Genomic DNA, 64,072 nt, shown 5'->3' with positions numbered 1-64,072 from the left:
ATCTATTTTCTCTCTCTCTCTCTCTCTCTCTATCTATCTTTCTGTCTATCTATCTATCTGTCTGTCTATCTGTGTATGTACCTATGTATCTACCTGTCTCTGAATCTATATGTGTATATCAAATGTGATATCATTATCACCGCTGGGAATCATCGTATTTTTTCATCAATCATTATCAGTATCAGCCTCCTCATCGTATTTTTTTATCGTCAATGTCTATCTGTCCGATACCTATCTATCTGTTTATATCTATCTACCTATCCATCTGTCTATCTATCTATCTATTAATCAGGGGCCGCGGAACGGTTTTCAAAGCGGGGGGGTGACCATGCAAAAAATCACAATCATACGGTCATTTTTACGGTTTCGGAAAAAAGTAAAGGGGGCTGCCCCCCCCCCCCAGCTTCCGCGGCCCCTGTTAATATCTATCTATCTTCTATTATCTATCCATCTATCATTTATCTCTCCATCTATCTATCTATCTATCTATCTTTCTTATATGTATCTGTTTGAATATGTATGTCTGTTTGTCTATTTATCTTTCATACTTATATCCACTCCTTTGTTTAAATAATTATGTATGTTTATCTCTGTATCTACGACAGACCAATTAATTCGTCCGCACGACGAATTAAAATCTAATTTCACTTGTTACATTTTAAATCTGAGATCAAACAAATCCTTTCACTTTTGTTGGATAACACATACGGCTGCAGTATTAGACCGTAAGTAAATTTCGCTCTTCACGTAAATATCCCCATTCCTCTCGCTACGAAAAACATTTCACTCATGTTGCAAATTCATTTCACTCAATTGCAAAAAATACGTTCCTCTTTTTTCTCGGCCTGTAGGCGGCGCACACCATTGTTTGTGGGACGAGGACAATACACCACGAGGTGGGCCCATAAACACAAATCGTAAAGTTTGAATTTATCGCTGATTATACACAGCTGCCAGGGCAATCAGCTGTTGCATTCGGCCCTACGATCAATCGCTAACCTTAGTACGGCCGGTCTGGCTATAACGTTTTGTAGGCATGAGGCATGAATGCTTTTTACATACACTATCTACGGAGCTGAATGGTCAAGGTATAAGTGTTGAAATTTCCCTTTTCTCCATTCTGTCTGTCTTTTACTTCAAATTTGACATATGATGGTCATAATGATTGATGAAATGAAGCTTACAAAAAGCTACATTTCACTGGTCAACTCACTTGTACCTGCACTGCAAAACCAAATTCTCTCCATTTTTTCCGAGACGTGATGAGGGGGGGGGTCACCATCTTTAGAACAGACATAAAAAGTGAGTATTCGGGACTGAAGATGGATGATGACGTCATCGCTCAGCCCGAAAAGGTTGGTGTTAGCCATAGAGATACTTATATAACGCGCAATTAGTGTACATCTCTGTGGTGTTAGCCGAGAACGTCCATGATGTCATTACCCAACTTCAGTCCCGTATACTCACTTTTTATGTCTGTTCTAAGGATGGTGACCCCCCATTCATGTCTCATACAAAATGGAGAGAATTTGGTTTTGCAGTGCAGGTACAAGCGAGTTGACCGGTGAAATGTAGCTTTTTGTAAGCTTCATTTCATCAATCATTATGACCATCGTATGTCAATGAAGTAAAAGACAGACGGAAGGGAGAAAAGGGAAATTTCAACACTTATACCTTGACCATTCAGCTCCGTAGATAGTGTATGTATGAAGTATTCATGCCTATAGCCAGACCATGGAGCTAACTCTATAGCCAGACCGTGCTAAGGTTAAAGATTGATCGTAGGGCCGAATGCAACAGCTGATTGCCCTGGCTATTGTGCATAATCAGCGATAAATTCAAACTTTACAATTTGTGTTTATGGGCCCACCTCGTGGTGCATTGTCCTCGTCCCACCAACAATGGTGTGCGCCGCCTACAGGCCGAGAAAAAAGAGGAACGTATTTTTTGCAATTGAGTGAAATGAATTTGCAACATGAGTGAAATGTTTTTCGTAGCGAGAGGAATGGGGATATTTACGTGAAGAACGAAATTTACTTACGGTCTAAGTACTGCAGCCGTATGTGTTATCCAACAAAAGTGAAAGGATTTGTTTTATCTCAGATTTAAAATGTAACAAGTGAAATTAGATTTTAATTCGTCGTACGGACGAATTAGGTGGTCTGTCGTAGATGCAGAGATAAACAAACATAATTATTTAAACAAATGAGTGGATATAAGTATGAAAGATAAATAGACAAAAACAGACATACATATTCAAACAGATACATATAAGAAAGATAGATAAATAGATAGATTGATGGAGAGATAAATGATAGGTGGATAGATAATAGAAGATAGATAGATATTAACAGGGGCCGCGGAAGCTGGGGGGGCAGCCCCCTTTACTTTTTTCCAAAACCGTAAAAATGACCGTATGATTGTGATTTTTTGCATGGTCAGCCCCCCCCCCGCTTTGAAAACCGTTCCGCGGCCCCTGATTAATAGATAGATAGATAGATAGACAGATGGATAGGTAGATAGATATAAACAGATAGATAGGTATCGGACAGATAGACATTGACGATAAAAAAAATACGATGAGGAGGCTGATACTGATAATGATTGATGAAAAAAATACGATGATTCCCAGCGGTGATAATGATATCATATTTGATATACACATAGATTCAGAGACAGGTAGATACATAGGTACATACACAGATAGACAGACAGATAGATAAATAGATAGATAGAAAGATAGATAGATAGATAGATAGAGAGAGAGAGAAAATAGATCGATATATTTATTGATAGGTAGATAGATAGAATAACATATTAAACAAATTTGATAGATAGATATTAAATAGTTAAACAAACAAATAAACAGACATAACTATTTAGACAGATCAATAGTTATTAGATTGAAAGATAAAAAGTAGACATACGGATAGACATATGTATTCTGAACAGATAGACATAAGATAGATAGGTAGATAAATAGATAGATAGATATAAAGATTGAATGATAAATACACAGATATACAGACATTAAACGAAATAAATAGATATTAGATAGATAGATAGAAGGATAGACATATTTAAACAGATAGATATATATTAGGCAGAGAGAGAGATAGATAGATAGATATATCATGTACCTTCTCCTCGTCCCGCCAACAATGGTGCGCGCCGCCTACAGGCCGAGAAAAAAGAGGAACGTATTTTTTTGCAATTGAGTGAAATGAATTTGCAACACGAGTGAAATGTTTTTCGTAGCGAGAGGAATGGATATTTCCGTGAGGATAGTTACGGTCTAATACGGCAGCCGCATGTGTTATCCAACAAAAGTGAAAGGATTTGTTTTCTCTCAAAATTAAAATGTATCAAGTGAAATGATTTTTTTTTTTGAAAAGTGAAACATTTTTTTTTCAAAAGTGAAATATATTTTTTTGGAAAAGTGAAATATATTTTTTTGGAAAGTGAAATATATCTTGTAGAAGAGTGAAATATATTTCTTTGAAGAGTGAAATATATTTCTTTGGAAAGTGAAATATATTTTTTTGGAAAGTGAAATATATTTTTTGGGAAAAGTGAAATATATTTTTTTAGAAAAGTGAAATATTTTCTTTTTGAAAAGTGAAATATATCTTTTAGAAGAGTGAAATATATTTCTTTGAAAAGTGAAATATCTTTTTTTTGAAAAGTGAAATATATTTTTTTGAAAAGTGAAACATATTTTTTGGGGAAAAGTGAAATACTTTTTTTTTTAAAGTGAAACATATTTTTTAAAGTGAAATATATTTTTTTGATAAAGTGGAATATATTTTTGAAAGTGAAATATAAATTTCTTTAAGTGAAATGGTTTAGTGGAAGAGAAAGATATATTTTTTAAGTGAAATATATATTTAATTGATTCCTTATATGCGTGCCATAGGCGAGTCCACCACCGCATGCAATTTGCACAGTTACTGATCAGAGCACAGAGTTCCTCGGCACTTCATGTACAGAGAGAGCGGCAGTCAGGAGTGAAATTAGTCCAGATTGGACCTTGTTGTTTGGAAGTGCCCTTTCCCAAAAGCTAACATAGAGGGCACAAACAACAAGGTCCAATCTGGACTAGAGTGAAATCCGAACATGCTTTTGCAGTCGCGTTGTTTATGATAGTTTTTTTTTCTAAAAATAAATTATTAACTAAATGAATAGAATGACAGACAAAATCAAAATAAACAGATACTTATAATGGAAAGACAAATTGAAGTTTGATGGATTGATACACTTAGAAGCTGCCGAAAGATAGATATAGAAGACTGATAAATAGATAGAGACAAGATAGACAGATAGATAGATAGAAATAGAGAGAGAGAGAGGTGGATAGATAGATAGAAAGAGAATTTGAGAGATAGATAGATGTCAGATAGATCAAGAATGAGAGAGAAGAGCGAAAAATTAACAGATAGATACTGTAGTTACATAGGTAGGTAGAGAGAGAGAAATAGAGAAAGACAGACAGATGGATGGAAGATAGAGAGAGATAGAGAATTTGAGATAGATGTTAGATAAAGAATGAGAGAGACAGAGAAGATTATTAGAAAGATAGATACTGCAGTTACATAGATAGATAGAGATAGAATTTGAGTGATAGATATATAGACAGATAGAGAGAAAGACAGACATCAGCAAATTGGCAACTGAGGCAAATGATCAAGGCAAACATTCGTATTGAACCTGGAAAGTATAAGCTCAGCTCATACTCAGCTGCATCTGCGGATAACTTCGGTGCGGACTTTGGATCGCGCGCCCAGCTGATAATGTAAACAAATGTAGACGTAGACTCTTCACTAGTCGCTTTTTGGCTACTTTTCCGGAAAATGCCTTCGCCAGGGTGTAAAACGGAAACGCGCGTCCTGTCAGATCTGAAAGGTAGAAAGATAGCCTTTGCCGTGGAAATTGACTATTTCATACTAAGTTTGCCACGGTACAAAAACATATTTTCTATCGATTTGAGCCATTTCTTTTTAAACACAATTAAATCATTTTAGATTTTTTTGTAAAAGAATGTTATTTCGTATCCTTTATATATGAATAAAATTGAATAAAGTTTAACTTTTATACTCATACGTGCGCTGAGTATCGTACCAAAACTAGATGGGTAAACATGGCCGCCTCCATGGAAGAGTCAACACAACCTTCAATGATGATGGAACAAAACGAAGAAGTGTCGTCGAGTAGCGATGATTTGGATTCGAATCGTTGTATGAATGCAGGTGAAGTCTCATCAAGCAATACTAGGCCCAGTGGAATTTCGAGAATTATTAATGATGAAAAATCAAATGAAGACGAATTCAGCATTGAAGAAAGGTTGAGCGCTGCCGCTACCGAATCCTCTCTGGACGTTTCGCCGAAGGTAGCGGCATGCGTATCCAGCACTGATACTGATATGCCTGCTGAAACCTTTGACCATGATAATCCCGCCAATGCGACAGACAACGACAGCGAACTGAAAGATGAGCAAGGAGCAGATTCATTCAGTTCTTTTGATCGAGGAGTGAAAGCAATAGACTCAAAGTCAGGATTTAAAATGCCAGGCATGCCAGATAAAAACTTCTTTTTCTTGAGCCCGAAACCTAGAGAGAAAAGTTCTGGCAATGCGAGTGGAAGTGCCATCATTAACAAGGAAACTGCATCACCGTCAAGCTCAGAATTCACAATTCCTTCATCAATTCAAGGACAAAAGAAGGGTACATTTGCATTTGCTTTGCCCAATACTCTTCCAAAATCAAAACATGGTTCTTTCCAAGCAGCTCAATCAAAACAGAATGAGCCAGATAAAAGTCCTGTTTTGAAGATACATGATAAGAAATCAGAAGAAAAAGGAAAGCAAGCTGTTAATGCTCCACCACTTCCATATAAAGAGCCTTCTTGGAGTGGCATCCCAAGCCAGGAATATCATCTGGAAGTATTGAAAAACGGAACCATTCTCTCCAAAATCACACTGAATGACAAACCATTCCATGTATTTGGACGGTTAGCATCTTGTGATATTCAGATGGACCATCCTTCCCTATCACGTTATCACATGATCCTTCAGTATAGACCTACAGGTGATGGAGAGCACGATCCAGGATTTTATGTCTATGATCTTGGAAGCACTCATGGATCTTTTCTCAATAAACAGCAGATTAAAGCCAAAGCATATTACAGAATGAATGTTGGACATATGTTCAAACTTGGTGGAAGTACAAGACTTTTTATCTTACAGGTATCCGACCTAATGGTTCCAACCTACTGGCGTTGAAAGGAAGCAATGATGTTTTTTTCTTTCATGTTATTTTTTTTTAATTGGTCATTGATTCATCATAGTCATTATACTTTTTTATTCAAGTTTATTCAGTTCATTACTAATTCCATTATTACTCACTCATGTTTAGGGTATTTTATATTTTCATTCTTTTTGTGGATGATTCAAGATCTCATCAGCTGGCATGCCTTATGTAATAGATTAATGCAGGCCTATATAATAGAGTTTCACTCAATGTTTAATGTAGACGGATTAGGTAATGTTATATCATACAGTAAAATTTTTCACAATTCAACCTATGGCATTGGTGAATAGTCTTGGAATTCAAAACAATTTTTGGCTACATTATATAAATTTCTTATAAAATGTGTAGGCCTAAATTTTGATATGTGTACATTTCTCAGTGGAGTTGCTTTGATATGGATTTCATGAAAAGCGCTAACTTATTATTATAGTATTAATTAGGCAGAGTTACCCATTGCCCCGGGGACCCCGACACGTCAGTACGTGTTCGGGCTGCCGCAGTAAAGTTACCCACAGCTATAGAAATTTACAGTTTAACAAAACAGACTTAGATCCTAGATTTAAGCATTTGTTATCCTAGCATTTATTTAATTTTAAGTTGACTCAAAATCAGTTGGATGATTATTTGTGATTTCACTCTGGATAATCCATATTTTTCATGAACAAATTAGCCTATAGATGTAATTTTGCAGATTTTTTAGGAAATATATATTTTTCAATTCCACTTTAGAGAGAGACAAGTTTTCAAATAAAAAAAGGGGATCAATAGTAAACACTGAATAAATACACTTTTGATATCTAGATATAATGCCAACAGAAGTTAGAAAGCCTGGTAAAATATATAATATAAGATATGGTTTGTGGTACTATTTTTCAAATCTGCAGTTTTGTAAACTGTATTAGATTGTTTTTGTGAATCCTATTTATCATCTTTCAAAGATAAAGTTTGGTCTGCAATAGTCCATAAAAAAGGAATGTAGACTTAACAAAAAAAATTATTGATGAAAGATCAATCAAATAGGATTGTGACCTGAAACATCAAAAAGGAAAAGGTTTCATCATCTGAACATGCTTAAACAGATTTACAAACCAATCCTTTTCATAGAGATTTGTTTTGAATAAAATTAGTTCAAATTTTGAGATAACCCTGTTTGGTTGTTTCCACTATATAAAGTTCATGAATATTTTATAGTAGGGTACTGCATTAGTTTTTAATGTTTATTGTGAGTCCAGAATAGTGATTGCATAATTACTTTTGAATGATTTTAATTCATAAAGTATCATAAGTACTCATCACCTCTCTGTAATATCATTTCCATTTTGATAGGGACCATCTGGTGAACAGGAAGAAGAATCTGGAATGAGTATCACAGAACTGAAGGAACTCAGAGAAAGACAGATGATGCAGATGGAAGAGAAGAAGAGGAGAAAAGAAGAAAAAGAGATGGAAGATATGAAAGCTCGAGAAAAGACATCAGAAGGCATTGATTGGGGTGAGAAATATTAAACCTTCACTCCCATGGGTGAAAAAAAAATACATGTAGCACTACATGTATGTGACTATTTGAAAGAATCCAAAGATTGTTGAATCTAATGAGTATGTCATTCACAACTTTTTTAAGCACTGGATAAAAGTTGCATGAAATAACTTACCCTTTTAATTGCTTCAGTAACATATTGAGTCAGAATTAATATATGGGGATCACAAGTAGAGTTCTTTGTGCTATCAAGAATATGTATGACAATTATTATATTTCTATTATCTTTTTAATGAAATGGTGATGACTCCTTTAAAAAAAAAATCATTCAAACATGCACACCATGGTTGGTCATGTTATGACAGTTATCACAACTACGGTATAGGTTATATTCAAATTGTAAATTCACACATTAAGATGAACTATTAAAGATAACACAAACACAGATGTGAAGTAAGTTTGTAGTCAACATTTCTTCAACAACCTTTTCCTAAATGCTTTGTTTATTGATAGGTATGGGTGGTGATGAAGATGAAGAAAATTCTGATGAAGAAAATCCCTTTGCTGTGATAGAAACCCAAGAAGAGAGAGAAGCTGCTTATATCAAGGATCCTAAGAAGACACTTAGGGGATTCTTTGAAAGAGAAGGTATGAGGTCTAAAGATCTAAATCAACTATTCGGGATATTGTCTAATCTGCCAGATGCCAGTTGCTGTTTTTTAATGTGACTTGAAATCATATGTAAATTCCCAGTGCTAGCAATCATATGAGCATGTTAGTAAGATTTTACCTACTGCAAATTTATCTCTTAGCTTAATTATGTTTAAATACCATATTTTCATCAGCATTTACTTGATTATTCTAATGCACATAAGTACAGGAATATTTTTGAATTTTTCAATCTTTGCATTGCTTAATGTGTGGTAGTATCATTATTCTACTTTACCTTTGATTTCTATAAAAAAAAACACGAGTATTATTACTTTTTTTCCCCTTTCTTTCTTAGATGTTGAGTTAGAATATGAAGTAGATGAAAAAGGTAGTGGCTTCAACCATCAGTATGTTTGCAGAGTGCAGTAAGTTTCATGATATTTTTAAATTTGAGTTCAGTGTTTTTCCTGTCATTCATGCTTTCTTGGATTTATTTAAAGTACATTGAAATGTGATTCATAAACTAACACATCAACAAAAGCTTGTAACTTCCTCATTTTTTTTCAAATCAAAATCTTTATTTTTCAGGTACCTTGTAAAAAATTAATTTTGTACAGCTCGTATTCAAATTTACAACAGAGATATTCTTGGTTATGATAGATATTTCATAACTTTTCAAATCTGGATTTTAATTCGGAATTGTATGACTATGAACATCATTATACATTGTCAGTTTTGTCATATTCTCTAAAGCTCCACAAATGCACATAACTAACTCTTAGAACTTGAACATGTTTCAGATTGCCTCTTGATGATTCAGTTGGTAATCCAATCTATGCAGAAGCAGCTGTATCAGGCAAGAAAAAAGAAGCTGTTGTAGCCTGTGCCTTAGAAGCTTGTCGTATCCTGGATGCTCATGGAGTACTCAGACAAGCTACACATGGTATGATAACAAACATGCTTTTGCTTGTATCATTTCTGTCACTTCTTAAACCTATATGCTTTCTATAAAGTGTGATTGTATATAATTCATGATGTTTTTTTCTTTGATTCAAATGAAAAAATTAAGATTTGAGGAAAAAGAAATGTTTTTTGTGACTTTACCTTAGTTTCTGAATGGTAAGGCTTGTACTCACTACTTCAGAGGCAATGTCACATATGAAATTCATGTTGATTTTCAATGCAGATCTTGGCGTGTTGTGATCACAACTTGTTATAGACTTTATTGTCTTTCAATGCAATTATTCTCTATTATACAACTTGGCTTAATGATGTCCATGCATGAAATGTGAATTATTTGCTTACCTATTTAGCACTATTTTAATCAATATTGCAGAAAGTAAGAAGAGAAAAGCCAAGGATTGGGCCCAGGATGACTATTATGACAGTGATGATGATACATTCCTGGACAGAACTGGAGCCATAGAGAAGAAGAGAAAACAGCGAATGAAGAAAGCTGGAATTCTTCAAGAGAAGGCTGAGACATATGACTCTCTGGTAAGCGATGGCATGGTATAATTATGATTTATGGCATTAGACTGTCTACACTATTGACACTAATATAGGATATTTAGTGGAGGGTTGTTGATCACTTCCCATCTAAGTTCCAGTGTCTAAATCCTACTGAAGCATGAATAATGGTAATGATGATGAAACATTTGTTATAGTTACCTATATCATAATGCAGAATAAATTGCTTAATTATATATATCTTTTCTCAGACCAGGACTGTTTTATACAATTTATGAATATTGAATATGACAAACATCGTTTTATTGTATTTCACCATTCTCGATAACAAATCAATTTTATACAGATATTGCCTACTTGGTGGTTTAATATAATAATGTTTAATTTCTCCTACGTAGTTATATTTTTCCCAAGGGATTATACATTGTGCAAAGGGAAAATATTCTCTTGAGGGGAAAAATATAGCTTTGGAGGGAGTTGAAATGTTATCAATTAAACAGATAAACCAGACCATTGTTGTATTACACAGTCTATATAGATTTATCATCATAATCTTTGTTGGCTTTATGGTAAACTTGTAATACTGGTTGCAGCTCTGATCCATCTATGTCATAATGAAAATACTGCAGGCGCAGACTTCATGAAATCTATGCGTGTATACTAGTGAGTACATCAAGCAAATTACCTGATTAGGCAGCTTTTAAGCAGTGAGTAATGTCAAAACCTAGAATGTAACTAGCAATCCTTGCAGCTATGATCACTTGATGGCGTATTGACCTATGATAGATTCAAAATCTACTTAACCTATGTAATGTTTCTGTGTTTATTACTCCCTAGCTTGCAAAGCTTGCAGAAGTGGATGCTGAGCTTGTAGCAACAGAACAACAACTTGAAGAAGCAAAAAAGGGTAATATTAATAGAAATAATATATTGATTTAATTACCATTTGTAACATTTACCCAATGCCCACTAACAGTTTTAGATAGAGTTAACAATTTGCCATTGTTTATTTGTAGTCATGATATAGCATTGTTTATCATTTAGAGTCGCCAGCTTTATTGCTGTCTATATCGTATCACATGTTTGGTAAGAAAGTATATTTTTAGTAAATTATCATTTTACAGGATATGAATGGTTATCCAAATCTACAGATTTTCTAAAGCTTTTCTCTGCTTTCTGAAGAAGACAAAATGCATATGATTGATTAAAAAAAGCAGGAATACCATCAAAAACTGAGAACAAAAATGTTTTTTTTGTACAAATTCACAGAATATGATGTTTTCTCGTACACATATTCTGTGTGGTACTTTTTGGTAATTCTCACTGAAATACTACATAATTCCATCTGTGACATAATCATAAGAGAGATACCATTTATGTTCATATTTTTGCATTCCATCCATCCCGTTATTAATTTTTTTCTATTTGTAGTACAACCAACATCAGGAGAATCTGACACCTTGGATGATTTCATTGCAAGCCTAAAGGCTGGGGGTAGTTCACATGATAGAGCTCAGAGGGCTAAACTTAAATTCAAGGTGGTGGATCTTAGGAAGGAGCAGTTCAAACTACAGAAGTTAATCCAGCTGGCCAGACCCACCCATATTCCAGAGCCACCCAAGTGAGTATCATTGTTTCAGGTTTATTTCTCTATTTGTTTAAAAAAAACATTTGTATTACATTAATACCTGAAAACATTATTGAGATAGATATATCAAAATATTCAAGGGGGATTTAAACAAAAATATTCTCAATTATGAATATTGTGGTAATTTCAAATATTAATTAATGGAATACTTGACAACTGAAAAAAAGGAGAGCAATGCAAAAAAAGCAATGCTTGATTGAATATCAAATAGTGGAATGCTTTTTTTTTGTCATGCAATGTCAGTGGGCCCAAATTTGTCACTCTTGATTGTTAAATCATTATCTTTGGTGTATTTTCAGGTTTAATTGTCTTCCGAAAGGCAAGACTCTTTCCATGATAGGCTCCATCAAATCCAAATCAAACTTCAAAGAAAAATTCCAGCCAAAGGTAGGTTTTGGCTAGTAGACTACTTTAGTGAAATTTTTAGTCTTTGATATTTTCTGTATGACTATTGTTCTCAATCACAGATGTTTTAATATCGTCATGGAGAGTATGGTTTAAATGTGTGATTGATTTTCATTCTAGTCAATGACAGTCATTATTTTCTGATCTTGCCTAGCATTCTTGTCTCTAAAATTTCACACTGTTTTTAATCCATATGTTTATCAAAGATTTAGCATTGGTACAATTTAATATCTCACACTAGCAGTAAAAAGATTTTACTTGCCAGGTTCCCATTTACTTCACCTTAGTTTAGTGTGCCAAATGTAGATCAGTGATGATTGATTCTTAAAATCTTTATGATTGATCCCTTTTCTCTTTATATCAAGTTTTGATCCCATTTTTATTTGTGGATTGCAGAATGAGAAATTGTATATATATCTTATTTCAACATGTACAGTATTCCTGAATCCCTCCTTTGTAAAGATGATGGTCAAAGGTCAAGTCCACCTCAGAAAAATGTTGATTTGAATCAATATAGAAAAATCAGACAAGCACAATGCTGAAAATTTCATCAAATCTGATGTAAAATAAGAAAGTTATGACATTTCAAAGTTTTGCTTATTTTTAACAAAACATTTATATGAATGAGCCAGTTACATCCAAATGAGAGAGTCATTGATGTCACTCACTCACTATTTCTTTTGTTTTTGTCTCACCTGCGAAGCAAAGTGAGACTATAGGCGCCGCTTTTCCGACGGCGACGGCGGCGGCGTCAACATCAAATCTTAACCTGAGGTTAAGTTTTTGAAATGACGTCATAACTTAGAAAGTATATGGACCTAGTTAATAAAACTTGGCCATAAGGTTAATCAAGTATTACTGAACATCCTATTAGAGTTTCATGTCACATGATTAAGGTCAAAGGTCATTTAGGGTCAATGAACTTAGACCATGTTGGAGGATTCAACATCGAAATCTTAACCTCAGGTTAAGTTTTTGAAATGTCATCATAACTTAGAAAATATATGGACCTAGTTCATGAAACTTGGACATAAGGTTAATCAAGTATCACTGAACATCCTGCATGAGTTTCACGTCACATGACCAAGGTCAAAGGTCATTTAGGGTCAATGAACTTTGGCCGGATTGGGGATATCTGTTGAATTCCCATCATAACTTTGAAAGTTTATGGATCTGATTCATGAAACTTAGACATAATAGTAATCAAGCATCACTGAAAATTTTGTGCAAGTTTCAGGTCTCATGATTAAGGTCATTTAGGGTCAATGAACTTTGGCCGAATCGGGGGTATCTGTTGAATTACCATCATAACTTTGAAAGTTTATTGGTCTAGTTCGTTAAACTTGGACATTAGAGTAATCAAGTATCACTGAACATCCTGTGCGCGTTTCAGGTCACATGACCAAGGTCAAAGGTCAATGAACTTTGGCCGAATTGGGTGTATCTGTTGAATTACCATCATAACTTTGAAAGTTTATGGATCTGATTCATGAAACTTGTACATAAGAGTAATCAAGTATCACTGAACATCCTGTTCGAGTTTCAGGTCACATGATCAAGGTCAAAGGTCATTTAGGGTCAATGAACTTTGGCCGAATCGGGGGTATCTGTTGAATTACCATCATAACTTTGAAAGTTTATTGGTCTAGTTCGTTAAACTTGGACATTAGAGTAATCAAGTATCACTGAACATCCTGTGCGCATTTCAGGTCATATGACCAAGGTCAAAGGTCAATGAACTTTGGCCGAATTGGGTGTATCTGTTGAATAACCATCATATCTCTGTAAGTTTATTGGTCTAGTTCATAAAAAGTGGACATAAGAGTAACCATGTATCACTGAACATCTTGTGCGAGTTGGAGTAGTATTCAAAGTCAGCACTGCTGCTATATTGAACTGCGTGATGCAGGTGAGACGGCCAGAGGCATTCCACTTGTTATTGTTTGAATTACATAATATTTCAATTTTTACAAATTTGATGATAAGGACCTCCTTGCCTGAAGCAAAAATGTTAAAAATAAATGTTCAGGGAGGAATGAAACTTCATTTCACATGACAATGACAAGAAAATCAAAATATTTCATATAATAAAATACAAAAGAAATAGTGAGTGAGTGATGTCATCAGTTCCCTCATTTGCATACCGACCGAGATGTACAGTTGTCCTCAAAATTATTCATACCCCTTGTGGAAAAACATTCTTTGGTAGATTCTTTACTTGTAAAAGCTATTGTGATGTAACTTTCTTTGTATCTTTTGTCTGCTTGTTGCTATGCATGATTTGACATATGAGCTGGCAAGTCTTCATTAGCATAATAATAGATAGGGTCGAAAGTTATTTTTTGCACTTGTTCAGAATTATTCATACCCTTGCCAATACCTCAACAAAAATGTCCTTTTATGACAATGCGCATTATTTTCACTGTCTGGGAATGTGCTATTCTTTGTTCTATAGTTATTTCAAGATGTTCCAATGAATTAAATACCCTCTTTGTTAAACAAGCCATTAAACAATGATGGAAAATAGCATCTTTCTAAAAGGGTATAAATAGAGGAAAGCATTCTGGTTATTCTCAGTCTCTGATAATCATGGCCAAGAAGAAGGAGCTCAGTGAGGACCTACGGCAACGTCTTGTGAATGCCCACATTGAGGGAAAAGGTTACAAGGCCATTTCAAAGCAGTATGACGTCCCTGTGGCAACAGTCCAGAGCGTAATCAAGAAGCACAAGAGGTACAACACTGAAGAACCTTAGTGGGCGTGGCAGGAAGTGCAAGGTGTCCCCTAAACTTGCCAGGAAAATCTGCAGAGAGGTCAACAACAACCCCCGGACCACAACCAAGGCCCTACTTGAAACGCTTGACCGGTCAGGGACGAAGGTGTCCCGGTCCACCATCGAGCGAGTCTTGCACAAAGGAGGTCTCCATGGACGCAGGCCTCGGAAGACACCATTGCTCAGGAAGAAACACCTGAAGGCTCGACTGGCCTTTGCTAGAGGTCATCTGAAGCAAAATCCAAGCTTTTGGTCAACCATCCTGTGGTCTGATGAGACGAAGTTGGAGTTATTTGGCCATATGGATGTTGAATACGTCTGGAGGAAGAAAGGGGAAGCATACAATCCAAAGAACACTGTGCCAACCGTCAAGCATGGTGGTGGGCACATAATGCTATGGGGATGTTTCTCTTCCAGTGGCACAGGGAACCTCGTTAGAGTCAAAGGAATCATGAAAAAGGAGGATTACATCCAGATCCTTGATGAGAACTTGAAGGAATCTGCCGAAAAACTCCAGCTTGGCCCCAACTGGAAGTACCAACAAGACAATGACCCAAAGCATACCGCAAAGCTGGTGAAGAAATGGTTCAAGGACCATGATGTCAACGTCCTAGAATGGCCAAGTCAGAGTCCTGACCTGAATCCGATCGAGAACTTGTGGTGAGACCTGAAAGTCAGAGTGATGGCTAGGAACCCGACCAACCTGACCCAGCTTGAGGCCTACGCCAAGGAAGAATGGGCCAACATCCCGCAGGAGACGTGCAGGAAGCTTGTGGACACTTACAGGAATCGTCTAGAAGCAGTCGTAAAGAATAAAGGCTATGCTATTGACTATTAATGAAAGACATTGGACTCAAAAGACCTAGGGTACTATGAATAATTTTGAACATGACATTGTTTGAATATCTATGAATAAAATACCCCTGAAAAGAGAAATTTCTTGAATTGTGCATTGTTGTTATTCTTTCACTAGTAGGTCACACATAAATCATAGAGAAACTTGATAAAATGCATTCATTTCATCACAAACATGAAAAATCACAAATATCAACAAGGGTATGAATAATTTTGAGGACGACTGTACATATAAATGTTTTGTGAAATGAAGTGAAACTTTAAAATTTCCTAACTTTCTTATTTTACATCCGATTTTGATGAAATTTTCAGTGTTATGCTTGTTGAATTTTTCTCTTTTTATTCAAATCAAGTGTTTTTTGGGGTGGACTTGTCCTTTAAATAGGTTCTGCTTTTCATTTGATAATTTAATTTAATACTTCATATTCATTTGAAATTGTTGATTAATTTTACCTTATCCCCGTACTTGACAATAATCCATTGCTTAATTGAATTAATTACTTTCTATATTAAATTGATCTAGTCGAATATTAGCATTTTATTTAAAGGAGAAATATATTGATTATGAATGTGGTCTTATTATATATCAATGGAAAGGTAATGATGTGGGGATCATCAGTGGGTCATTCAAAAATACCGAAAATAATACAAAAAGGTGAAAATCGCCGATTAAAAAACGCTAAAATGCCCCTCCGAAATATGCCTCGCATCGGTCTCTGAATTGACTGGAATTTGATGACGTCACTGTCTGTACGAGAGGCGTGATTGGCTCTCCCACGTGAAGCTCCACTTGCATGCAAAACCTGTTGCGTGGGTATGTTTTCTCCACACTGTCACTGAATACTTCTATCACTAAGTGAAAGAAAACCCAGAATTTTATCTAGATTTGGATTTTCAAATTGATGATTTTAAAGATGAAGAGAATGATGATGAAGTGAACAACACAGTGACGTAGTTGGAGGTAAATTGGGGGAATTACGCCGATGATGATGATGAAAATTCAACTTGCAACACGATCACAAGTGAAGTCATGTACATGCCGGTTCGCTACCAATTCATGCTGCTGGAAGTGCTAGCTACACCGCGCGGGCCAAATTAAATCCATGAAAATGAATAACCACATTCAGACAGAGTCTATCATAAGAAGGAAAATAATGATATAACTGTACTTACAAACAAGTGAATAATCCGAACCTGAAGGCAAATCAACTCAACGAATAGCAGCAGACGATATGCACCGACGATAAACTTCATGTGGCTGGGATAGATTGTCACTCGTTCTGTTAGATGTAATTTGTAACTCATTAATTTGACAAAATTACGAAACTCGGGGAATTATTTGTATATATAAAAATAAAGTACATCTCTTATTAGGTGATCTGTCAATCGACAGATCAACTATTAATTTCGTAAGAATTTTCTTTTTTATTTATTTATTTCTTAATTTTTATTTTTCCACCCTTTTCTTGTTACCATAAAATCTCCAAATCTACATCATCAATTATCTTCAAAATATCATCAGATATGGGGACTTATCATGTCATGTGAACGAAACAAGTTCAAGGTCAAAAGGTCATCATGACGTCATCTAGACGCCATTTTGTAAAATCACATTATCAATCATATCTTCATTATCAATTATCAAAAATTAACCATATTTACATCACATTAACTTCAGGTCAAGGGTCAACTGTCCATGTCATCAAAGGTCATGTAAAGGTCACGACGTGCGCGTACGCGCGCGTCAAAATTTTAAAATGCTCAAAATCGCTTTTTGACCAAAGTAGAGTATGTTTCAGGTGATTTTAAGCATTTCAAAAATTTGCGCGCGCGCACGGTTACGCGCGCGTTCCCGCGCGTAACGGCACTATAAAACATAGGATCGCCATTTTTTTCATATCAATGCACCGATAATATAATTCTGAACAATTTGATACCTTGATCAACCTTCTACGACAAGTAATAAAGGAATTAGCCTCCATCAAAGTTTACAGCACGCGCGCACGCGCACACTAACCATAGACAATATATGTGCAAAAACATGCCTATACAAAATTCATTATAGCTCTTAAGGTAGTCCGTTGACCCCCATTTTTTTTTCATATTCGAATAGAGTATGGATGGGAGATGTGATTTCATGTCACATTTGACCCGAAATTTTATCATGACGTCATCAAAATGGCGTCGGAACTCAAAATTCCCATTTTGCTACTTATGACGTCATCGTAATTATGCAAATTTGACTCTAACTCTGTTAATATTGGTCAATTTTTGCTCAGTTTTTTCTACGTTGTAGCTGAGGACATACTCTTTCTATTGTGATGGGTATATTTACATTTTAAGGATCGGATCATCCTGAAAAATGGCAAGTTATAGAGGCATGTCATTTTCGCTCATTTTGTGTGCAATCTCTATGGGAAATGACTTTTTCTCAAAACTGGATTTTACATTCCTCTATTTCGCGAGCCATATCTCCATTTCTGTTTGTTGGTTTTCTCTGAGCTTTGAGTATGTTGTAGCTGAGATTGTAAGCTATCGCAAGTGTGGTCTCCATTTTCCGATCAGATGCCGGGATCATGCCCGTATTTCACTTGCAAAATTGGATTTCAGATCTTCTCGTTTTGCTTATGTGTTAAGTCTATGGGAAGCGTGTAGCTCAATGGGTAAGGCATCAGACTTGCGTCCTTAGGGTCCCCGGTTCGAACCCAAAAGTGGACATAAATTTTTTTTTCTTTTTTTTCTTTTCAACATTTCGCAAATGTTCCTTAATCACCATTACAAGGTATATTAGTTCAAATATCGCACAATAAAGTAGGTTAAAATCGTTTCTAATAGGCCTGTAACATGTACAATGCGTATCGCCTATACACCTACATGTATTTCACATATCCTCATTTCCCTCTTTTTTAGAGTATTCAACATGTTCTTTTCGTAATAAAAGTTTAGTTTTCAATATGAGCATCGTATTGATCTCAATTAACATGGTGATTGTATTCATGATCATGAAAATCAGAGACAGATCACCTAATTCGTCCTCATGACGAATTAAAATTCTAGTTAGTTTTTGTATTACGATAAAACCTGTTTTGAAGGAAAGCGTTGAGGTAAACTAAAATTACATGTAAAAGATCATCCCCCAACATGCATAGCTTGTATGTCATTGCAAACAACCCATCTCAAACATGCACGTATTCCTTCCTTGCTCGCCTTGCTAGCTGATTGAGAGCTGTGCAACACGTGCATAGATCTATTCTCTCAGTCTCAGCCAAGGCGAACAAACAATACGGCATGTGTTGTTGTGATGGTTTGTTTACGATCACATAATGGTACGCATGATGGGATGATCTTTTACATCTAATTTTAATTTACCTCAACGTTTTCCTTCAAAACAGGTTTTATCGTAATTCAAAAAATGATAAGAGATGTTACTATATTTTTATATAGATAAATAATTCCCCGAGTTTCGTAATTTTGTCAAATTAATGAGATAAAAGTTACATCTAACAGAACGAGTGACAATCTATCCCAGCCACATGAAGTTTATCGTCAGTGCATATGCCATATCGTCTGCTACTATTCGTTGAGTTGATTTGCCTTCAGCTTCGGATTATTCACTTGTTTGTAAGTAGTTATATCATTATTTTCCTTCTTATGATAGACTCTGTCTGGATGTGGTTATTCATGTTCAGCATGAATTCAATTTGGCCCGCGCGGTGTAGCTAGCACTTCCAGCAGCATGAATTGGTAGCGAACCGGCATGTACATGACTTCACTTGTGATCGTGTTGCAAGTTGAATTTTCATCATCATCATCGGCGTAATTCCCCCAATTTACCTCCAACTACGTCACTTGTTCACTTCATCATCATTCGATCTCTTCATCTCAAAATCATCAATTTGAAAATCCAAATCTAGATAAAATTCTGGGTTTTCTTTCATTTCGGGATTGAAGTATTCAGTGACAATGTGGAGAAAATGTACCCTTGCAACAGGTTTTGCATGCAAGTGGAGCTTCACATGGGAGAGCCAATCATGCCTCTCGTACAGACAGTGACGTCATAAAAAATCCCCAATTTCGCGGACGTAATTCTGCGTGTTTGAAGCATTCAGAGAGAGAACTTTAAAAACTATCAATTAACTGAGTTTCATCGGTCTCCATGATAAATGATGTACACCATCGTGTTCTCCTTATTTTCTCCTTTATTGTGATATATGATTCTCCATTTTTACGATTTTCAATATATTTCTACTTTAAGTGCAAAACTGCTCTGAGCACCCTGTCTTCATGCCCAGCATCCCTAAGAATGTACAGATCTTGGGTCTTTGTTGATTTCTTTATACACTTCTGAATATGATTTAGTAATTATTTATGACAGTGTCTTTCTTGCATTAACACAACAATATGATATCTTTTGTGGCATTCTTTTTTTTTAACTTCCTCAATCTTCCCTTTGTCCCTCTTTCTTACTATCACAAGATTCAAATAAATGCTTTTAAGTTAAAAAAGGAACCAGAACAGGAGGTGGAAGAAGAGGAGGAGGATGAAGACAATGAAGGTAATTATCACATGAAAAGGTTGTGGAATGTGGAACCACATCAAGAATAATGAAAATGATGTAATAAGTTTGGAATTAAGAAATCAAAACATGATATATGATATTTCATTCTTCCAAAGTCAGATGGTATGATGATGACAACAGTTTTGGGGCATGTGCTATCATTATATGGTTGCTGAAGACATGTTTTCAGTTTGTCTGTCATTTGATGATGTTTTCTTTTGCAACAAAAACTGTTTGGCTTAAAATTAGACTCTTCAGGAAAATGAAAGGATTTGAAAATGTGACAAGTTCAATGTGTATGGAGCTGGCGATAGATGAGGCTTAAATTTCAACTCTTTATAGTTGAGAAACCATCATCTCAGTATTTTTAAAGTCTTGCCGTTCTTAAGATTTTTTTTTTTAAGTAATTAGGGAAAAGAATTATTCTTGAAATGTAACCCATTTTTTCAAGACATTTCAGTAGTTATCAACTGTAAATGTATTATTTATCATTTGAAGGTCAAATATTCATGTCTGTAAATGTAGGAGTCAAAATATCTTTTTGAGAAATGGAGAGTGTTACACAATGGTTTGTAATCAATCACATATACTTCATTCAACTATTCTGATTGGTGGAAAGTGGGTATGTTGAACAAATAAGGCATGCAACTGCAAATTTGCATGGTCATTGCAAGTCTTATGATTGATCAAGACTTCTATGATACCCAGGCAGTGGTCTGTAGAATGAAGTGTAACGTGATTTGATCATCAAAGTTGTCTTCATATTTATTTCCTTGTTTATTAGATGCTGGTGAGAATACAGATGCAGAAATCAAGAATCAGAAAGCTCAAACAAAACAGGTGAGTTAAATTCTCAAATGTTCACTTTGTACATGAGTATGTATAATTGTAGCTTGGCTTGAAGCCAGGGTAATTAGGCTGCATTTATTATGGAACGCCCTTATAAAGACCTTAGGCGTTATGTAAGCAAGCATAGTTTGAAAGTTTACAAAGAGGTTTTAGATGTATCACTCCAATGTTTATTCTCCTATTACCAACTCGGTTCTTTTCTATGGTCCTATCAGGTTTCATTAGAGAATAGAAGTGATGAGATTGTAGCACCCACGGAGGGAGAGGATGACTCTCAATCAGCTCAGACTCAAAGAATGTATGGAGTAACAATGCCTTCATCACCATCGCCATCATCCAAGGAGATGAACTCTATCAATAAGATGGACACGGCTACAGAGAAGTCAGTATCTCCGCCCAAACGAGTGTATGGTGTAGCCATGCCCCCATCAATGACAGGGGAGAAATCAAGAGATACTGTGGAAGAAGAAGAGGAAGATGTAGTCCCTGTGAAATCTAAAAGGATGTATGGACCAGCTATGCCACCACCAAGCATACAGGATACCACAGGTATTGGTCATTTCTTGCTCTGGTTTCCATCTCTTTGACTTGAAAGTTGAGGGAATATGTGAGAATGAGGGAAATTGCTGGCACAACTACTCAGACTCGGGCCTCATTTCGTAAAATCTTACTATAATTGTAACATTACTTTGATTTTGATGAGCTGCTGAGCTCTGTTACTTTGGTATAGCATAGTGGCAAAGTTCTATGAGATTAAGATTTAATACAACCAGATCCAGGAGCATATACGCTACATAATATGAATGCTTGATAGATATGAATTTCACTAAAGCAGTAGTGGTCACACCACCAGAACTTTGCTGGAGTGGTCCTTGAATGGTAGGGAGGTGGGGTTCGATTTTCGACAACACTCGTCACTGCGCACAAAATGAAAAAAAAATCCAAAACACAGGCGTCGCCTCAGCATTAGTTTAGCAGTGACACCTCCATTCCAACGCCAAACCAAAGTTCATCACCGCAATGGATCACTGCTTCAAGGCCTGACACCGTTCCAGCATTCCCGTGTCTGCTCGTAAAATGCATACAATCGCTCTACCAAAGTTTGTGCAGCGTTTAATCACCGCAGCGGTTGACCAGCTTTCAAGATTTCTGTGTTGGCCTAGAGGACCCTAGCGTCCACAAACTTGCATCTAGCGGTGCCAAAGTTTGACTGGGCGTTGTTGGAGCGGGGGTGAACATTTTGGGAGCAGAAAATTGGCCGCTCCTCACTGCTTGCAATATTTTTTGCAGCTCATAACTTTTGGAGCAGATGGAGGGACCATCAGCTGTGACTGAGCGTATGCGGTTTCGCCTTGTTAAAGGTGGTCAACTTATATTAAATGGTGGTGCACAGTAATGAGCAGTGACAAATTTTTTTAATCGCTCCAGCAAAGTTCTGATGGTGTGACCACTACTTTATTGAAAAATTGCTGACATTTACTTCACAATCTCTTATTGCCTGTTAATATTGTCAGCAGAAATAGAGTTGTGATGTTGCTGTAGAATTTTGTGTGTTGCTTTTTGTCTTGCCTGCATAGCTGAGCAATACTATTGGTGCAACTTTTCCGACGGTGATGGCGCCATTGTCAACATTGAAATCATAACCAAGGTTAAGTTTTTTAAATGACATCTTAACCTAAAGAGTATATGGACCTAGTTCATGAAAATTGGACATAAGGGTAATCAAGTATTACTGAACATCCTGTCTTAGTTTCAGGTCACATGATTAAGGTCAAAAGTCATTTATGGTCAACAAACTTTAGCCATGTTGGGGTTATTTGAGGAATTGTCATAACTCTGAAAGTTTTTGGATCTAGTTCATGAAACTTAGACATAAGAGCAGCTAGTATCCTTGAATATCATGTGCGAGTTTCAGGTCACATGATTAAGGTCAAAGGTCACGGTCAATAAATTTTTGCTATGTTGGGATTATTTGAGGAATTGTCATCATAACTTTAATAGTTTATGAATCTTGTTCATGAAACTTGGACATAATAGCAATCAAGTATCCTTGAATGTCCTGAGCGAGTTTCAGTTCACCTGACCAAGATCAAAGGTCATTTAAAAGTCACACTCTGGCCGTGTTGGGAATATGTGTTGAATTGTCATCATTACTTAGAAACTTTATTGAGCTAGCTAATGAAACATTAGCATAAGGGTAATCAAGTATGAATTATTGGTTTGCACATGTCTTAGGTCACATGGTCAAAGGTCATTTGGGGTCAATGGACATAATATTTTATTATCATATTAGTGTTTTCTTCTGTGAATAATTATTCATTAGCTGTTTTCAAATGCAGCACTGCTGCTATATCGAAGTGCATAATGCAGAGGCATTCCACTTGTTTTTAATACTAAGTGCTCAATAACTACATTCATCAAAATGTTGATGCATATTGTTTGCCAATGTTTGACTTCATAATTCACCACAAATAGATATTGATGATGTATGTTTTGCACAATATCACTCTGGTTCTTGAGCTTGTCAATTCCTATGTGCTGTGATTAATGGAGATTGTGCAATCTTTTCCATTTGTAGAAAAGAGACTGGTAAAAGGTCCTTCTCGGGGGCCAAGTAAGGCAGAGTATATGGAGCAATATGAAGGAGATGGGTTTAGTCATCAGTCTGTTGGAGGTATGTTGACATCATTGAGGGATAATGAAGGACAGAAGATGGAAAAAGAAGGTGAAGATTACACGGATTGGCAGCCTCCTGCTGGTACGTTTACACAAATCATGAAGTCTTTATTGTTACCAATTCATTATCAATGCTGAATAAAACACTATTATGTCATTATCATTACAAAATCATTATGATAATGATGATTTTATTAATCTTGATATTTATGATATGCTTTAGACATACTTTTTGCATATTGAAGTGCTTTTTAATACAGATTTGGTATCACCCTGGTCATGGAATTCAATTTTATTGATATTTGTTGCCATACAATAAAACGAGACTTGGTTCTTGAAGTCAATTCTGAAATGTCATATAGTGTTTGTCATTATATTACATGGAAATAGCTCTTTGTTGCAATATCTCAACCATTCTGCTTGTTTGAGATCCATTATGTTGTGTCATTTGCATTAATGCTTGGCAAACTTTGTGAGGTATAAATGCATATGTAGAGGAATGTAATTATTTGATGTCTATAATGATGATCTTCTGTCATTCCTTTAACTTTTATCCTCAGATCAAAAAGGAGATGGACGGACCTCACTGAATGAAAAGCTAGGGTATTGACCATTTTGGAAAAAAAGGAATTTTAATCCCTTTTCTTCTACCATACATTGACAAAAGGAGGCAAGATATGTCTTGTGAAAAGGAAAGATGTGTGCATCATTTACACCAGCAGTACCCTGATATCTTGCCTAAGCTACTGGGAAGTTTTGTTTCAGGATGGTTCATAAAACCTGGACATAAAAGTAATCAGGTATTACTGAACATCCTGTGCGAGTTCCGGTATTTGCGTTTCCTGACTTTGATACATTTAATTAGTCATAAGGATAATAGCAATAATGATAATAATGATAATTATAAAAATGATAGTAATGATAATAATAATTATGATTAGCCTATTGGTGATGATGTTGGTGATAATAATAAAAATAATAATGATAAAAATAATGATAATGATAATAAAAATGATAATAATAGTATTATGGAACTGATATATATTACAATGTTTGTAATATTGGTTTGAGCTGCATGATATTATCCCAGTTTTATTTGCATGAGAATACCCATTTCCTACATGAGGGTCCCATTGCATAAAATGACTATTCTGTTAACTTTGCCATGCCATGGTAGCTGATCAACAGCCAATCGAAATCAAGGATTCCATTCAAATTACCACTGGATGGCAAAGTTACCATAATGGTAACTTATGCAACAGGGCCGAGGATGGATAGTGGCTAATTTAAAGAGAAATGCCTTTCCAAAGGACACAAGTGCTAAAGAACTACAGGCTTTGTGGTTCGAAGTTGGGAGACTTATCCAGAGTCACAACGCCTTGACAGTCATCGTTTAGACACATAGATCATTTAGTATGATTTTGTATGTGTGTCTGAACAAAGTGCCTGTCTTTATCATAGCTGTTCAGCACAAAATATTGTATTGACCTGCAAATGATCCTCAAACTTTAACCTAAAGGGCTACCTGCTTGTTGCACGTAGGCCGCTAGTTCTGCCAACTTTCTGATGTTTATTTAGAGATAAGATAAGATACCTGTTATGCTCTCTGTCTGAAAATCATAACCTTTATACACAGTGAGCTTTACATTAATTTGGGTGGAAAATAAGTCAAAATTTTTAAAGAATTCTTTCTACATTTATCTTGTTCTCAATTTCTTTTCTTTTTTTTCTTTCAAATTTTCACTTGGTCAATTGACAAATCTAATTTTGACCTGTTTTTATTGTTATATTCAGTGATGTGCCAGATAGATAGAAATGAACAATGATATGATAGAGTGAGAGAGAGAGAAAAGGGAGAGGGAGGGAGAGAGAGACAAAAGGAAGGGGATGGGCTTGAGTCATGTAAAATTTTATGCCTTCTCCATTTTATTTAATTTGAGAGAGCCTGAGTAATTTATTTCTGATTTGTAGCAGTGGAACTGATCTGCTTTTGCTGATGAATATGGATGATTATGTACTAATATATCTTTGTATAAATACAGCTTTAAAAACTTTTTACATATATATTTTTGTACTAGTGTCATTTTATTGTGCATATACATTTGAATTTTGCCATTTTTAGGGGGCCATTTAATTTTTTTTCAGTTTTGCATATTATTGTACTCGTGTCATTTTATTTTACATGCATTTATAATTTTGCCATGGGGATGGGGGCCTTTTTAAAACTATGTTGCACCTTTTTGTCTCACCTGCGAAGCAAAGTGAGACTATAGGCGCCGCTTTTCCGACGGCGACGGCGGCGGCGGCGGCGGCGGCGTCAACATCAAATCTTAACCTGAGGTTAAGTTTTTGAAATGACATCATAACTTAGAAAGTATATGGACCTAGTTAATAAAACTTGGCCATAAGGTTAATCAAGTATTACTGAACATCCTATTAGAGTTTCATGTCACATGACCAAGGTCAAAGGTCATTTAGGGTCAATGAACTTAGACCATGTTGGAGGAATCAACATCGAAATCTTAACCTGAGGTTAAGTTTTTGAAATGTCATCATAACTTAGAAAATATATGGACCTAGTTCATGAAACTTGGACATAAGGTTAATCAAGTATCAATGAACATCCTGCATGAGTTTCACGTCACATGACCAAGGTCAAAGGTCATTTAGGGTCAATGAACTTTGGACGAATTGGGGATATCTGTTGAATTCCCATCATAACTTTGAATGTTTATGGATCTGATTCATGAAACTTGGACATAATAGTAATCAAGCATCACTGAACATTTTGTGCAAGTTTCAGGTCACATGATCAAGGTCAAAGGTCATTTAGGGTCAATGAACTTTGGCCGAATTGGGGATATCTGTTGAATTCCCATCATAACTTTGAAAGTTTATGGATCTGATTCATGAAACTTGGACATAATAGTAATCAAGCATCACTGAACATTTTGTGCAAGTTTCAGGTCTCATGATTAAGGTCAAAGGTCATTTAGGGTCAATGAACTTTGGCCGAATCGGGGGTATCTATTGAATTACCATCATAACTTTGAAAGTTTATTGGTCTAGTTCGTTAAACTTGGACATTAGAGTAACCAAGTATCACTGAACATCCTGTGCGTGTTTCAGGTCACATGTCCAAGGTCAATGAACTTTAGCCGGATTGGGTGTATCTGTTGAATTACCATCATAACTTTGAAAGTTTATGGATCTGATTCATGAAACTTGTACATAAGAGTAATCAAGTATCACTGAACATCCTGTTCCAGTTTCAGGTCACATGATCAAGGTCAAAGGTCATGTAAGGTCAATGAACTTTGGCCATGTTGGGGTTTTTTGTTGAATAACCATATCTCTGTAAGTTTATTGGTCTAGTTCATAAAAAGAGGACATAAGAGTAACCATGTATCACTGAACATCTTGTGCGAGTTAGAGTAGTATGCAAAGTCAGCACTGCTGCTATATTGAACCGCGTGATGCAGGTGAGACGGCCAGAGGCATTCCACTTGTTTGTATTAGCGTCATTTATTGTGCACCTGCATTTATAATTTTGCCACTGGTAGAATGGAAAATAGATTTTATGATAACATATGATGTGTGTAAGGAAAAGAGCCAGCGTGAAGTAGAAGTTTGAGTTTGGATCACAGTGCCAAGAGAAAGGGGATGAAAAAAAAAATGGTGCAGGCGTACCAACAGCTGAAGTTTTCCACATGAACAAAGCAAACCCGATAGAAACTTTGTATGCATAGCAAAATAACAATGATATTTGTTGATGAAAATAACCAACTGATCAATATTAAAACAGAATTACAATGGAATAGTTATAGTTGGAGTTTGGTGCATGAGCTAATGGCCCTGGGAAGCGGGTGTGCTGGAGCACCCCAATATTCCTTGGGCATGCTGTGTTCATTCTTCTCCATTATTTCTCCTATTGAGAAATGTAACGAAAATGACCTACACTTTGGAGTGAAAACCCCCCCCTTTTTGTCTCACCTGCATAGCAGAGTGAGACTATAGGCACCGCTTTTACGGCGGCGGCGTCAACATCAAATCTTAACCTGAGGTTAAGTTTTTGAAATGACATCATAACTTAGAAAGTATATGGACCTAGTTCATGAAACTTGGCCATAAGGTTCATCAAGTATTACTGAACATCCTATTAGAGTTTCATGTCACATAACCAAGGTCAAAGGTCATTTAGGGTCAATGAACTTAGACCATGTTGGAGGAATCAACATCAAAATCTTAACCTGAGGTTAAGTTTTTGAAATGTCATCATAACTTAGAAAATATATGGACCTAGTTCATGAAACTTGGACATAAGGTTAATCAAGTATCACTGTACATCCTGCATGAGTTTCACGTCACATGACCAAGGTCAATGAACTTTGGCCAAATTGGGGGTATCTGTTGAATTCCCATCATAACTTTGAATATTTATGGATCTGATTCATGAAACTTGGACATAATAGTAATCAAGCATCACTGAACATTTTGTGCAAGTTTCAGGTCTCATGATTAAGGTCAAAGGTCATTTAGGGTCAATGAACTTTGGCCATGTTGGGGTTTTTTGTTGAATAACCATCGTATCTCTGTAAGTTTATTGGTCTAGTTCATAAAAAGTGGACATAAGAGTAACCATGTATCACTGAACATCTTGTGCGAGTTAGAGTAGTTTTTAAAGTCAGCACTGCTGCTATATTCAACCGCGTGATGCAGGTGAGACGACCAGAGGCATTCCACTTGTTATATTTACATCAGCACCTCCTGTAAAAAAAAAAAAGAAAATCGCTTCCAATGCCCTTCATGAACTTCATTTTCCAACTATAACTATTCCATGTAATTCTGTTTCAGTATTGATCAGTTGGTTATTTTCAGTTTATATATATAGTAATCCTCAATGGTCGACACAGTTTAAAGAAGAATGGCCAAAGATTGCCTCGAAAATGGCAGTTCTTTGGTGCAATAATGATTATTATGATAATTATTCAGGATAAAACTCTCTTTCATGTGGTGTACATGAATTACGCATACATTCGTAATTCCGAAGCTTCGTTATTCCAAAGGTTCGGATATTTTGAAGGTTCGCTCTTCCGAAGGTTCGTTTTTCCGAAGGTTTGTAATTCCTATGGTTCGTTAGTCCAAAAACAAAGTGAGGTTCCTAATTCCTAAGGTTCGTTTATCCGAAAACAAAATGAGGTTCATAATTCCGAAGTTTCGTTAGTCCGATAACGAAATGATTAACGAACCTTATTTTGTTTTCGGACTAACGAACCTTCGGAACAACAAACCTTATTTCGTTTTCGGACTGACGAACCTTCAGAACAAAAAACCTTATTTCGTTTAAGGATTAACAAGCTTTGGAACATCGAACCATATTTCGTTTTCGGATTATCGAATCTTCGGTTAACGAACCTTCGGAATAACGCCACAAATGTTCGGATTAACGAACCCTTATACGTTTTCGGATTAACGAACATTGAGGTATAGGCAATTTACGTGTTTCGGAATTACGAACCTTCGGAATAAAGAGCCTTTGGAATAATGAAGTGTAACCCACGAATTAACTGTTTAAAAAGGATTACTTAATTAATTTGCAATTGTTTAGGCATAAACTTTTATGTTCATCAACAAGATCATTGTAACAGTTGTTTTGCTATGCATACAAAGTTTCTATCAGGTTTGCTTTGTTCATGTGAAAAACTTCAGCTGTTGGTACGTCTACACCATTTTGTTTTTCAACAGTGACGCTATTCAAACAAAACCCTGTGGTAACTTCTACAGTGCGTATCAAAAAAAAGTTTACACTTTGAAAAAGCCCTGGGAATTAAAAAATATACAACATGTGGGTAATTTTTTCACATATAATTATGGGTTTGGGTCTCATCTATCCAATGAAAGTAAAAGTTTTGACAGAATGTTACACTTGAGTGAGCACTCTCCATTTTTGTAAAGCTCGCAGAAATCTGTTTGCGCAGAAATGCTTGTTTTCACGCTGTGTCAAGGGGAAAGGGCAAAATCAAACTTACCCTGCGAAGTATTTCTCATAAATTTCCCTAGCACCCTTTAGCCAATTGAAATGAAACGGATACATTCAAGCATTTTGTAACAATTTTGCTACCAAAATTTGAAATTTCAACACTTAGTAAGCACAACCTTTCGCCTTTTTGTGCCGGCTTGATCTGAGGACCTAACTGAATCTGAACAAAAGTTTATATCACACTTCTCTAGCATTTTTCACTAAGTTTTTATCATTTAAAGTTGGTTTACATTTCATTTTTCATTTAATACTTGTTTCTCCTCACTTTTCCGAAGCTTGGCAATGAATAACAAAATGAAAATCAAGCCTAAGCCATTTCATGTAAATCACAGCTCAGTGTAAATCAAATATCGTCACGATGGCCTCAGTGTGTGGGGGAGTGGGGTGGGGTGCAATGCACTCTTCGAAGTGTTTTGGGCAAGGAAACAAGTAAGAAAAGGTAAAAGATATCTTCAAATCAATTTTACTAGCTACTTTCCACGTGTTCTTCATGATTAAGGTCTACTTTTATTTGCATAACTATTTCAAAGTTCTGCGCAAATCATTTTTCACCAACTTTTCAAAATTAAGTGGTGCTCACTCAAGCGGAAATATTTTTTGACAGTTATATCATAATTTGCTTAAATAGATCTGTACCAATGCTAAAATGTGGAAAGATCGTCAGGATATTACAAATATATAATTTTACAGGATTTTTTCTAAGTGTAAACTTTTTTTTGATACGCACTGTAGATCGGGCCTAATAGTTTGATGAACCTTACATGTCTTATCTTTGTAATGTATTCTAAGGCCTTGTCATCTCATCACCCCTTTACAAGAAGCAGACATGACAAGTTCCAAGACCTTGTCATCTCATCACCCCTTTACAAGAAGCAGACATGACGAGTTCCAAGACCTTGTCATCTCATCACCCCTTTACAAGAAGCAGACATGACGAGTACCAAGACCTTATCATCTCATCACCCCTGTACAAGAAGCAGACATGACGAGTTCCAAGATCTTGTCATCTCATCACCCCTTTACAAGAAGCAGACATGACGAGTTCCAAGACCTTGTCATCTCATCACCCCTGTACAAGAAGCAGACATGACGAGTTCCAAGATCTTGTCATCTCATCACCCCTGTACAAGAAGCAGACATGACGAGTTCCAAGACCTTGTCATCTCATTACCCCTGTACAAGAAGCAGACATGACGAGTTCCAAGATCTTGTCATCTCATCACCCCTGTACAAGAAGCAGACATGACGAGTTCCAAGATCTTGTCATCTCATCACCCCTTTACAAGAAGCAGACATGACGAGTTCCAAGACCTTGTCATCTCATTACCCCTTTACAAGAAGCATACATGACGAGTTCCAAGACCTTGTCATCTCATCACCCCTTTACAAGAAGCACACATGACGAGTTCAAAGATCTTGTCATCTCATCACCCCTTTACAAGAAGCAGACATGACGAGTTCCAAGATCTTATCATCTCATCACCCCTGTACAAGAAGCAGACATGACGAGTTCCAAGACCTTGTCATCTCATCACCCCTTTACAAGAAGCAGACATGACGAGTTCCAAGATCTTGTCATCTCATCACCCCTTTACAAGAAGCAGACATGACGAGTTCCAAGATCTTATCATCTCATCACCCCTTTACAAGAAGCAGACATGACGAGTTCCAAGACCTTGTCATCTCATCACCCCTTTACAAGAAGCAGACATGACGAGTTCCAAGAACTTGTCATCTCATTACCCCTTTAAAAGGAGCATACATGACGAGTTCCAAGACCTTGTCATCTCATCACCCCTGTACAAGAAGCAGACATGACGAGTTCCAAGACCTTGTCATCTCATCACCCCTTTACAAGAAGCAGACATGACGAGTTCCAAGATCTTGTCATCTCATCACCCCTTTACAAGAAGCAGACATGACGAGTTCCAAGACCTTATCATCTCATCTCCCCTTTACAAGAAGCAGACATGACGAGTTCCAAGATCTTGTCATCTCATCACCCCTTTACAAGAAGCAGACATGACGAGTTCCAAGACCTTATCATCTCATCACCCCTTTACAAGAAGCAGACATGACGAGTTCCAAGATCTTGTCATCTCATCACCCCTGTACAAGAAGCAGACATGACGAGTTCCAAGACCTTGTCATCTCATCACCCCTTTACAAGAAGCAGACATGACGAGTTCCAAGATCTTGTCATCTCATCACCCCTTTACAAGAAGCAGACATGACGAGTTCCAAGATCTTATCATCTCATCACCCCTTTACAAGAAGCAGACATGACGAGTTCCAAGATCTTGTCATCTCATCACCCCTTTACAAGAAGCAGACATGACGAGTTCCAAGATCTTGTCATCTCATCTTTTTCCCTAAGAGATGTAGACATGACGAGATGATTATTTGAACATCTGGGTGGCACTTTTAAGTTTGCATAGTCAACTCTTTCCAATATTTCATGCATTGTGCTAATTGGTTGGATGATGATGATTTCACAAGCTTACATTCCCTGTTATGAATGTGTTTTATAATGAAGCTATTAATACTTGGATGTCCTGCTCCAAGAATGAGCTCCAGATACAATGTATCTCCTTTATCAAAGTGTGTTATTTAGAAAACAAACTTGGGGTTGGAAATGATAATAATGGTAATATTAACAACAATAACAATAACAATGATAATAATAATAATAATGAAAATAATAATGAATAATGACAAAGAAGACAAAGAAGAAGAATGATAATAAGAAATATTGCATCGTATACATTATTATAGCATCTTAGCAGGAGATTTTTGGGAATAAGTACTTTTCTTTTATTTCTAATGTGGGAAAGTTTTTAATAGATCTTTGATTCAACCCAATTTTATTCACTTTTGTTAATTGCCATTTGGTTGAAATAGATGCAGTAGACCCCCCCCCCATAATCCATGTACCATTATACATGTAGGCATACTATAGTAGTGGAAGTAATGGAAAGGCATTCCTGACGTAAGGATTATTTAGGGTTTTGATTTCTGAGGAGTCATGCCTGCATTCCCAGCATTGGTTTTGTAATAGTCTGTCTTCGCATGTCTGCTGCGCCTCTTGAATGACATACGTAGGTCAAATGTACAATTCAAACCAGAAGAAAGAAACTTTTAAAACAATATTTTGCAGATATCACTGGATTTGCGTCATCATAATTTTCATATCTTATAATCAGATCAAAATTCTATTTTTGAGTTATTGTATTTGCTTTACCTATATCGGATCACCTGTTTAGTTCACAGCATTCACAAATGAAGATGGTATGATCCTTTATTAGTTGGATAATAAGAGACTCGACATCATTATTCTCATCATCACTTGACTGCTTGGAAGAAGGGTAAGTCTATGCACTGCTCCTATAATTTCACTTCAAAACAGTCAATTTTCATCAATAGGCCAGCTTCTTGTTGATCGTAGATTCGGTTTCTATTATCTTTCATTCCAGTAAAAAGTTTTATCCTCTCTGGAAGACATTTTCAAGCAGAATTACATGTGATCATAATCTATCAATGCTTTCTTGTTTATATCAACTGAACTTATAGATATATAATGTGAGCTTTGAAGGTTTGCATGCATGGAGTTATTATACAAAAGATTACCCAACATTCCTTTTAAGAATACCTTACACGGTGAAACCTAAAGCTAATCAGAGAATCATCTATATTTGCAAATTCAATTCATTGTTTTTATATATTTCTCTCTTTCGGGGTGGGAAAATCTTAGTAAAAGGTCAGGAATTTTTTTTTTTTTTCTTTTTGTTTTTGTTTTTGGTTTACCAAGCGAGTTTCTCCAAATTGTATGTCTGAATTGTGTTGTGGGGAAATATTGGAAATCGAACTCAAAATTCAAAGTTAAGCTATTCGTATAAGTGTTGAATTAACGTTTTGCTGCCAATAGCTTCATATTTGTTGAATTTATACCTAGGCTGATTGTACAAGATGAAATTCCTACTTTTACTAACCCTGGCCGTTGTCGCTAGTGCCTCTCTGGCACCTTTTTATGACGCTGGCAGAAATGGTGTTAAAGGACGATACATCGTCGTCCTCCAGGTAAGCTAATAAAAATACTCCCTTATTTATTTTTCTTTGGTCAATTTCTTTTTCTTGATTTAAAAGACAGAAGTGTTTGTTTTAGTTTAAACAGGTGCATCAAATCGGATAATTTCTACATCGCTGATTTATTTTAAAAAAACATACGGGTATCTTAAGCTTTGAGGGAGGGGGGGTCCTGGAATCATTCATGCCCCCCCCGAAAAGAGTTATTTAGTTATTCCAGTCTTTAACCCGAGTATTAAGCCTATCATCATGGTTAGACATGAAGTTACTTCAGATTATTGTCAATTTATTTTTATCTCACAATTGCTCTGCTTCAGTGTCTATGACTTCTTTTAATGACATTAGCTATCATACTAAGGATATAATGCCTTAAAACAATATACATGCATATATATATATATATATACATGTATATATTTTTTGCTGCTTAGTTTTCTGATTATCTCAAGTTCTTTCAAAAGACATTACAATCAAATGCATTCTAATCATTTCAAAGTATATTTTAGGGGATAAATCCTCAATGCTTCATTAATATTCCAATAAAAGGAGTGTCAAATTTTGCTTGAGTGGTTATTGAGAATATTATTTTTGTGCTACTAATCATGCTTTTAGTGAAGTCTCCAAATGTGATATTTGGATATTGCAATATTCTTGTAATACAAGTTACATATTTTTATCATATTTCTCGCTCGCTACACTCGCCGGTCTATCAATATACAGAATGTTTGGAAAAGTAAATGAATTCAACAAATGAAATGGTGGATGATTGGATCATCTTATATAGACCCATGGTGTAGTATCATGATAGGTAATCACTTTTTATAGTAAAGCATACATTAATATTCCTCGTTAACATAATGGTCACTCTTGACACTTAATAAATATTCTTCCTTTTTGATGATTCGTCCAGATTAAAGTCCCCATTTTGTGTTCGAGAACAGTTCATGTGTTATCCAGCATTCTCCTAATGACGTTTCCACAGATAGTCATATATATTTTTCTATGTATCATAAATTGTATACAAACATATTGTATGTTTTAAATTTCTTTACATGTGAGGCGTATTTAATGAATTTTGATTATATTTTGCGTTGGAATAAGATCTTAATTTCATTTATGTTACGATAAACTTTAATTCTAGAATTAAAGTTCTTTAACGATTTATTTGGCTTGTTTGCCATTCCTCCTCTCAGTAGATGGTTATGTTACCTACTAATGTATAACAGATTTTACCAGGAATAACCTTATAGGCCAGAGTTTTCCCTGTATGTTCCTAAAGAAAAATGATTTTTTTTTCACTATTAACCAGATTATTATGGGTTAATTTTAAATAAAAAAGTTTATGCAATAGGCCCAAGGAAAAAAAAAGGGTTAGAAAGCGAGCGGCTGCAAGAAAAAAAACATCACCTTCTGCAGAATGCCACAATAAGAACACTTTTACAGGTGAAACTTTTGAGAGTGCAGAGTTCTACCTTTTGTTGTTGCATTATGTCAAACCCCCATTTGGAGAAAGACTGCAGTTCAGATTGCAAACTGCGGTATTAGACCCCAGTTTGTGTTTTAAATCATTTCCAAGCTCTGGGGGCCGTTTCATGCATAAAGCTGGTTGTAAGTTAAGATCGACTTTAAGAACGACTATGATCATCGCCAAAGGTGTGTACCATTTACCGTAAGACAGGATCACCAGTCGCTCTTAACTTACAAACAGCTTTATGAAACACCCGCCTGATCAACCCTGCTTGGCCAGGTAATCTCTGCCGTCTCACCACAGGCCAGATTATGAGCGTTGAGCCAGGGACGAAATGATAAAAAACAGCTATGCTATTACTTAAGACTTCTCTGCCTGTAGTAGGACTTTCGGAATGAAATTATTGTATTCGCATGACAAAAATCTTGTGTTTAAGAGCAGTATACCCCAAGTTTCCCTTATCAAATCTCTTCTCAAAACCCTATTGCCCTCAAGCATGAAATTTAAGTATAGAAACACCTGTTTCTTGACCTCGGTCCAAAGATAATACACCCCAGCATCAACGGTCACAGCAGGGGGCCACACACGATGGATTGCAATGTGTGTTCTGGTGAGTGAATGGAGTTCATGTATACACGCGTTGATAGAAACTTTTTTCTTCCTTTCTTTCTTTCTTTCTTTCTTTTTCTTTCTGTCTTTCTTTCTCTCTCTCTTCCTTCCTTCCTTCCTTTCTTTCGTTAAGACTGTATCGTTGCGCGAGTGAACGGCATGCATCCCATATTTTCTTGCTGTACGGACAGAAACTAGATGGGATGCATCGCGATCCTTGCATACTAAGCATACCGTAATTTTTATTCCGCATACTTTCCTTATTTCGAGGTCGATTTTCTTCGTTCGAAATTGAAAATGGACTAGTATTGGATGTCTGAATGTAATATGCCTTTGAAAACGTGATTAATATCGAATACAATAATTTCATTCCGAAGATCCTTCTACAGGCAGTCAAGTCTTACGTAATAGCACAGCTGTTGTTTATCATTTCGTCCTTGGCTCAACGCTCGTTTAGCTGGCCCGTGGTGGTGAAATCGAGACAAGGGGATTACCTGGCCAAGATGGGTTTATCGGGGTTGGAAAAGTTGTTTGAGATTTCCCAAACGCAAAACGGGGTATGCGACTGCAGTTTGCAGTCCGAAGTGAGGTCGAGAATCAAACGGGAAATTTTCGTAATGGATATTTAATCACGTTTTCAAAGGCATATTGTATTCAGAAATTCAATGTTTGTCCATTTTCAATTTCGAACGAAAAAAATCGACCTCGAAATAAGGAAAGTAAGTGAATAAAAAATGGCGGCATGCTTTGCCGGAACCACGCTCGGGCTTTTGTGTTATCTTCGGACCGAGGTCAAGAAACAGGTGTTTTGATACTTAGGGTTTGTCGTACTTGGAGAAGAGAATTGATCGAGAAAACCTGGGGTATAGTGTTCTCAAATTGAGGTTTTCGTCATGGTATTTGTGGTGATAACTGATCAAGGTCTGCAAGCGTAGACTACATGTATATTATGTTATTACTCGTTACCACTTCTACCAAGTACCTCTGGCGGTAAATTGCCAATTCGTCTACTACTAACTCGTCCACTCACCACATGGTCTACTTTCATTTGGTCTAATGCCATTCCATCCATCAACATTTCGTCTAACAACCATTTGGTCCAATCCCTCCGTCTAATCACCATTTCGTCTATGACAATTTCATCTCATAACCAGTTGGTCTAATGTCCGTTTCATTTTCATTCATTTTGCACAATTTAACTCTTAGTTCAATTAGATCAAATGGTGTATGTACTAAATGGCTAATGGGCCAACTTGTTATTAGACGGAAGTACACCATGTGATGAGAGGACGTACTGATGGTAGACCAAATGATAGTAGACGAGTTGGCAATTGGACGAAATGGCATTAGACGAATTAAAAAAAAACACTCTGGCTGCTACCGAGATGTCGGTGCAGTGATGATGTTGGAGCTAATCTAATAAACGTCAGTAAATATAGTGTTATTAATGAACTGCCTACATGTCTTTCCCTCCAACGTACATGTAAGTTTGAAATAGTATCTGGTATCGTTATTCAAAGTTCAATTTTTGTGTTCTTAGTGTGGTTGGCCCTTGTCAACTCTTGACTGATCAGAAATTTCTGGCGCCACTTCTCACCACCATTCTCGTTACTTTCCCAATTAAAAAAATATGTATAAATTTTTTTTTCCGGGGGAGTTGGTATTGTATTGTATTCTTTATCAAGTTTCTATTTATCTTTCCAGGATGGTGTAGACATAGACATGACTGTAAAGGGTTTAATGGCACGTGTGGCTAGATCTGGTAGCTTTGCTTCCATCAAAAGAAAAATACAACTCATCAATGCTTTCGTGTCTGTTGTACCCGAAGGAGGTCTGGACATTGTAAGTATGGAGAGAATTTCTCCCTCTACTATTCAAATTTTCTCATTCTTTTCTCACTCATCATAATTCTCGTTCTCTTCTCAACCTGCTTCAGTTCAATGAGTTTATATCTTCTCTCCTTGTTCTTTTTGTTTCCCATTCTTTTCCTTTTGTTTTTTCCTAGTTCTTTCTTCTTTTTATTCATTCATTTTATACCCTTTCTTCTTCTTTTTCTCCAGTTTCTTCTTCCTCTCCTCCCCATTCTTATTTTCTGCTTAATTGTTGTTGATGTTCTTGTTATCCTCCATTTCCTTAACTTTCAACTTCTGATTCATTCCACTTCAGTGGTCTCAAATATTTTTGACATATTTCAATCAAGAAGGGTACGATTCCAACTTTTACTTTTCAGTTGCGTTCTCTTCCTGGCGTTGCCTATGTTGAAGAAGATGAAATCATCACAGCTGATGGCAATAGGGCAACCAGCCTGTGGGGCCTTGATCGCATAGATCAGAGAGACACTGCTGGGGATGACATTATTAATATTAACGGTTAGTAAATATGACAATTTTCTATTTCAATTCTTCTCCCCTATCATATTTTGATTTTCAGCATTTATTTTGATTCATCATTGTATAGATAATAATTTTAATAAAAATTCATTGTATCGAGCTTAGGCTTATACAGTGTGTTGACTCTGAGGGTAGAGCATCCGTCTCATAATCGGGAGGTTGGGATTAAAAAAAAGGGGGGGGGGTTCACTTATATTGACGAGTAGATACCATGCGTGACCAAAAAACACGTAAAGGATGTCTTTTTCAAGATCGGGCACATGATAAGGGTGTCAAAAATGCAAAAATAATGAAAAAAGGGTATCTATTTTCGCTAGAAAAGCTACGTGTTTAGGGTCAAATTGCGAGGGTGTAATTAAGACTAAAATGTTTTATAAAGGATTTTTGCCTCAAGTAACAACAATATGTTTTTAGAGTACAATTTGGGAGGTGGGAGGTGGGGCTGTACTAAACCCAATGATGTGGGTAAAGGTAAAACCGAAATCGTCGTCTGTGGCGAAAATAGATACCCTTTTTTCATTATTTTTGCATTTTTGACACCCTTATCATGTGCCCGATCTTGAAAAAGACATCATAATAAAAATATTGCTATACTTGTTAAGGGGGTCAATTCAGGGAACTTGCCAAGAGTATTGTTTTGTTTCCAATAATTGATATGGGTAGGGTTTCACGTGCCAATAATTGATAAGGGGTGCATTTTCAGAAAATGGAAAATTCGTGTTTAGGGTGCTTCTCGAGACCCCATGATCGCGCATGGTATCCATTCGTCAACGGAAGTGGCACCCCAGGGGATTAAAACCTTACAACCCCGGTCGCGTCAGACCAAGGAGTGATATTTCCTTGGTCAGACTAAAATGATGTTAAAAGATGGGAGATGCTGCTACCCTGTTTAGCGTTCAACAATATAAGAGATAGAGCTCACTCTATCTGGCGCTGCACAGTCTGTGGCTGCCAGTGTAGCAGCGGATTTGGTTCCACCGATCATTCATATTTGGAACGGTGAATTATCGGATGGTCTAATACCACTTGGCATACTTATCAGTTCGTCCAACTTCACATAGTCTAAACTCATTTTGTCTACAACCTGTTTGTCTAACATCCAATTCGTCTAATTCCCACTTGGTCTTATATTCAATTCGTCTAATGAGCAGTTGGGCTATTTTTATTTAGTCCGGGGGGGGGGGGGGGAGGGGGTGGGGGCCACTTACATTGACGAGTGGATACCATGCGCGACCAAAAAATCATGTGAAAAGGGTGTTTTTTTTCAAGATAGGGCACGTTATGTACGTTACATGATAAGGATGTCTAAAATACTGAAAAAACAGTATCTATTTCCCTAGGAAATTTATGTGTTTAGGGTCAAATTTGCAAGGGTATAAACAATCAAGACTAAAATGTTTTATAAAGAATGTGCTTTTTGCCCCAGGAGTCAACACTACGTGTTTAGAGTATGATTTGCGTGAGTTGGGCTGTACTAAAGCCAATAATGTAGGTAAAGGTAAAACCGACGACCGACGTCTGTCTTAGAAATATGTCTGTACTTGTTTAGGGGTACAATTCAGGGAATAATTGCCAATAGTATCATTTTGTTTCCAATACTTGTTAAGAGGTGCATTTCAGAATATTGAAAATACGTGTTTAGGGTGCTTTTTGAGATCTTATGGTCGCGCATGGTATCCACTCGTGAATGGAGGTGGCCCACCGGGCATTTAGTCTAATTTCAAGTTGGTCTAACACCACTTTGTCTAATTTCCTCTTCGGCTAATTTCCACTTGGTATAATTATCATGTCTAATTGTCACATGGTATAATGACTGTTTGATCTAATTTCCACTTGGTCTAATTTCCATTGAGTCTAATTTCCACTTGGTCTAATATCCAATTGGTCTAATGACCACTTGGTCTAATAGCCAAATGGTCTAATGACCACTTGGTCTAATCACCAATTTTTCGAATGCCCAGTTGGGCTAATTGTCACTTGTTCTATTTTTCATTTGGACTAATTCACACTTGATCTAATGTCCATTTATTCTAATGTAATATCATTCATTATTATTTATTTTAGCTAGAATTAACAAAATGGATAAATACCATGCATCAGTTAATACATGTTGCCAGAATGCGGAGGGGTAGATTCGGGGTAAGGCTGGTGGGCGCAAAACCTCACATTGAAGGACTGTCGATGACGAGATAGTTGCTCATCGAATGAATTATTCTTATCAAATTTAGTTCTTATATCTAGGCTTGTATATGGATTGTAATTTTATAGATGATGATGAAAATTTTATCATTCTCATAATCATTGTATCACCACATGTACATTTTACAGAACAATAAGTTGGGGACCTTGTAGCTTATGAAGGTGGGGTTTCATCAGAATAACATTATTTATGCGGAAAGAATAAAAAATATACCCCCGGTAATGTAATTAATTGTGTGGATACGTATCTGGTAAACAGTGCTTCCAATCTTTCCAACATCCAGGAAATCCTGAAAAAGTTTTGCTATTTTCCAAGATCATTTTGGGGAAGTTATCATTTCCGGGAATGATATTATTTTCCAAATATTATGTCAAAATCTGTCTAAAAATTTGATCTTTGTAATGAAAATGTAAACATTTTTGCTCGTGCGCTTTGCTCGCTCGAGATTATTTTACCTCATACGTCTTTGGTCATATTTCACCCCCTCAATTTTTTTCGCTCATTATGGCACTGGGCCCTGTATTTCATCTCCTTTTTTGTGTGTATAGAAGAGAATTATAACATCTTACGGAAGACTGGAGAACATTTGTAGAATTCCGGGAACCTCTCCAAGTGAATTCAAGGAGGTTTCGTTTTGAGAAATGAAAGCACTGGGTAAACATGTATATATGTCTATTTTAAATCATTGTTATGCACCATTACAGACGATACTTGAACTTGATGGAAAATAAGCAACAGTTATGCAGTTTGAGGGATTACAAAAGTTACAAAGCCATTAGATCATGTAATTTTGTTGTGTATATGTTGTTCAGTTATTTCAATAGTTAGAGTTTGGAGGCAAATAGCAGACCAGTTAGATATATAGTTTAATAACACTATACAGGTTTATTGTGTAGTTGCGACCATCTTGATACTCATTCTGACATATAATCACTAGCATACTTAAGGGGGGCAGGGGGCACACTACCCCCCCCCCCCTCCCTGATGAGTCATCACAAGCCCCCCAAAAAAGGAAGTGAAAAAAAAGGAAAGAAAAGGGGAAAAAGGAAAGAGAGGGAAGGGGGGAGGGAAAAAGAAGAAAGAGTTTAAGAGAAAGGAAAACAAAAACTGATCCAAGGGACTTGCCCCCCTTTTGAGAACAAAAATTAAAAATGTTGAAAGTAAAAATGCAATGACAACAGACGTATGCCCTCTCTTTTTAACTTGAAGACCCTTTTTAACTTCTTTTTTTATTTTTTTTCTTCCTTGTCAAATATTTTCGTGGACGAAATATCCTCCGAATAATTTGCCCCCTTTTGGAAATCCTGGGTACGCCGCTGCATGTAAAAAGGATAGTCTAGTATAGTCTATGCAGACCTCAAATGACGCCAAAATCAGGGAATTTTCATTGGCCCAAGAAATCGAAAGTCAGTCAGACTTTGTTATATTTTGTTGTACATGTATATTAAAACATCATTCATCGAATGATATGTTATGGTGTTCTTTTCAGTGGAAATTAGACCAAGTGGAAATTAGCCAAAATGGAAATTAGACCAACTGAACATTAAACCAAGTGCACAGTAGACCAAATAAATAATGGACCAAGTGAGGATTAGACCAACTGGTATTAGACCAACTAGTATTAGACCAACCGACTACTAGACAAACTGGTATTAGACCAAATGCAATTAGACCAAGTGACAATGAAATACATTAGATGAAATGGCAATTAGACCAAATGAAAATTAGACTAAGTGATGATTAGCCCAACTGCATAGTTATTAGACCAAGTGGTCGATCATTAAACCAATTGGCTGTTAGACCAAATGGTCATTAGACTAATTGGCTATTAGACCAAGTGGAAATTAGACTCAATGGAAATTAGACCAAGTGGAAATTAGATCAAACAGTCATTATACCATGTGACAATTAGACATGATAATTAGACCAAGTGGGATTTGGTTCAGATTGACAGATTTTTTTTAGTCACAAAGTATTGCATTTACAGGTACGGGAAGTGGTGCTCATGTTTACGTAATAGACTCCGGTATCTACACATCCCATGAAGACTTTGGTGGCCGTGCTATTACTGGAAGTGGTTATGACTTTATAGGCGGAAGCGTGAGTATACCTAACTACCTACATGTACCTACCTTTCTTTCTTCCTTCCTTCCTTCCTTCCTTTCATTTCTCTCATTTCTTTCTTTGTTTCCTTTTTACTCTTTCTTTCTTGCAACAAAACAGGTTATAGGAGTGATTACCTTTAATACACATTAATATTCAGTCCAATTGATTTATTATTGAAGGTCAAATTTAAATATAATATCACGGAATAAAATACAAAATAATACATGGGGATATGACCATATGAACCTGCTCATTACATATTCATGAAGACACATGATTCAACGAAATAATGCAACGTTTCCAAGTCTTGCACATCTTTCGAGACCAAATTTACGACTCCTGAGTACGTGGTTCCGAAATTACGTAACATTTATTACGTGTCAGACCCCAAATTGCTCAAAAACTTTATTCCGTATACAAAGTCAATGAAAATTGTGTTAACGACTAAAAATTATGTATGATTATTTTTACTTTTGTTGGTTTAAGAATGTTTCTCAGTTAAAATGAAGTCCATGTCATTTTCACCAAATTTTGCAGAGTTACATTGGCATTATGAAAATGCAAAAAATAGTATAGGTTCATGTGCATATTATTTTTCTACGTGACTTCTAAGTCGCCATATTTGAATGATATGAAAATGTTGTGCAATCAAGAGAATTATGACTCTCTAGACCTCACGAATTCACCAAATGAGTTCAAATCATTTTTGCTCTGTCGATATCGCATCAATCTTCATCACACTTCCAGGGTATGTAACTAAGTGGATACCAAACTAGGAGAATATCTTTTAATAAGCAAAACTATATCTATTTGGAGTCAGCAGCACCCTCATTTGAAAAGAATGTTGCATAAACTTCAAAAAAACAAATATTCAAAAGACGTGAATCTACTCGAAAATTAAAAAAAAGTATAGTTTAAGCTGCACTTTATTAAAAATCCATGTCATTTTCATCAAATTCGGCAAAATTGTAGAGGAATGCATTGCAAATGTGTAGGGAAGTTAAAAATATGGGGTCAATGTGCTTGTTTTTAAGCTATCATTGTCCAAAGTGTTGCGAGTTGGCTTGAAAATTGCCTAAATTCGCTAAAAACATGCTAAAGTCTTATAATACAGTTTAAAATGCAAATGGTTTTGTAGTTCTGCTCCCAAAAACTCAAAATTTCATGTGATTTTCATCCTACTCTTTAGATTTGTAGAAGAGTATATTCTGAAGACGTTAAATCATTAAAGATATGTGGTCCATGTGCTCGTTTTTAAACTATCAGTGTCTATAGTGTTGCGTATTGGCTTGAAACAGCCCAAAATCCGCCAAAAACGTGCAAAAGTCCAATACCGTCTAAAATGTCTAAAATACGAATGGTTCCGTAGTTCTGCACCCAAATATTCAAAATCCATGCCATTTTCCTCATACTCTACATTTGTAGAAGAATATATTCTGAAGACGTTTAAACATTAAAAATATGGGCTCCATGTGCTTGTTTTTAATTTATCAGTGTCCAAACTATACACAAAAAAAAGTAAGTCCCCCCTAAATCAAATTGCTGTAACTTTTAAACTGAATAATTTTGAGATAGGATATTTCGTAGGTGGTTTTCTACACTCATAAGGCAACTCTTGGGGAAATATGAGATTGATCGGTTGAGTCATGCATGGGTAATCAAAGATTGAATTAAAAATGACCATTTTTGAAAGTCACAAAAGTCGTGTTTCAGATTGTGCAAATACAATGTTGGACAAAGTTGTTTTTAGGTGAATTTTATGGTGTTATACTGGTTTACTATCCATCATTTAGCCACTCCACACACAATTTTGATATCGTATGTTCATGGTTGAGTGAGCACATTGTATTGCAGGGGCCGCGGGGGGGGAGGGGGTTCAGCCCCCCCCCACTTTTTTCAAAAAGCATGTACAAAAATTACCATACGATTGTGATTTTTTGCATGGTCAACCCCCACCCTCCCACTTTTGGCTCAGTCCCCCCCCACTTTGAAAACTGTTCCGCGGCCCCTGTATTGTGAGGTATCATCATAGGGGGTGATGGTAGTATCCTTTACAACTTGCTAGATCATTTAAAAAATTGAAAATGTTGGTGGTTCCCCAATTATAGGCCTCTCCCCCATTTTAAAATTCTGGGTCCACCACTAATTTGCCCATAAATTAAACTGATCGTGAGAAATTGTTACAAAAAGAATACATTTATGCCGTATAAAGAGTATTCATTCCTAAGTTTTTCGAATGTGCTCGGTCAACCATGAAAATGTTTTAAATTCGGAAAGTATGTGGTGATAGAAATGGTGGATGATAAAACAAAAAAAAAAGAAACCGAATTTGCCCTCAATATTCACTTTATTACCCTTTAATGAGTTTGTGACATTGAAAATACCAATTTTCCCTCTTTGATGCGTGCTCACTCATCCATGAATAAACATATCGATTTCATTTTTGCACAGAATTCTGCCCATAGGTTGATAAACATTACTGCCAAATTAAATTGCTAAAGACAGCCTTGAAAAAAAGTTCCACCATATTGAATGAGGGGTTACCAATTCTTAAACATATGCACCCATAATGTACACAAGTCTATGAGAGAAGAAGTCAAAATTTTCACAAATATGAAATGAGGGTTTGTTTCATGGACGGTTTTTGCTACTTCTGCCAACAGTTATTTCATGAAACTTCGCACATGGATTCAGAGTAGCACTATCCAAAAGGCGCTTACACCAAAATAACCATTCAACACCGCAGAGAGTGGGGCCAAGGCTTTGAACTTTCTTCTCATTTGCATAATTTTCGAATATTGTGTGCTCACTGATGCATTAAACATCGTGATTTTCATAAAAATCGAATCAAATGTACTATGCAAGGACAACCGCGTAGCCAGGATTTCATTTTGGAGGGGGCGGTAAATGCACGCGAAGCGTGCCAACACTTACAGAGCGCGCAAAGCGCGCTTCCTAGGGGGTGGGTGCAGGGAGGGGGAGTTTCCCCCTCCCGTGCGAAGCTTTTAGTATTTCATAAATTAAAATGAAAAGGAGCCGTTTCTCTTGTCTCTAGTACCTCCGATTTGGTTGACTATATTGCGATTTTGAACCTTGTTTTCAAAAGTGATTGTGAACGCACAAAAGTGGTATACAATGGAATAAATTAAAATGATAATAACTCCGCGCGAAGCGCGGAAGCTAAAGTGTTATATCAATTTTTCTTGCCATAAAAAGGGTCCCGAGAAAAGGGTATTCTCAAAGATATATTGAAATTTTCTTTGGAAAGATCAGATTTGATTACAAACAATTTAGCATCAGTGCATATTTTTAACTCGCAAAACAGAGAAGATTGGTAGAGGAAGATATTCCCCCCCCGCGCAGAGCAATGAAATTCTGAAATTTCAAAGGGCGGACGTTTCATCAAATGTAGATATCTCTAATACCCCATCGGCTCTAATTCAATTGATTTTCTAAGATTATTGAACTTCATTTCAAGGAAAATAGTGTGCAAAAAGTTGAAACTTCTGTGATTTATTGAAATTATCTATCTATATAAAAAAAGGATGCCTAATTTTTTTGACTTATCCTGAAGCGCTTCATTTTGAATATAACGAAACTTAAGTGTCATTCAAAATTTCGAACTGAGGGCGCCAAACAGGACAGGAGATGAATGTATACAGGGAAATGACATGAAGTTTAATACAATTTGATAAAAAATATTGTACTTTTTTAATTTAATACGACACGAATTGCATACCTTCCTCTTTTTAAATTCGGAACCTGTTTACCTCCAAATTATGGTTGTTTAGTAATGAGCTGAAAAGCAGGAGAAGTTGACTTTATGGAGGTGACGGCAGAAACTAATATAAAGATTTTACCCGCTCGGAGCCGACCAGACCAGAAGTTGCGCGATCTATTGAAAAAAAAGATAACTTCATATATTTACTTCGGCCTAACCTTACTCAAATTCATGCCCTAGTGTATACAATTTTAACTTTAACTGGCAAGAAGCACATAGCTGAGGTGGAAAAACAGGGTTAGAGAAAAGGTGGGGAAACAATGGAGAACTTCAATATTGTCATTTAACCGCGCACAGCGCGGAAGCAAAATTCACATGTGAATTTAGGCAAGAAGAGTGAAGGAGTTTCTCTTTTGAGAAAAAAATAAAGAATAATAATAAAAAAAAGCACAAAGCTACCTTTCTTCCCTTTCCTCCCTTCCCTTTTCCTTTTCTCCTCTCTTTTTTCCCTTCTTATTTTTTTCTTTTTGGGGACGTTTTTTGGGGGGTCGACCGCCCCCCCTGGCTACGCGCCTGTGCAAGGAGGTTTTTAACAGATATCCATAGTTACGAATTGCATATTTTCCAATAACGTAAAAAAGAGAGCAACACATTCCACATGTTCATTCAAGTGTGAATGTTTAATTAAACGCCTTTGAATCATTGTAGCATGTTAATTGGTCATGAACATAACGAAAAGGTTGATAAAAGATTAGTTTCAGTTCCCAAAATGAAACAATACTTGCCTATGATATTTGAAAATCGTATTTTTTGTTTTTAATAAATGTTCATTGAACCGTGAAACGAAGAATATTGTTGAAGAAACTCTTCCCCAAAATAACTGTCATCATATTCTTTCATTCTTACTGATACAAATGTGTAAAAAATCCAATTATTGGAAATTTGGATTTGTGTTTATTCAACCGTGAAATTTGGCCAAAAAGTTGTATCGTACTTTAGAAAGTACCTTTTACAAGCCTTCTGACTATTTTTCATGATAACAATGTGGAATTAGTTCCAGTAAAATGGAATCAAAATCATGATATTTGGCTTGTGACTTTTGAAAAGTGTCATTTTTGCCTTCTGACTGTGCTCACTGAAGCATGACGCAAAATAAGTCCACAACATTTACTGAGAGGTTAGCTTATAAAATTACCTACGTGCTCATGTAAAAATATACTAAAAACTCGCATTGGTTCGGAAATTATTGATGCTTGTTTAAGGGGGACTTACTTTTTTTGTTGTGTATAGTTGCCAGTTGGCTTGAATTGGCCTAAAATGCGCCGAAAAAGTCCAAAATGTCTAAATTACGAATGGTTCCGTAGTTCTGCTCCCAAAAATTCAAAATCCATGCCATTTTCATCATACTCTCCAGATTTGTAGAAGAATATATTCTGAAGATGTTAAGATATTGAAAATATGGGGTCCATATGCTTGTTTTTAAATGATCAGTGTCCAAAGTGTTGTGAGTTGGCTTGAAACAGCCCAAAATCTGCCGAAAATATGCTTGTCTACCGTCTAAAATGTCTGAACTGTGAATGGTGCGGATGTTCTGCCCCCAAACATTCAAAACCCATGTCATTTTCACCAAACTCTCTAGATTTGTAGAGGAATATATTCTAAAGACATTGAAACATTAAAAATATGTGGTCCATGTGCTCATTTTTAAACTATCAGTGTCTATAGTGTTGCGAATTGGCTAGAAACAGCCCAAAATCCGCTGAAAACGTGCAAAACCCAATACCGTCTAAAATGTCTGAAATACGAATGGTTTTGTTGTTCTGCTCCCAAATATTCAAAATCTAGGCATGGGGGCACATGCCCCCCCCCTCCAGTGGCAGGCCCAAAAAATGTGAAAAAAACAGGAAGAAAGAGAAATGTGGGGGAGGAAGAAAATATTGTATATTACCGTATATTATGTTATTTTGTATTATATATATTATGTCACATTATAGAAGAAATATTTCTTTTATCACTTTATGAAACATAATTTGCTTAGGGCGTATTACTACTATGTCCTATAATTATGTTCATCATCCTGTGCTCGCATTAAATGTCTGAATAATGAGATATATCATCCTGTTGTACTAAAACATCTCGCTTTCAAGTCGATATACACCAAATATATTTCCTCAGATTTCGAGTTATTATTGTTTTATGTTAGTGACATATGCTTTTATTAAGACTAACTTAAAGTGATTGCCCCCTTTCTAGGACTGAATATGAAACAATACAGGTTTGTGCTTAAGTTCGCATTAACTGGTGAGCTTAAATCTGCTCTTCGTGAATTCTTAAAATCGATCATTAAAATGTCCCTTTTTCTGGTCTGAATATCAAAGATTTTCAGCTCGCATCATTTGGCTAGTGAAACACGTGTATGGTCTTAGTAAATTCCTGCAAACAAGCCTTAGAATGCCCCTCTTCAGGTCTGAATTTCATAAATTTTCAGCTCGCGCTTCACGCTCTCAATGGTGGATGATAAAACAAAAAAAAATGAAACCGAATTTGCCCTCAATATTCACTTTATTACCCTTTAATGAGTTTGTGACATTGAAAATACCAATTTTCCCTCTTTGATGCGTGCTCACTCATCCATGAATAAACATATCGATTTCATTTTTGCACAGAATTCTGCCCATAGGTTGATAAACATTACTGCCAAATTAAATTGCTAAAGACAGCCTTGAAAAAAAGTTCCACCATATTGAATGAGGGGTTACCAATTCTTAAACATATGCACCCATAATGTACACAAGTCTATGAGAGAAGAAGTCAAAATTTTCACAAATATGAAATGAGGGTTTGTTTCATGGACGGTTTTTGCTACTTCTGCCAACAGTTATTTCATGAAACTTCGCACATGGATTCAGAGTAGCACTATCCAAAAGGCGCTTACACCAAAATAACCATTCAACACCGCAGAGAGTGGGGCCAAGGCTTTGAACTTTCTTCTCATTTGCATAATTTTCGAATATTGTGTGCTCACTGATGCATTAAACATCGTGATTTTCATAAAAATCGAATCAAATGTACTATGCAAGGACAACCGCATAGCCAGGATTTCATTTTGGAGGGGGCGGTAAATGCACGCGAAGCGTGCCAACACTTACAGAGCGCGCAAAGCGCGCTTCCTAGGGGGTGGGTGCAGGGAGGGGGAGTTTCCCCCTCCCGTGCGAAGCTTTTAGTATTTCATAAATTAAAATGAAAAGGAGCCGTTTCTCTTGTCTCTAGTACCTCCGATTTGGTTGACTATATTGCGATTTTGAACCTTGTTTTCAAAAGTGATTGTGAACGCACAAAAGTGGTATACAATGGAATAAATTAAAATGATAATAACTCCGCGCGAAGCGCGGAAGCTAAAGTGTTATATCAATTTTTCTTGCCATAAAAAGGGTCCCGAGAAAAGGGTATTCTCAAAGATATATTGAAATTTTCTTTGGAAAGATCAGATTTGATTACAAACAATTTAGCATCAGTGCATATTTTTAACTCGCAAAACAGAGAAGATTGGTAGAGGAAGATATTCCCCCCCCGCGCAGAGCAATGAAATTCTGAAATTTCAAAGGGCGGACGTTTCATCAAATGTAGATATCTCTAATACCCCATCGGCTCTAATTCAATTGATTTTCTAAGATTATTGAACTTCATTTCAAGGAAAATAGTGTGCAAAAAGTTGAAACTTCTGTGATTTATTGAAATTATCTATCTATATAAAAAAAGGATGCCTAATTTTTTTGACATTATCCTGAAGCGCTTCATTTTGAATATAACGAAACTTAAGTGTCATTCAAAATTTCGAACTGAGGGCGCCAAACAGGACAGGAGATGAATGTATACAGGGAAATGACATGAAGTTTAATACAATTTGATAAAAAATATTGTACTTTTTTAATTTAATACGACACGAATTGCATACCTTCCTCTTTTTAAATTCGGAACCTGTTTACCTCCAAATTATGGTTGTTTAGTAATGAGCTGAAAAGCAGGAGAAGTTGACTTTATGGAGGTGACGGCAGAAACTAATATAAAGATTTTACCCGCTCGAGCTCCGAGCCGACCAGACCAGAAGTTGCGCGATCTATTGAAAAAAAAGATAACTTCATATATTTACTTCGGCCTAACCTTACTCAAATTCATGCCCTAGTGTATACAATTTTAACTTTAACTGGCAAGAAGCACATAGCTGAGGTGGAAAAACAGGGTTAGAGAAAAGGTGGGGAAACAATGGAGAACTTCAATATTGTCATTTAACCGCGCACAGCGCGGAAGCAAAATTCACATGTGAATTTAGAGCAAGAAGAGTGAAGGAGTTTCTCTTTTGAGAAAAAAATAAAATAATAATAAAAAAAAAACACAAAGCTACCTTTATTCCCTTTCCTCCCTTCCCTTTTCCTTTTCTCCTCTCTTTTTTCCCTTCTTATTTTTTTCTTTTTGGGGACGTTTTTTGGGGGGTCGACCGCCCCCCCTGGCTACGCGCCTGTGCAAGGAGGTTTTTAACAGATATCCATAGTTACGAATTGCATATTTTCCAATAACGTAAAAAAGAGAGCAACACATTCCACATGTTCATTCAAGCGTGAATGTTTAATTAAACGCCTTTGAATCATTGTAGCATGTTAATTGGTCATGAACATAACGAAAAGGTTGATAAAAGATTAGTTTCAGTTCCCAAAATGAAACAATACTTGCCTATGATATTTGAAAATCGTATTTTTTGTTTTTAATAAATGTTCATTGAACCGTGAAACGAAGAATATTGTTGAAGAAACTCTTCCCCAAAATAACTGTCATCATATTCTTTCATTCTTACTGATACAAATGTGTAAAAAATCCAATTATTGGAAATTTGGATTTGTGTTTATTCAACCGTGAAATTTGGCCAAAAAGTTGTATCGTACTTTAGAAAGTACCTTTTACAAGCCTTCTGACTATTTTTCATGATAACAATGTGGAATTAGTTCCAGTAAAATGGAATCAAAATCATGATATTTGGCTTGTGACTTTTGAAAAGTGTCATTTTTGCCTTCTGACTGTGCTCACTGAAGCATGACGCAAAATAAGTCCACAACATTTACTGAGAGGTTAGCTTATAAAATTACCTACGTGCTCATGTAAAAATATACTAAAAACTCGCATTGGTTCGGAAATTATTGATGCTTGTTTAAGGGGGGACTTACTTTTTTTGTTGTGTATAGTTGCCAGTTGGCTTGAATTGGCCTAAAATGCGCCGAAAAAGTCCAAAATGTCTAAATTACGAATGGTTCCGTAGTTCTGCTCCCAAAAATTCAAAATCCATGCCATTTTCATCATACTCTCCAGATTTGTAGAAGAATATATTCTGAAGATGTTAAGATATTGAAAATATGGGGTCCATATGCTTGTTTTTAAATGATCAGTGTCCAAAGTGTTGTGAGTTGGCTTGAAACAGCCCAAAATCTGCCGAAAATATGCTTGTCTACCGTCTAAAATGTCTGAACTGTGAATGGTGCGGATGTTCTGCCCCCAAACATTCAAAACCCATGTCATTTTCACCAAACTCTCTAGATTTGTAGAGGAATATATTCTAAAGACATTGAAACATTAAAAATATGTGGTCCATGTGCTCATTTTTAAACTATCAGTGTCTATAGTGTTGCGAATTGGCTAGAAACAGCCCAAAATCCGCTGAAAACGTGCAAAACCCAATACCGTCTAAAATGTCTGAAATACGAATGGTTTTGTTGTTCTGCTCCCAAATATTCAAAATCTAGGCATGGGGGCACATGCCCCCCCCTCCAGTGGCAGGCCCAAAAAATGTGAAAAAAACAGGAAGAAAGAGAAATGTGGGGGAGGAAGAAAATATTGTATATTACCGTATATTATGTTATTTTGTATTATATATATTATGTCACATTATAGAAGAAATATTTCTTTTATCACTTTATGAAACATAATTTGCTTAGGGCGTATTACTACTATGTCCTATAATTATGTTCATCATCCTGTGCTCGCATTAAATGTCTGAATAATGAGATATATCATCCTGTTGTACTAAAACATCTCGCTTTCAAGTCGATATACACCAAATATATTTCCTCAGATTTCGAGTTATTATTGTTTTATGTTAGTGACATATGCTTTTATTAAGACTAACTTAAAGTGATTGCCCCCTTTCTAGGACTGAATATGAAACAATACAGGTTTGTGCTTAAGTTCGCATTAACTGGTGAGCTTAAATCTGCTCTTCGTGAATTCTTAAAATCGATCATTAAAATGTCCCTTTTTCTGGTCTGAATATCAAAGATTTTCAGCTCGCATCATTTGGCTAGTGAAACACGTGTATGGTCTTAGTAAATTCCTGCAAACAAGCCTTAGAATGCCCCTCTTCAGGTCTGAATTTCATAAATTTTCAGCTCGCGCTTCACGCTCTCAATATTTGATTAGTGAGATATGTATCATGTTAATGATTACAGAGACAAGAAAGTGTTTAATGGGTTAGCAACATGGTGTAGCGGTTCTGACTTGCCTTGTAATCAGAGGGTCGTGTGTTCGATTCCCACCATGGCCTAGCGTCCTTTGGCAAAGGATTATTTGATCAATAAGATACATTTCACTTAAATGACAAAGTCCTTAAAATGTCTCTTTTAGGTCAGTAGGCCTATACCTGGCAATTGAGCACGCTTCGCACGCCCACTAAGTGACTCAATATTTTTTGCTGGTGCCCCCCCATGCCGTGACCCATGATACGCCACTGCATAGCAGACTGTTTAGTGTGCGATGATCGCCCCCTTCCCAGAGACTTTAATAGGATCACATAACATTAATACATTTTTTCTTGTAATTATTTCAGGGGGAAGATTGCAACGGACATGGAACTCACTGTGCTGGTACTGTTGCAGGTAGTGTTCACGGTGTTGCTCCAGGGGCAAAGGTTTACGGACTGCGTACTCTAAACTGTAATGGTTCTGGCTATAAGAGTGACAGCATTGAAGGTAAAGATGTATACATAAATTTGTGTGTATAAAACCCTAAAAGGACAGGGGGCCATGATGCCCCCCCCCTCGACACTTCACACGATTTTTTCCGCAACGAAAAAAAGATAACGGTGTAAGATTTTATGACTTTTTTTTTCGTGCAACTTTTGAGACCAAATTCGCGACATACGGATATAGCATCGCGACGCCACGTGACTTTTTATGCGACGATATCCTGCCAAAAAGGCTCATTTTTATACGGTGTACAAAGTCAATGGGAGATGAAATTTATTAAAGGGTCATTATTTTTCATTGTAATTGGTCTGCTTAATAAATTTAGGGTTTAATTTAGTTGTCAAATGGTCTGTTATAATTTCCTTTAAAAAACGATGAAAAACAAAAGATCAAAAACATAGAAATACATAAAAAATAAAAAACAAAGAAATTCACATGAAAAAAATTCACTTTCAACGGTTTTTTGTGAAAACAAAAAAATTGCGAAAAAATGGAAAAAAAGAAGAAAATTTGAAGTGAATATGCAAATATTGTTTTTCACAAATAAATTTGCATATTTCATTCTTGATAAATATAAAAAATAATCATTTTCAGATTTTTTGTACTTGCTTGTAGTTTATGTGGAAGAATGTGCTTGCCAAATTTCGGCGCGATCGCGCGAACGGTGGCCGAGATCAGAAGGGGGCCATGCATTCCTTTTGGGGCTTTTCGGGTTTAACGAATCGTTAATTTTGGGTAAATTAACTTTGTTGTAGCGGTCGTAATTTGAACGAAAAAAGTAAGTCCCCCCTAAATCAAATTGCTGTAACTTTTGAACAGAATAATTAAAAAAAAAATGAAATTTCATGGGTGATTTTCTACTCTCATAAAGCAACTCCTGGAGATAAATGAGATTCATCGATTGAGTCATGCATGAGTAATCATAGATTGAAAAAATTTTCTTTATTGAAAGTCACAAGAGTCGTTTTTCATATTGTGTAAATACAAAGTTGGGCAAAGGTTTTTTGTAGGTGAATTTTATGGTGTTAATGCTTTTTACTATCCATCATTTAGCCACTTTACACAAAATTTTGATGTTGTATGTTTATGGTTGAGTGAGCACAATGTTTTATGACGTATCATGATAGGGGTTTATGGCAGCATCCCCTGTAAAACTAGTTGAAACATGTTGAAATTGGAAAACGTTGGCTCCCGCAAATACTCGGCCCCTCCCCATTTCAAAATTCTGGATCCACCACTGTCCATAAATTTGTCCATAAATTCAACTGATCCTGAGAAATTGTTAGGAAAAGGATGCAGTTATACAGTATATCATTCTAAGTTTTTGAATGTGCTCACTCAACCATGAAAATGTAAAAAGTTCGGAAAGTGTGTTGTGGTAAAACTGATGGATGATAAAAACAACAGCAATTAAGTCACATTTGAACCAAATTTGCCCCCATTATTCACTTAATTACCCCCTCAAATGAGTCTGTGACATTGAAAATGCCTCTTTTCCCACTTTGATGCATGCTCACTCATCCATGAATAAACATATTGATTTCATTTTGCACAGAATTCTGCCCATAGGTTGATAAACGTAACTGCCAAATGGCATTGCTAAAGACAGCTTTGAAAAAGTTCCACCATATTGAATAAGGGGTCACTTATTCTTAAAACATATGCACGGCCCACAGTTTACACAATGTCTATGAGAGAGGAAGTCAAAATTTTAACAAAAATGAAATGAGGGTTTGCTTCATGGAAGTTTTTTGTTATTTCTGCCAGCAATTTTTCATGAAACTTCTCCCATAACTTTAGATTAACACTATCCGAAAGGCACGCACACCAAAATAATCATTTGATATGGCACAGAGTTGGGCCAAGGCCTTAAACTTTCTTCTATTTGCATAATTTTCGAATATTGTGTGCTCACTAAAGCATTGCACATCAGGATTTTCGTAAAAATCAAATCAAATGAACGATAGAAAGAGGTTTGTGACATATATCCATAGTTAGCAATTGCATTTTTTCCCAATACCGTAAAAAAGAACTAATTGCATTCCACATGTTCATTCAAGCATGAATGTTGATTAAATGTTAATTGGTCATGGACATAACAAAAAAAGTTGAGGAAAGATCATTTCAGTTATAACCAAAATGAAACAATTCTTGCCTATGATATTTAAAATTCGTATTTTTGCTTTCATTGAATGTTCATTGATTCGTGAAACAATGAATATTATTGAAGATACTCTTTCCCAAAATAATTGTCATCATATTCAATCATTTTTATCGATAGAAATTTGTAAAAAATCAAATTATAGAAAGTTTTAACTTGTGTTAATTCAACAGTGAAATTTAGCAAATCTTTTAGAAAGTATACCTTTTACAAGACTTCTGACTATTTTTCATGATGAGAATGTGGAATTTTTTCCAAAAAAGTGGAAGGAAAATCATATTTGGCTTGTGACTTTTGAAAAGTGACAATTTTGCACTGAAGCATGACTAAAATATGTCCATGACATTTACTCAGAGGGTAGCTCATATAATTACCTACACGCTCATGTAAAAATATATAAAAAAAAACTTGCATTGGTTCGGAAATTGTGGATGTTTGTTTAAAGGGGGACTTACGTTTGTTATTGTGTATATTTACACACTAAGGCCCATATTCTGAAGGCAGGTTTAACTTTATAGACCATGGTCTAACTCTGTGCTATAATTATGGGAAGCAAGAAGTGTCAAAATTTTGATTAAGTTGAATGTTTCTTGTATGCTTACTGTGCTCTTTCCTGATTTATCAGTGGTGAAGACAATCATCTATTTATACTTCCTAGACAATTATGAATGATTTGAGATCCAAATGAAGTGAAATATCATATCTCTACTGTAAGTGATTTATGTAACAATTTGCTGTCCATACTTGAACCACAACTTAAAACCTGAGTTTAAGTTAAACCCGACTTCAGAATACGGGCCTAAGAAATAAGGGTTCAAATTTGGACCTGATAGGGGCTTGTACAATAGCAGCATCCTGGGTTTCTAATGAATGTAATTTAGCCCATTCAGCTATATTTAGCATTCTTTTAGGGTGCAGAAAATAATGAACCATGTAATAAAGGTTCAAATTTTTACCTTTTCAATGTCAAGTTTTCTGCCCTTATAGGTGAAAAGTTGTTCCTTTTAGGGTGCAAACGAGCCTTTTTTGGTGCAAATTCTTTTCACTTAGGGTTCAAGACTACACCCCAAAAGTTAGGTACAAGTGTTTCATTTAGGGTTCAAGATTTCTTAGTGTCAGTAGGTTGATTGGGGGAGGGGGGGGGGGCTTGGGGTGTGCGTCATTCCTATTTTTTCAACGGAGCCAAAAATGGGGAAGGAAGAAAAGCCGAAAGGAGGGAAGAAAAATCGAATAATTTTTATCTATTCTTTATTCTCCGGTCAAGAAATATCAGCGCTTCTTGAGTCTCAATCGAAGCTGATCAAGAATAATAAACGCCACTTAAACCGAGCCGACACCGACCAAGAAAAATCAGCACTGCTTGTATCTTACACTGGCGACGATCAAGAATAATCAGCGCCACCTAATATTTAATCAGCGTTGGTCAAGAAATCTGGGTGCTGATCGTTATGCATTTCCAACACTGGCGCCAGTTAAAACTAATTGGCGCCTATTGATTTCGACACCTGTACCGATAGCTAATCCGTGGCTATTGATTTTGACAACAATGTCAGTTAAGCTGATGGGTGCTATTATTTTTTGTCTCACCTGCATAGCAGAGTGAGACTATAGGCGCTGCTTTTCCAACGGTGGCGGCGGAGGCGGCGTCAACATCAAAATCTGAATCGAAGGTTAAGTTTTTGAAATGTCATAACTAGAAAATATATGGACCTTGGTCATGAAACTGGGACATAAGCTTAATCAAGTATTATAGAACATCCTTCACGAGTTTCATGTCACATGACCAAGGTCAAAGGTCATTTAGGATCAATGAACTTTGGCCCAATTGGGGGTATCTTTTGAATTACAATCATAACTGAAAGTTTATGGACATGATAGTAATCAAATATCACTGATCATCCTGTGCAAGTTTCAGGTCACATGATCAAGGTCAAAGGTCATTTAGGGTCAATGAACTTTGGCCAAATTGGGGGTATTTGTTGAATTACCATCATAACTTTGAAAGTATGTTGGTCTAGTTCATAAAACTGGGACATACACGTAATCAAGTATCACTGAACATCCTGTGCGCATTTTAGGTCACATTACCAAGGTCAAAGGTCAATGAACTTTGGCTATAATGGGGGGTATCTGTTGAATTACTATATCTTTGAAAGTTTATTGATCTGACTCATGAAACTTGGACATAAGAGTAATCAAGTATCACTGAACATCTTGTGCGAGTTTCAGTTCACATGATCAAGGTCAAAGTGTATTTGTCTAGTTCATTAGTTTTCAAAGTCAGCACTGCTGCTATATTGAATCGCGTGATACAGGTGGGACCGCCAGAGGCATTCCACTTGTTTAATACGGGTGCCTGTAAAAACTACTAATAATTGGAGCCGATACTCTCTAAATTTAAAGGAGCTATTCTGGTCCCTAATAACACCCCTCTTAGACTGAGATGAGGGACTAGTCCTGATGGAATCAGATTTTGATCTTTCAAAAATTAATTTTATATTGTATTGATTTATTAAACAACACAGGATTCCCTTTTCCCGATGTGATAAATAATGATGTTTTTACGATTTTTCTAAAGGCGCCTCGATCCGATATGCAACAACATGGTCGCCACTCACCTGCAAGCTCCCTGTCCCCTTTACTATGGTATCATTGAGCGCGAATTTGGAGTGGCTGCGCGAGAAATTTAGCACTTTAAGAATGCAAAATTGGGCCAATTTAGGCACTTTAACAGCATTTAAAGGTCATGTCCACCCCAGAAAAATGTTGTTTTGAAGAAACTCGGGGAAACTCAAACTAGCACTTAATGCTGAAAATTTTTCATCAAAATGGGATGTAAAATAAAACAGTCACGACATTTTAAACTATAGCTTATTTTTCCACAAAACAGTTATAATTTATGCACAACTCAGTGACATGCAAATGAGACATTGATGATGTCCCTCACAATTTATTTTGATTTGTGATCGATTTATACAATATTTCATATTTTTAATAGATTTTCACAAGGGCCAACTTGACTAAACCATATAATATTAAAATAATGCCAATTCCACTAATTGAGGGAGAAATTGACCTTTGTTTCAGTAACCAAGAGAAAAAAAAACAGAATGTTACACATTTCGTAAATATTATTAAACGAAAGAAATAGTGGATGACGTCATCAGTCTGTTCATTTGCATTGTTTTGTGAAATTAAACAAAAATTTGAAATGTGGTAACTTTCTCATTTCAGATCCAATTTTGATGAAATTTTCAGTGTTTTGCTCGTTGGATTTTTCTCATTTTATTCAAATCAACTTTTTGGGGATGGACTTGTCCTCAATGAATCCACCCTCTGACAGTAGAATGAATTATTTGATGAGTAAAAAAACAGCAACTTTTCTATCTTGAAATGTGGGGATAGGTCACCCTCCCTCTCTGGAAAAACTATGTTAATCCCATTTCCAGGATTAACAGTGTGCATGTTTATATAATAGTTCCATTATTTTTTCCCCTCCCATTTCATACATAATCTAAAGGGTGAATCTTCCCCTTCACCCCCCCCCTTCTCTCTGCTTTTTCACTCTCTCTCTCTCTTACTCTCACCTTCTATACTGTTTTCCCTTTCTCCATTACAAGCCGACTCGATTTGCAAGTTGGCATTTTTTCTTGCTATTATTGCACCCTTTCTGATATCCAAGAACAATGAAGAATATTACTGTATACTTTGATATTATACATTGTGTATATTATCAACTTTTAGTTACACTGTTAGAAAATTTTTATTAAAAAAAAAAAATCATGCAGCAGTGTGTAATCTTACATTCATTTGAGTAAAATTACAGAAAATAGATATTTGGTTATATAACCTTACAAATTTATTGCAATAAAACTGATTTTCCCCTTTTTAAAATCACACCTGTTCTGTTAAATTCTATAAAAATTGCATAATATCTTTTGAACAATTTAAAGAATGATTTGATTACTTTCTGTAATGTCTGTTTTTGTCTCACCCGCATAGCAGAGTGAGACTATAGGCGCCGCTTTTCCGACGGCGGCGGCGGCGTCAACATCAAATCTTAAAGGGGAATCCAACCCAAATAAAACTTGTTTTTATAAGGAAAAGAAAAATCAGACAAGTTGATAGGCGAAAGTTTGAACAATATTGGACAAACGAAAAGAAAGATATGAATTTTTAAAAGTTGTAAATACTGGTAATCACTATACCCATGGAGATTTCAAATTGGCAGCATATGGGATGTCATAGTGATGTAAGGCAAGGACTACTCTTCCATGTACTCCAATACATATTATGGCTAAAATGTCATTTATCCCCAAAGTTTTATTTCAAATTATATTTTTCTTTCATGAGGATATAAAACAATATACTACATGGGTTATATTTAGATTACTGCCCCAGGGGAATGGGTACTTAGAAGAAAACCACAAATCCCTGATAATAAAGTACATGGCCTATGGGAAAGTTGTCCTTGCCTCTTGTCATAATTTACTTACCCAGTTGCCAATTTGAAATCTACATAGTATTACTGATCTCAAGTTTAAAGCAGCTATAACTTTCTTATTGCTTGTCCAATTTCTTTCAAACTTTCACCATTCTGTTTAATCTATTTTTCTCCTTCCCAACACAACATTTTATGGCCAAGGCTGGATTCCCCTTTAACCTGAGGTTAAGTTTTTGAAATGACGTCATAACTTAGAAAGTATATGGACCTAGTTAATAAAACTTTGCCATAAGGTTAATCAAGTATTACTAAACATCTTATTAGAGTTTCATGTCACATGACCAAGGTCAAAGGTCATTTAGGGTCAATGAACTTAGACCATGTTGGAGGAATCAACACTGAAATCTTAACCTGAGGTTAAGTTTTTGAAATGTCATCATAACTTAGAAAATATATGGACCTAGTTCATGAAACTTGGACATAAGGTTAATCAAGTATCACTGAACATCCTGCATGAGTTTCACGTCACATGACCAAGGTCAAAGGTCATTTAGGGTCAATGAACTTTGGCCGAATTGGGGATATCTGTTGAATTCCCATCATAACTTTGAAAGTTTATGGATCTGATTCATGAAACTTGGACATAATAGTAACCAAGCATCACTGAAGATTTTGTGCAAGTTTCAGGTCTCACGATTAAGGTCAAAGGTCATTTAGGGTCAATGAACTTTGGCCGAATCGGGGGTATCTGTTGAATTACCATCATAACTTTGAAAGTTTATTGGTCTAGTTCATTAAACTTGGACATTAGAGTAATCAAGTATCACTGAACATCCTGTGCGCATTTCAGGTCACATGACCAAGGTCAAAGGTCAATGAACTTTGGCCGAATTGGGTTATCTGTTGAATTACCATAACTTTGAAAGTTTATGGATCTGATTCATGAAACTTGTACATAAGAGTAATCAAGTATCACTGAACATCCTGTCCAAGTTTCAGGTCACATGATCAAGGTCAAAGGTCATGTAAGGTCAATGAACTTTGGCCATGTTGGGGTTTTTTGTTGAATAACCATCATATCTCTGTAAGTTTATTGGTCTAGTTCATAAAAAGTGGACATAAGAGTAACCATGTATCACTAAACATCTTGTGCGAGTTAGAGTAGTTTTCAAAGTCAGCACTGCTGCTATATTGAACTGCATGATGTAGGTGAGACGGCCAGAGGCATTCCACTTGTTTATATTTTTTCTTCTGTAAAATCTTGTTTTTTCTTTTATTGTACTCTAGCTGCGACCTGCACATGCTGTATGGCTATATTTAGATTATATTTTGTCGTTTTACTACTTAACCATTTCAATATCATTAATGTATTTGATAAAAATAATGTAAACTTAATTGGCATCTATGTTTTTGCCATAAAGTAAGTGTTCCAATAAATTAATTTGAATTGAATTGAATCACAATGTTTGCCTTTGTCCGTTATATAAGACTTGGATTTAATGAACCTATTACTATTTTCATTTTTAGCTTTGGGTTGGGTTGCGGCCAACGGAGATAAACCTGGTGTAGTTTCTATGTCTCTCGGTGGTTCTAAGTCTGATGCACAAAATACTGCTGTTAAGAATTGTCGAGATGCTGGCTATATTGTGGTTGTGTCTGCTGGCAATGATGACGACGATGCTTGCTTGAAGTCACCTGCTTCTGCACCAGAAGTAAATATAGTTTTAGTATATAGTTATGATCCAAATCACCCAGTACGTAAAGGTGGATGGGGGGGGTGTCTTGATACCGACTTTGGTGGGGCGATAAGCCTTCATATCAAGGATGGCTGTATTCAACAGAAATAAAGCTGCTGAAAGTTTTTTTTATCTGATCTCGAATTTTGAACGGAAATGCATGTTTGAAATCATCCGAATAATAACATTTTCGCAAGTGTTTGAAATCACTCATGTCTGTTCAAATCACCATGCCGTTATTAAACATGTTCTCAAGTTTCTTTTATTTTATGTTGTTTGACTTGATTGTTGATGGATTCTTCTATATATATATTTAGGCTATCACCGTGGGTGCTACGGACATAAATGACCAGAGATCATACTTCTCCAACTACGGTACCTGTGTTGATATCTTTGCTCCTGGATCCTCCATAGAAAGTTGTGGTATTTCTTACCCAACTCAATCAACTATTAAGAGTGGAACAAGTATGTCTTGTCCTCATGTGGCAGGTAATAATGTACTCCATTGTTTTAGGGGGATCTGCACATTCATGAGCATGGAAGAATATTGTGGCATTAAACGACAAGTGCCCCATCTATTTGCCAATCAGGCGGGGGGGGGGGAGCTTTCTTATTTTGCATCCGGTTCTGATGACATTTTGAGCCTTACGCTTGGTGTGCAAAATTTTTTCGTGCAATTTAGTGAAAATTTAGTGAAAAGTTAAGATGTAATATTTTGCTATATTACAAACATTTGGTTAATTTGTCAGTATTATGCTTTACGGTTATTTTTTAACTAGATGTTGGTTAATATGAGACAAAGGCCTGTAATTTAATGATGTTTGTTTGCATTTTAAAAGTCTTGACAATGACTGATTTTATTTTAATGGTATTTTCCTTTCTTTCTTCAAAGGTATTGCTGCTGTTATGGCTGCTAACAAATACGTGTCGGATTCACAATATACTAAAGAAGTCGTTGAAGAGATTTATGCATCGATCATTAGCAACGGTACTAAAGACAAAATAACTGATTGTAAGGATGGACCCATTAATAAAACACCAAACCTGCTTGCTTACTGCGATTAAAGAAGCTCACAATCTACTACCGCTTCCAATGACTGATGAATAAAATCATTATCATGATGAATAGTATTCATTGATAGGATTACATATCGATCTATTTGAAGGGAAGTGTATTAGAATTGGTTGCAATACTAAGCCTAATGGCAACATCGCAAAGATCTCAAGGTACTTTAAATAGATAACAGAGTGCCCATTTTCGAACAAAGAGAAAAAAGTTTCATAATGGACAATAAGATTTGACCCTAACCCAAAATAAGGAGAAATTAGTAAAAAAAAAAACATCAAGTTGGTCGACTCTTGAAATAACAGCATGTTGTGCTCATTTGTCTATTTCCTATGATAAAAAGGATAGTCTCAGTCTAATCAAGTCCAAAACCAAGCTCAGTAGTTATAAGTGAAGAATATACATAAGTCTGTAAAATTTGTTGAATTGCAATAATTATATACATTTCCACATTTTAAAGATTGGTGAGCAATTAATGTAAGGAGCATAATTCAATAAAGTAATTTCAAAAGCAGTCAGACCAAAGTTGTCATCTTGATATAAACTTGGCGAGAGAGGGAGGGGGGGGAGCGGCATGAGGCTAGGAGAGATGAGAGAAAAGAGATCTGGGCCTCGTCTTGGAGTCACAATTGCTCCGGGATTGATCCAATCAATCCCAATGAACTATGGTAAGCCAGCAACCACCAATATCTAAAATTCATGTTTGTTCAAAATATTTTCTAGATATGATGCATAGTCATACATTCATTGTTTTCATTCACATTCAGTGTGCTTCTCGTTGTTTAGAAAGGACAATGTGCAAATTTACTGTAGATAAAAAAATAAATTGATGGATTTCCATGTAGCTGAGGTTGATCGCATAAATCGGAACCCTTTGTAAGACGTGGCCCAGGTGGATGGAGGGAGAGTGGTAGGATGGAGAGAGGGGGGGGGGGGGCGGAGAAAGGGAGAGAGCAAGAGAGAGTGAGAAGGTGATGATGACCAAGCTCAGTCAGACTGCAGGTCCCAAGAAAGTGGCTTCTTTCATCCAAGTGATATTCATGACTTGAGATGTTTTGCATATTTAATGAGCTTGATGCGGACCAAAACACCTCTTTTCATTCAGTCATTGCTGCTCTAATTGTCCATCGAATTTCATGAATTTGGTACCATTGTAAAGAAGAAGAATCATTCTTTCATGTCATATGTTTGGATTTATTCAAAGATTTTGTAATATAGGTTAAAATTTTGATCTAAAATATGCTACAAAATAAATATTTTCACCTGACAAAAGCTGCTATTTTCACACTTTATTTTTGTTTGAGCCCAAATGATTTTTATATCATGATAAAGCTGAATATGTATGCTTTGAAATGATATAGGTTACAAAATAAGA

General features: G+C 36.1%; 2 protein-coding genes across 2 annotated transcripts; both read left to right on the top strand.

Annotated features, from left to right (window-relative positions):
- Window positions 1-5,101: 5,101 nt before the first annotated feature.
- On the top strand, window positions 5,102-24,605 carry LOC121419223 (kanadaptin-like). The gene is made up of 14 exons (XM_041613583.1): window positions 5,102-6,241; window positions 7,632-7,797; window positions 8,296-8,430; window positions 8,789-8,858; window positions 9,234-9,376; window positions 9,770-9,930; window positions 10,741-10,810; window positions 11,335-11,524; window positions 11,851-11,938; window positions 20,060-20,138; window positions 20,926-20,981; window positions 21,206-21,539; window positions 23,569-23,748; window positions 24,227-24,605. The coding sequence occupies exons 1-14, from the start codon at window positions 5,138-5,140 to the stop codon at window positions 24,274-24,276; spliced, it is 2,826 nt and encodes a 941-aa protein (XP_041469517.1). The 5' UTR covers window positions 5,102-5,137; the 3' UTR covers window positions 24,277-24,605.
- A 7,893-nt stretch (window positions 24,606-32,498) lies between these two features.
- Window positions 32,499-63,211, top strand: LOC121418125 (aqualysin-1-like). The gene is made up of 9 exons (XM_041611828.1): window positions 32,499-33,071; window positions 33,659-33,783; window positions 37,571-37,708; window positions 38,097-38,239; window positions 42,430-42,556; window positions 53,152-53,293; window positions 61,423-61,607; window positions 61,949-62,120; window positions 62,524-63,211. The coding sequence occupies exons 2-9, from the start codon at window positions 33,673-33,675 to the stop codon at window positions 62,694-62,696; spliced, it is 1,191 nt and encodes a 396-aa protein (XP_041467762.1). The 5' UTR covers window positions 32,499-33,071; window positions 33,659-33,672; the 3' UTR covers window positions 62,697-63,211.
- Window positions 63,212-64,072: the final 861 nt, after the last annotated feature.

This window comes from Lytechinus variegatus, chromosome 7 (assembly GCF_018143015.1).
Source record: "Lytechinus variegatus isolate NC3 chromosome 7, Lvar_3.0, whole genome shotgun sequence".
NCBI classification, from domain to species: domain Eukaryota; kingdom Metazoa; phylum Echinodermata; class Echinoidea; order Temnopleuroida; family Toxopneustidae; genus Lytechinus; species Lytechinus variegatus.
This window is presented reverse-complemented; position numbering and strand designations above follow the sequence as displayed.

What these genes read in the sequence shown, in the direction of transcription:
- LOC121419223 (XM_041613583.1), top strand. Translation starts at nt 5,138, where the DNA reads ATGGCCGCCTCCATGGAAGAGTCAACACAACCTTCAATGATGATGGAA. An exon ending in CAAGACTTTTTATCTTACAG is followed by an intron (nt 6,242 to 7,631) that starts GTATCCGACCTA and finishes CCATTTTGATAG; the next exon opens with GGACCATCTGGTGAACAGGA. An exon ending in AAGAAAAATTCCAGCCAAAG is followed by an intron (nt 11,939 to 20,059) that starts GTAGGTTTTGGC and finishes TACTATCACAAG; the next exon opens with ATTCAAATAAATGCTTTTAA.
- LOC121418125 (XM_041611828.1), top strand. Translation starts at nt 33,673, where the DNA reads ATGAAATTCCTACTTTTACTAACCCTGGCCGTTGTCGCTAGTGCCTCT. An exon ending in CCGAAGGAGGTCTGGACATT is followed by an intron (nt 37,709 to 38,096) that starts GTAAGTATGGAG and finishes TTTACTTTTCAG; the next exon opens with TTGCGTTCTCTTCCTGGCGT. An exon ending in TAAGAGTGACAGCATTGAAG is followed by an intron (nt 53,294 to 61,422) that starts GTAAAGATGTAT and finishes TTTCATTTTTAG; the next exon opens with CTTTGGGTTGGGTTGCGGCC.